The sequence below is a fragment of the Aphelocoma coerulescens genome (genome assembly GCF_041296385.1).
Source record: "Aphelocoma coerulescens isolate FSJ_1873_10779 chromosome W unlocalized genomic scaffold, UR_Acoe_1.0 ChrW_unloc_scaf_1, whole genome shotgun sequence".
Lineage (NCBI taxonomy): Eukaryota > Metazoa > Chordata > Aves > Passeriformes > Corvidae > Aphelocoma > Aphelocoma coerulescens.
Window position 1 is genome coordinate 20,322,595 of NW_027184080.1, and position 64,932 is coordinate 20,387,526.

The 64,932-nt window shown below is 39.1% G+C and overlaps 1 protein-coding gene across 2 annotated transcripts; it reads right to left on the reverse strand.

Moving 5' to 3' along the window:
• Window positions 1-3,065: 3,065 nt before the first annotated feature.
• Window positions 3,066-59,419, reverse strand: LOC138102696 (chromodomain-helicase-DNA-binding protein 1-like). Of its 2 annotated transcripts, XM_069000425.1 has the most exons (33): window positions 59,356-59,419; window positions 56,897-57,046; window positions 56,343-56,596; window positions 51,776-52,001; window positions 50,784-50,884; window positions 50,350-50,528; window positions 49,679-49,806; window positions 49,373-49,589; window positions 48,674-48,763; window positions 47,191-47,381; window positions 45,764-45,952; window positions 45,428-45,590; window positions 43,669-43,821; window positions 43,304-43,375; window positions 38,572-38,721; window positions 37,776-37,924; window positions 37,382-37,478; window positions 37,205-37,300; window positions 34,927-35,103; window positions 34,557-34,717; window positions 32,910-32,951; window positions 32,183-32,313; window positions 31,607-31,745; window positions 30,767-30,917; window positions 27,686-27,808; window positions 27,196-27,324; window positions 14,158-14,412; window positions 13,593-13,733; window positions 11,332-11,510; window positions 6,160-6,256; window positions 5,893-5,947; window positions 4,741-4,948; window positions 3,066-4,566 (listed from the first exon to the last, which is right to left on the reverse strand). In XM_069000425.1, exons 2-33 carry the CDS (start codon window positions 57,031-57,033, stop codon window positions 4,203-4,205), a joined length of 4,944 nt encoding a protein of 1,647 aa, XP_068856526.1. In that variant the 5' UTR covers window positions 57,034-57,046; window positions 59,356-59,419; the 3' UTR covers window positions 3,066-4,202. The 2 variants fall into 2 exon arrangements, with proteins under 2 accessions (XP_068856526.1, XP_068856525.1); XM_069000424.1 differs by lacking the exon at window positions 59,356-59,419 and having other exon boundaries at window positions 56,897-58,184.
• Window positions 59,420-64,932: the final 5,513 nt, after the last annotated feature.

Sequence of the window (64,932 nt, forward strand, 5' to 3'; positions counted from 1 at the left end):
TCACATTTTCCATTCCAAGGTAGGTTCCTGCCTTCCTTGGCAGACATCAATCTTTTAAACCAGGACAGTTGCCCTTCCACAAGATATCAAAGGCTTGCAACCATGAGGCTTCATCCCTTTGTCTGAAGAAGACCTCATCTATTATTACTTCCTAATCAGGCAGTCTGTAGGCAATACTCATCCCAATGTTACACATGTGGGTCTGTCCACTAATCCTGATCCAAAGGCTCTTATCATCTATCCCTAGGCAGAGCTCCAGGCAACCTTGCTCCTGCCTCACAACTCTCACTCCTTGCCCTCCCAGCCTTGTCCTTCCTGAAGAGCTAGTATCCAGCCATTGCAGCACTACAGTCCTTTGAGCCATCCCACCATCTCTCTGCAATCCCAATGAGATTATACACCCGCAAGTGCATACAGGCCTTGAATTCTTCCTGCTTTTTTCCTATGCTGTATACATTAGTGTACAGACACTTAAGAGAGGCCTACCATCATGCTGATTTTTGCAGAAAGGGTGTGAGCTTCCCCCATCATGCTGTCCTCTCAGCATGTCCTTATTTGTCCATGTATGCCTAAAGTCAGCCCCCTTCTGCCCTGTTTTATTGGTGTCAAGGTGTGTTTTGTCCACATCACCCTGCACCTTTTGCTTGCCAACCCAGGCCACCATGCCCATGACGGAACAGGTTTGCTGGCAGGACTTGTGACCCCATGGCAGACCCACGCTGGAGCAGTTCGTGAAGAACTGCAGCCTGTGGGAAGGACTCACATTGGAGAAGTCCATGGAGGACTGTCTCCCGAGGGAGGGACCCCACGGTGGAGCAAAGGAAGAATGTGAGGATTCTGTCCTCTGTGGGGGAAGGAGCAGCAGAGGCAACGTGATGAACTGACCACAACACCCATTTCCCAGCCCGTGGGGGAAGGAGGTAGAGAATTGGGACTAAAGCTAAACCCAGGAAGAATGGAGGGGTGGGGGGACAGTGTTTTTAAGGTTTGGTTTTACTTCTCATTATCCTACTCTGATATGGTTGGTAATAAATTCAATTAATTTCCCCAAGTCTGTTTTGCCCATGAGAGTAGTCAGTGAGTGATCTCTCCCTGTCCTTATCTCAGCCCGTGAGCCTTTCGTTATATTTTCTCTCCCCTGGCCACTTGAGGGGAGTGATAGAGCAGCTTTGGTGGGCACCTGGTATCCAGCCAAGGTCCAGCCACCACATTTGCATGTGTGGAAAATGAATGATAAATGGTTTATTTGCAGAGGATATGGTGCATATCTTACTATTTAGGAGAATCCCATAACAGTTTCATAAGCCATGGAGAACACCTCTGCCATCAAACTTCATTCCCCTCTGCATTCAGTTAAGTCTTAAACAGCTGTAACATAATCAAAGTTAACACAACCTAAATATCTTAATTAGCGAAGATTCTAACCAAAGACACCAACTATGTTCTGTCTAGCTATACTGATAGTGAAGTAGACTTAGTGGGACTGTTCTATTGATGTGTTAAGAGTGGATCCAAGATTCCAGCTCACTACCCAAACTGGAAGAACTAGGCAGGGGATGTGGATGCTCCAACTTCTAGATTTTCACCACTAGAAGATGCATAGCACACATGCACAACCTTACTAGCCACCACTAGCTAAACACTGCTTCAGTAATTAAACTCAAAAGCAGAGTTCAAAACCCTCCGAACCCTAGAAAAATGACAGCTAAGAAATGAAGAAGCATTATCTGAGTTGCAGCCTACATTAAATTAGCTTAAATGTACTTGGCTAGATGATATTAACTTAGAATGTGCAGCAGCTGTGCCTATAGTGAGATTATAACAGGTACTCTGAACGGGTTTTGGTTCAAATTTAATGCTTTCATGTAACCCATGTTAATTGGGAAAAAATGCTCAACTCTCCTGGGTAACCCAAAAAGTTATTGTATTCCATATCTATCTGTGCTATGTCATATGCCAAAATTGTTACTGTCTCTTCAAGACCCGGTGGCCAGAAACAGAACCATGGAGGTTGGCAGGTGCTGGGGTCCTTTTAAGGTCAGGGATACTCAGGCAGAAGATCTCTTGCCCTTTCTCTTTTGTTCTCACCCAAAAAGCTGAGGCAGATCTTTGGACCTTTTTTCATTTCTTTTTTGCTGCCGCCGCCCAGGACAGCCAGCTGTGGTGCCACACCAAGAGAAACAGAACAGCCCTTGCTCCATACGGTTGCCCCAGCCCACCAGCAGCGCCTGGTTGAATCAGGAGGATACGGAGTCCGAGTTGTCCTAGCTGGCTGCCTGCTGCTTTTGCTGAGGAGATGGCATAGTCCCTCCATGAGTTCCAGCTGCTAACCCAGTTTCAGCCACCAGTTTTCGGCCGCCTTAGTCAACAGAGCTGCCACCGTCAGAGAGATAAGAGGGGCATTTTGGCTGTTTTTTGGAGTCTAGGGTTTTTTGTTTTAATTTGTCCTTGTTCCCTGTTAGTTGTTGTTTGGGGGAGGAGGGAGTTTTTGCTATTGCGGAGGTTCGGTTGCTGTGCTGTTTTTCTCTATTTGTTCTCTCTCTTCACACGTGGTTGGGGGGGGGTGTTGTCCGCCATTTCTGCCTTTGTCTCTCAGACCACGAGGTTGTCTACAGAGGGCACCATCTTGGGGGAGGGGTTTCTCCACCATTTTGTTCTCTTTGTTCCTGGGGAGTCCACGAGATTCAGCACCTTTGTATCTAGCGATCATTACTGTTATGTTGCCTGTTGCTGTTGTTTTTTTTTTTTTTTAGTAAACTGTTATTTTTTCATATATATCTTCTCACATTCATCTCTCCTTGTTGGTGAAAGGGGAGTGGTTAAAACTAAAAGGGGAGGTAACTCATTTTGGAGTGTCCACCCCCTAAATTGTCTTAAACCAAGACATCAACACATTGCAAGATGAAGAAAAATTGGAGCAACATATTAGCTCCAACCACATGATGCCAGGGTAGACATTTATCTTCCCTAATTATGTTGTGTATTTAGTACTTAAGAGTTGAATATTTTTATGGTTACATGAGAAAGATGTATGCTGTAGAAAAACACCAGCAGAAAACAAGAGCTCACATTTCATTTTAAATTTAATTTGTCAAACAGAAGTTATCTATATACAATCAGTGTGTATTGTAATAATTCTTGCAATAGAAAGTAATTCAAATCTAAAATATTAACTGGCTGCATAGCACATTTGACATTATTGCCCATTTCAAGAGGGAAAACAATAAATTTCCAATAAATTTTGTCTGATTTGGATTCAAAAGTGTTCAGATATTGAACACTCCTTCTTTAAAACCTATGGACTGAAAAACTTTCCAGACCACAGTTTAGCTGAATATTTCCCATTTCATTACAACAAATCACAATATTGTCAGTTTAATAGAAAACCAAAACATGTGTCTGAAGCATCCAATAAAAAGGGGGCACTAAATGGAATAAAAAGGTTCCCATCCCCATTTTTGCATTCTGAACAGTAATTTAATAAAAATATTTTATTAAAAAGTGTTAGTATATTGACTCTGTGACAAGAAGGACTGAGTAGGTAGGGAAAGGAACAAGCAAAATAAATCCCATTTAATTAGTTTGAAATAATTTTCAGCGATTTCTTTTATTTTGAAAAAAGGCATTATTACAACTGACCACAAACAGGAGAAATCCTGGCTATTTTACAGTTATGGGTACAGAACTTAAATATTCAAGCTTGTGATGCAAAGCGGTGAGGTGATTGTAGTATACAATGTAAATAAATAACTTTGAAAAGTGAACAAATGTCCTTAAGAATGCTTTACTAAGAAAACAAAAAAAACCCCTCCTCATTTCTCCCTGAAACATGATCACAGGTCTGTGTTTAAAAACTCATTTGCAAACACAATTTAAACTGTGTTCACCCTAAAACCAGTTTTATGAGATTCAGTCTGAATGGGGCAGTATTGAGGTCCCTGTAAAAGTAAACATTTTCCATTTCTTAGAGGGAAAAAAAACCCCAAAAAACACCTGCCACAACATTTGCCGCATAGTGCAGCAGAAATTTTAAATACAAAAATATTTTTCTATTGTTGGGATAATAGACCTTGCATCCTGGAAAGAAGTAACAATACTGCTACTAACAATATCCAGTCCATATCTTTCAAGTCACATAAGGCAATTACTGTGTTAGTTTACTGTATATGGCTAAAAGATGGTCCAGAAAATGTCAGTCTTTGTTATGTTTTCCGGCTACTCCATGTATGTTCAGGTGTACTTTTGTGATTTGATGAGTGTTCAAATGGAGATCTGCGTCCTATAGGAGATCTTGACCCATAAGGAGACCTCTGATCTAATGGTGACCTTGGGCCACTACCAGAAGCTCTGTGGTCCATTTGCCAGTCTGAGTGGTACCTATAATCTCTCGAAGATTTATGATGGATATACTCTGAAGTGGAACGGTGATCTGAATGTATCCTGTGGTCTGAATGGGAACGGTGATTTGAATGAGGCCAACTGTCTTTTAAACTTCCTTCCAGGTTTGACCTGTGATCTCTGCTCCTGTGGTCATCCAGTTTTCTACGTTTACCATCACTATAGCATCTGAAAAAAATTACTTATTACTGAACACATAGTAAGGACTACAATTATGTCAATTCAACAGAACTGCATAAGAGAAATGTCTTTGCAATTTTGCGTTACTTAGAAAAGATTCATTGGTGCTTACTACAAGCATACTGAAAAACCAGGAAAGGAATTTTTAACAGAGCAATTTACCTGCTGTCTTGTTTATAGTGATCCCAGTCTCTGTGGTCTTTTCCATTGCTGAAGGCTGAATAGGACCTTTTCCTTGAGTCATTTTTATTATAAGCATCTTCCTGATGCCTGTCCTTATGATGATCATAGTACTGTGACAAATTTCTATCAGAAGAACTGTCCCTGCTACTGTCATCATGGTTTGCATTCTCCTTCAGTCTTTCAACATCTGTTTAATAAAGCAGAGGTTATAAGGAAGCCTCACACAGTATAAATTCTTTTCTTCACCCATTCAAACAACACTTCTGTCAGATTTAAAGCAATGTGAAAGTGGCATTATAGTTTGACAGAAACAATATCTACATAATTGAAAGATAAATGCAGTAATGTGAGCAAACTGAGAGAAACCTCAGATGTAAATAGAAGGCAAGCAAGGTAGAAATGTAGAAATGTAGGGCTGAGAAACTAAATTTTTCAACCTTACAGACTGAATGGAGAAGATCAGTGTGGTCTAATTGAGCAGGGAATAGAAACCAGGTGCCTTTAGTAGAGCAATTTGAAACAGAATGGTAGGAAGCGCCTCTCTAAGGAGACAGCCCTAGTGAGAACACTAGTTTTAGAGGTACACCTTAATGAAAGGTTTTTAGTGGTATTCCTAAAATACATTATACTAATTTTAAACTCATGATAACATACTCTAGGTTTTATATAATATGATATAAAAACAAGTATTACAAGAAGGCAACTATGGGAGCATAGAAAAACAGTATTATTGTCAATAGTAAAAGACATCCCATATAACTGATTGTTAACCATGACTTTATCATGATATGGTGACATTACAACTGCTACAAACAGGACAAGAGCCTCCAAGAAGTTTACAAATGTTGAGTTGGCCTCTCTCCCTCCTCAAAATTAAATACAAAAAAGTGTGGGTTTTAAAAAATTAATTTACTTAAGAGAATGGCCAAATAACTTGCTACTAAAATCTCTAAGTGCCAAATTCAGTCCATGCTCAGTTGAATTTCATCAGCAAACTAGTGAAGTTGTGCTAAGTCAGTGTATCCCTATGATATCCATCAATGTGGGAGTTCTAGGAGACAGTTTTATTTCACTTTACATACCATCATCATTTAAGATATCCAGCACAATAATATGCTCAAGATTTCTTACCTGGATTTCTAATTACATGTGTATTCACTTTGTTGCTAATATTCTGGTCACTGTGCTGTTAAAAGAGACAAGTACAAAAATTGTCATTGATAAATCCCAAAGTTGCATCTGAATTCTTCAGAAAGTATCCTAAGAAAACAAACTAGTTTATTATGAACAGTAAAATACATTTAAAGTGTATTGAGTGTAAACAATTGATACTTTATAATAACAATTATAAAACTTAGAATATCTTTTTTGTATATTTAGAGAGTCTGAAAGTATTACCTGAGATTCTTGGCGTTTCTTGATTGCATGTTTATACAGCTTGTGCAACTTTCTGGCATCAAATTCTGTAAACTTAGAGACAAAAATCCACAAGTTTCTGAGGAAAAAGAAAGAGAGGTTATAATTCTTCCATATATTAGTTTTTATTGTGTCATACAACAGAATATGGACTTAAATGAAATTATTTCAACAGTACTTCAGTAAACTGAATTATTTGTAAAGTCTGTTACACAGAATATTATCTAGCTGCACAGCAAACATTACTTAGCTGTATTTCAAACTTTTCAGAAGTTAATTACTTTAATAATTTGTCATTTTGTAATATTTATCACAATGACTGAAGAATGCAAAGTGCATGAAAAATAGTATTAATGGCAATTTTATCAATGATTTGTGCAATTGCATAAAAATGTAGTTTTCAATTTGTTGTGCAATTCTTCTGAAAGATTATTTGAAATATGTCAGAAAACCGGAGTATTTACTACACAGTAAAGATTCTTCTGAACTTTAAATCTCTCGCAGTATAAGAAATTTGACCTATGTGCCCAATTTCCTACAGATATCAGGGACGGGATTTTCCCACGAAATTCCAAAGCCTAGTGTCTTGGGGTGACCAGACACCTGGTCAAAGCTTTTGAAACCAAATGAGAAATCTGAAAGAGGATGGAAGCAGCATGCCAAAATCTTTGATCCTAATCTATGCTATGAAAGAAGAAAGCAAAACAAAACATTTTTGGTGTCAAGAAGCCAAAACCTTAAAGACAAGATTTGCTTCTATGATCGCAGACACCAGATCTAAACTCTAGAATTCTTTTAGCAAAGTTTACAGGTGGAATGCTTAAAAGACTACGGAATATTACTGTTCTAACTAGTGTTTAGTTCAGAAACATCTCAGGTGTGTAGGCTCAATAAGCATCTATCTGCTCTTTCACTGTGATGATTTAAACATTATAGTTTTGGCCTAGAGGTTTGTAAAACTAGACAAAACCAGCAAATGGTGTGCCCAATGACATCTGTATAAGAAATACAGCATGAATACCTTTACTAAATTCTATGTCTTATCAAAGATAGATAAAACACTGTCTTGGGGTGACCTTATGATGTGTATCCCATATCGCTGCCTATGCCCAGAAATTAATTTATTAATTTTTGTGCCTTTCTATGCCTCTAAACTGAGCCTGAGAGGGGGAAGGAAAAATTGAGCAAAACTTTCTCAAAGCAGTTTGCAGCTTGTTCAAGGTCAAATAAAGATAGCAGGGTTTTTTTTTTTCTTCCCAGCCACGGCAGGGGAGCGAGGAAGCACCCGGCTTGCTGCTTTCCAGTCAGCTTTTGGCCAGTTTTTTTCCAGTTTCTTGTTCTCCGGAGAGAGACTGAGAGTTGAATTTTTCCTTCCCTGGAATTTCGGATTTTCTCCCTTTTCTACTGGACTGCTTGATTGCTGTAACATCAGAGCACATCGGGAGGACTTTCCACTGGGCACAGAGGGCCTGGCCCTGGGCTAAGCCCCAGCTCCGAGGAGACCAAAGGGAGGACTCGAACACTTTCCCAGGTTTTTTCCTCTACAGCGAAAGATTTTACCATTTAACATTATTTTCCTTTCCCGTGTGTTTGTTAAATAAATAGTTTTATCTTCTTCACTTTCCTTCGAGGAAAATTTATTTTTTCCCGAACCTGGGGGGGGGGAGGGGTGGTTGTGCCTTCTCTCAGAGGATATATTTCTAAATTTGGCCAAACCAGAACAAACACATATTTTAATAATCTATGTATGGTACTGTAGCATTACTATGAATTAATATTATAGTAGCTCCACTATATTCATTCTTCACTGAAAGGGTGGTCAGGCATTGAAACAGACTGCTCGGGAAAGTGGTGGAATCACCATCCCTGGAAGCGTTCAAAAAATATATGGATGTGGCACTTGGAGACATGGTTTAGTGGTGAACATAGTGATAGTGCTGGGTTAACAGTTGGACTCAATGATCTTAGAGGTCTTTTCCAACCTTAACGATTCTATGATTCTATGATCCTACTATGAATTTCCACTTAAAGAAACATAACGTTTACCAAAGTGTCTTTAAGACATGGATATTGTTTTTGTATTTCAGTTCACCCCAATATTTTAAAATAAAGCAAGTACAAACAGCAGAAGTATTCTGTTAACAACAGTCTGCAAGAAAATGAAACACTTGACTGAGTTTTGTATATGGAAGTGCAACCATATATGCAACCATAAAGGATTAAAGTGCACATTATGATAAAACTAACTCAAACTGTATTAAGAACTTAACAACAAAATGTAGCAAGTTTATAAACCAACATTTTTCTTATTTTTTCCAAAGTTACCACCTCGCAGATGCATAAGAACACTTAAAACTCTTATTCCATTTTGAAATACATTTCTGAGTATGATATGATAAATGTTTTTTTATCGTCAGTTAATGTATGATTTAGAGTATATTTTTAAAAAGAATAAAGGATTCTGCAACTCAAAATCATCCAAAGTTCAACACATACATTTATAATGGCCTGTTTTTAGCATGAATAAAGAACAAAAACAAACTTCAATGTTGAAAAAGCCATATTCTTTAATGATAAGAAATCTTTTCCACTAAACTGTTGCAGTGGGGATACTGCAACACGCCTATATCAAACCAGGAGTCCCGTGGAAAAGAAATATATACGGACGGATTCTTGCTAGATGTTTCAGAGATGTTTATTTCCCCAGCCGCATGGCCAGGGCTCTGCCGAGAGACTCTGCTCCAGTCACAGCACCCGAGCTGCTTTGCCCGCGCAGGGGAACACAAACCAACCAATGGGGAACGAGGCTGAGCAGGGGCAGGGAAACCCCGTGCCTCCCCTCAGGGCTACAGGGCGCGGGGGAGGGACCCCAACATCTCACCCGTTTTATTTTAATAAAAGGAGAATGAAGACAACTGGATAAACATAACAAGAACTGTTTCAAAACAAAACAAGCCACCCTCCTGAGTCTTTAAATGTCCAAACAAATTCTGTGGAACATCTCAGGGCTGACAGAAGGGAGACAGAACTCTCTGGACATGCCTGTGGGGAAACTGAGGCAGGAGAGGGTTCCTTCTCTCCCCCTTTTCATCCCCCCATCGGCATCGGAGAGGAATTGTAGGGAAATGGAACTGTATAAGGAAGCCATGGAGTGAAAAACGGATTAGGAATAAACTGGGGATAGGGTAGACTTAGGAAAGGGTTCATATTGGGTATAGGGTAAAAGGGGAAATTAGGCTGTGGGTAGGGAAATTGCTGGAATGGATATTGTTTATAATTTTGTGCATAACGGCTGCCTTTGACGGGAATACCTCCAGGCCCAGTAACATTCGCTGCTTGTAAACCCTTCTTTCCTTGCACTATATCAAATTGAACAACTTCCCCATCTCCTACACTTTGCAGGTAATTTTTAGGGTTATTCCTTTTAATGGCAGTTCTGTGGATGAATAAATCTTCCCCTGTATCATCTCGTGTTATAAATCCATAGTTGTTTTTTACATTGTACCATTTCACAGTTCCTGTGACTTTCGTTGCTAGAACGTCTCCTATCACGTGCTTGCGTGTCTGTCGTGGGTGCCGGTCCCGCGTGGCCGCCGCCTCGCTGACTCCGACGTCTCGGTCAGGCCCCCGCACCGCGGCCGCTCTGCGCTCTCTGCACGGCCCCGCTCCGGCGCGTGTCTGGGCTCTGCACGGCCCCGCTCCAGCGCCTGTCTGGGCTCTGCGCGGCCCCGCGCTGCCATCGCCGCTGGCCCCACACCCCGTGAGCGGCTCCGCTCCGCAAACTCCACGCTACTTCGAGAGCGGCCTCGTTTCGGCTCGGCGCTGCGCTGCGCGGCTTCTCGTGTCGCTGTGGAAACCGCCGCTTCTCCCTCCACAGGGCTCTCCGAGCCGTATGCTCAGAGCGGGCTTCCACGCTGACCTCCGCTTCCTGGCTGCTCGTGGCTCACGGCACCCATGGCGCCTGCGGCGTCGCTCCCTCACTCGCGGCCAGGTGGCCGGTGACCCCGAGACAGGGATGGGGTCCGCAGTAAGGCGCGCGCTCCCGAGGGGGCCGGGCACATCCAGCACAGGCACCTCCGCTGGCACGGCTACAGTCATACACTCCCGGGATGGCAGCCGCGCGGTCTCGGCCACGGGAGAGGTATGATCTTCTGCTTTAGGGGTAATGGGACCATACAAATGCCCCTCAAGGGCTTCGCTGATTACCAAGGATCCCCGGACAGCTTCTATCGCTCGTCCATCCCTTAGTTTATCATAGATCTCGTCCCAGAAACACTCCTGATAATATCCAGGAGGTCCGATATCAAAAAGTAAGTCTCGAGAAATACAGGGGAACTCTTTGAAAAGCCAGATAAAAAAGTGTTCAAGATCTCCCGGTTCCAATACTTTTTTGTTTTGTTGTTCAAGGATCCCTTTTACTTCTAGATACATTTTTTTCTGTGGCTCAGAGAGCCCCATTTCCCACGATTCTTCCATAGTCCAGATATGGAATAGCGAAACAAAACCAAGAAGAAGAATCCAAAGTTTCCAGGGTTTACTCACACAAAGTCGCTTAGGGATCGGGGATCGTTCTGCCCGCATTCTCCACCATTTTGTTGCAGTGGGGATACTGCAACACGCTTTATCAAACCAGGAGTCCCGTGGAAAAGAAATATATGCGGACGGATTCTTGCTAGATGTTTCAGAGATGTTTATTTCCCCAGCCGCATGGCCGGGGCTCTGCCGAGAGACTCTGCTCCAGTCACAGCACCCGAGCTGCTTTGCCCGCGCAGGGGAACACAAACCAACCAATGGGGAACGAGGCTGAGCAGGGGCAGGGAAACCCCGTGCCTCCCCTCAGGGCTACAGGGCGCGGGGGAGGGACCCCAACACTAAACATTAAATATACTCTAAATACAGTTATTTTCTCTTTGGTTTTAAAAGGTAAGATGACTCCACCTACTGGACAAAATGCATTGCTATACAAGTATAAAAAAGTGAAACCAATAAAAGCTGGAACCATTTATAATCATCTTTTTATAAGTCCTTATTTGATACAGCAGAAAAATAAAATAAATGGAGAATAAGAAATGAGAAATAATTAAAACCTATTCTGCTTAATATAAGCTATTATGGATTTCCCTTTTTCAAGAAAAATCATGCAGAATAACTTACTTTCTCCACTGTTTAATTTGTTCAGGATTTGTGTACTCCTTTAAACATTCAGTAATGTGGTCCCCAATTTTGATTAGGCACTGTCTAGTATGCTCCAGCTGTTCCCTTTCAGAAAGGCCTTTCTCTGGTCTATCCAATTGTTTCAGTGCTGCTTTAACAGGCCTCATTCTTTCTTTGCACTGTAAAATGTAAAAAAAGGAATACATTAATTAAAAAATAAAAAGATAAAAATTGTAAAACATGACTCACCCTTACACAGGCAAAGACAGTACTGTTGTAAGCCAAATGAAAAACAAGTCTTTTCTCGCAGCTCTTTTAGTTTTACTATAAGGTTTCATTTGGAAAAAGTAGCTTTTTAAATCCAGTTGAAAATTTACTCCTATATGAAAGCATTAAATTGTATGTAACACATATTAAAGATTTAAGAAAGCACTAAGTTAATATAAAAGATTTTCCGAGGGAAAGGAATTACTAGGTTTTACAATCATGGGTTTAACTTTCAGCATAAATATATAGGAAAAGAGTTATTTTACTTTTTAGAGACTTGAAAGCTATACAAACTCAGTGTCAAGATTAGGTATGAGAATGTTTATTATAGTTTAAGTAGATACTTTCTGCAACAATTAAACTTGGCATTCAACAGAGGATCAGCATTCCTTCTCTGAGCAGCTTTTAAGCCTGAGTTCTATGCAGATACTAGGATAAAGCTAGTTTAGGTGTGCCTAAATTAGTAACAGTGATGACAACACATGTACTCATAGATATATTTCATATGTGTATGCTTGAATTTTCACACTAATTTAAACATGTTAATAGCAAATACAGATAAACCAGTTAGCATATTTTAAATTATAGACCTTTTCTTGGAAATACCATTCAATCACAATGGCAAGGTAGACAGATGAAATGCATATTTTTACCTGTCACAAGATAGACGAGAAGTCAAATGAGTTAGCCTCAACAACCCACAGCAGTAATTTTCATTTGAAAAGATAAACATGCTAATTAGTTTGCATCTGATCATGGCATAATGATAAAATATACCTTCCAGAACAGAGGGCCTGGCCAAAAAAATGTTCTATATGCAAACCCAACCTATGATTGCTCCCACTAAGGAAGAAAGACAAGTCTGTATATTCAGAATCAAAAATATGAGGGATTTTGGAGAACATCACCATCACTGTGTCAACATCTAGGGGCAACTCAAAAATCAGTGAAGCTGTTCCATTACCAGTTCACGCCATTAAGTAATTAAGCAGCTACATTACCTATTGCACTAACCACAGCTTAAGCAACCTTTAAAAAGACAGTTTACAAAGTACACTGCTTAAGTGTAGAGGTGAACAGAGAAGCATAATTGTACATGGGAATTGTGTGATTTTCAGTCACCTAGCCACTCACAAGATATCCTGGAAATTATAGATGAGTCACTTATAACATCATTTAGATAAAAAACAAAACACAAAACAACAACCCCCACATCGGTAAACTAGTCAGTACCATACTGATGAGAAAACAAAATCATTTGCTTCTCGCAGCCAGCACCACAGTAGACCCAGTAAACCTGTCTAGCAGTAACAGACGACTGTTGAAAGTGGAATGATAGAACTTCTACAGCAGAAAAGTAGCTGCTCAAAGTAAATTCTTAGCATCCTTCCAAAGTCCCCAATCAACCTATAAAATGTTACATACCTCCCTTTTGTTCTTCCAATATTGTTTCTGTTGTGGTCAAAAGTAGTGATATAACTGAAATTCTTTTGGTATCAGAGATATTACTCCAGCAAGATATTTCTAAGGACTTTAGGATTTGTTCCTTCCTCTGTCTAATGCAGGAAGTCTGTAATACTTCAAGAGCAACTTTCTCTTGTTAGCTTGCAAAGAACAAAGGGGTATTTGATAAGGCCAAGTCAGAGACTATAGCAGCTGCATTAAAATTCATTCATTTCTGTCCTTTAAGAAGCAGTATCCATGAATTAGTCTTGAGGATGGATCTTCACAGTCTGTATTTTAAAACTATACAGCACACAGACAACTAGACAAATACTCTTCACTATACTGCATAAATGCAATAAAATAAAACTGCTGACCTGAAAACAAAACTGAATTTAGTACAGTGTTGATAACCCTTCACTGATCTAAGATTTTACTGGCAATAGATATCTAATATATCTATAATACCTAATAGCAGAATCAAAAACATTAGAAATTGTGCTCATTTAGAATATCAAGTGTAAACACTAAATTATCAACAAGGGACTTACCACACTGAATGTCCTCTGATCCAGTTCTTCAGATTCTTCTGATATTGGAACTGTTTCACTAGTTGCAGTAATATGAACTGGAATATCCAACAATGAAACTTTTTTATTTTTTTCTTTATTTTCAGATTTGAGTTCATTTACCTAAGAACAAAACATGAAAATTTATCTGATAAGCAAACCTTATTTCTGGGCAGAAATGATACTGTAATTAGGCAATCACTGCATTCTCTTCAATAATAACAAAAAGAAAGGAAAAAAATCTGTCATGCAGTGATATTACCTTTTATTTTCTCTCTCTGAGGGATGGAGAAAGAGAATGGACAAGCTTCTTGCACCACTTGCACTCTCAGTCCCACTAAGCTATAGATCTTTAAAAAGATAATTTCCCATTTCATTTGCCTTTGTAGTTACAAGCAGTAAAAATAAAACTTCACATGATGCAAAAGATTTCAATGAAATGACAACTGTAAAGTAAATGATCCAAAATATCTTTTCAACTCAAAGTCATTCACAAAAACCTGGTGGCCTTTTCTAGTGCTATATAAGAAAAAATAAACCTAGCTACCTTTTCTTCCTTTACTTCTTTTTCTTTCTCTGTGGATTCTTTTAGTTTGTTATCTCTCTTTTCTTTAATATTTTTAAATTCTTTCTTATCTTCTTTTTCTTTTTTATCTCTTTTTAAATGCCTCTTATTTTCTTTTTCTCTTGTCTCTTTTTTTTCTTCAGCTTCCTTCTTTATACCAATATCTGGCTCAGGCTTTTCTTCATTTTCTTCTGCTTTTATTTTTTTATGTGGACATTTCACTGAAACAATCTCATCCTGCAATACACAAGCATATATGCCACATCAAATGGAGTTTCTAACCATTCAAGTTTTGCAACCATCAGATTAAAATGTACTTTTTTCCTGTGTGTGATTTCTTTAGTCTTAGGTTTAACACCTATCAAATGGAGCTGGATGCAGTTGCAAAACAAGATGAGGACTACTCACTCATTTCCTTGATGTGACACAAAACAAGTATTGATTGGGCAGGGGTAAATAGGGGTGTGTGAGAGATTAAATCCATTAAACTTTTGTATTACCAAAGAAATCTGCCCCTGTAAAAAGTAGTTAAGCTGCAAAGAGCTAAAAGCAATAAGGAAGTAGACATCACAAGACTCAGCTGATTTTTCGGGGCATGGTGATGATAAAAGACTTCTTGTCATACATGAAATCCCTATTTGTGCTTGGTCTTTGCATATTAAGTGCTTTAATTAATTTGAGCTTAATATTTTTAAATTGAATGTTAAAATCAATCCATCAGTCCAGGTACACTAATCAAGTTTTTATGGTCTTCCTGTGTTTACTGTATACCTTTACAAGTGTTTTAAGATGTGTTGGATGTATTTTTATGTTTTACTTGTATCTTGGTTTCAAGGCAGATTTTAAAAAAACCCCAGTTGCAACAAACAGCCCAGCCCCCCATAAGCACATGACCCTTATCTCAACTAATATCACCCCTCTGACCAGGAGGAGCCATTGGTGGACAGAGGTGGTCTGTCAAGGGGAAAACACCAACCGCCTTGAACCAGGGGGGTGGACTGTGGGCGGGCTGTGGGCGGACTGTGGGCGGAGCAAAAGCTATAAAAGGAAGAAAAAGACACGTGCTCTCTCTTTCTCCCTTCCTCTCCAGCTTGCTAAGGCAGTGCTGGAGAAGCCTACCCCTTTCTAGGGGCTTTTAGAAATAGATTTCTTTTTGACCAGCCTAAACTACAAGTTTATTTTTTTTCTCTACCTGAGGTTCAGAGCTGCCTTAAGCCTAAGTTCCTGAATCCCTGCGCTCCTGGGGCATACCTTGAGCCACCTGGATCCCAAATTTTTATATTTTGTTAGTTTTTGCAATTTTTCAATTTTTCTGTTTTAATAAATTGTTTTAATTTCTACAAAGAGTTGTCTCATTCCTCACAACTCTTTTGGGGACTCGGCCGGGATCCTATTTTTGCCCTAAAATCCAGGTATTTTGGTTAATTTTACTATTTTTGAATTTTTGCGATTTTTTTGGTTTTTTTCTCCTTGGATTTTCTGGGCTCCCACAAGGATTACTGCAGCAGAGAAAGGACACCTCCGGTGGAGAAAGACTTGTGGTAAGGCTTGAACCCTTCTTAAAGGGAACTTAGTTAGGGACTTACCCTTTTTAAGGGCTATTAGTTTTTGGGGAACCTCCGAGTGGAATTCCTTTTGTGAGAGAGTGTGTGGGGGGTTGGCCGCCCCCAGTGTGTGTGTGAGTGTGCTTGAAAGGGTTCATTTTTAAGGGCACCACGAGGGATCACCCTTTAGAGACACAGAGGGGAAGATCGAGTGTGGTGATCAGCCTTTCTGGGGGGAGGTTTCCACGTTTTAGGGGTGTGCGCAGCCCCAAATTCATTTTTATTAGTGTCTCAGTCTCCTCGGGTCTAGAACTGAGGAGAAACCTCATTTTAAACCCCTCTCTTTTCCTTTTCGCCGCGTGGTCGGCGGCCATTTTGAAATTTCGCGCCGCCGCGTGGTCGGCGGCCATTTTGAAATTTCGGGTTTCCACGTGGTCGGCCGCCATTTTGTGTCCTTTTAATTTGAACTGCACCCCTTTGCTACCCCTGTGCATGTGTGAACTTGTTTTAGCTGCACTCTTGTGGTCAGTGCTATCTAGCACCTTTATACTTCCTGTTAGTTTGGAGTGTTTGGGTTATTGGATTGTAGTTGTAATTTGCTTTATCTGCTTTAATCATAAGACACTACTTTGATATTTTGAATTACTGTTTGTGTTATTCATTATAATCTTTTTCCTTTAATTTGGTTATAAATATTTTAAATTTATCTCTCCTTTGCTAATAAAGACAACTCTTGTTTCTTAAATTTTAAGTATATATGTATAAAACTATCTAAATTTCAGTTATACTTTAACCAATTTAAATATTCACTAATTATTCTTTTTATAATTAAAATTAATTTTTCTTGCAACATATTTGTTTCTCACCAGCCTGCCATATTTAATTTTTTTCCCACAGATTCGCCATCATTCATTCCCTTATATATCTACTAACCCTGCTTGCTCTTCTCTACATTAGTTGTATTGTATTTTATGCTTATAACTTTATTATCATTTTTTATTATTGTGATAGTGTATTGAATTTAGGTTATTTTGTAACATTATTTCCTTATGCAATATTTTCATTGTTTTATATAATACAATACTTTGGTTTATTTAATTAAAAAAAAAAAAAAAAAAAAAAATTTTTTCTTCTGCACTAGCTACTTGTTTGCTTCCCAGTAACAAAATGGGACAAGCGAATAGCAAAAAGAAAGACCTAATGAAGAAATACAAAATCTTCCCAGACAGTCCGTTAGGGCAAATGCTCCTAAAGTGGGAAGAAAATCTTTTAACTAAAGAAAAAGACCAGTGTCAAATGATTAGGTACTGTGTTTTTAAGTGGCCAAAACATAAAATTAACAAAGATGGTCTCAAATGGCCCAAGTATGGGTCTTCTGAAAAATGGCTTTGTGAGGCTTTGCATTCTTATGTACATTACAAAGCTCCAAAACATTCTGATGAATTAGACTATGCTAAAATTTGGTTAAATTATTGGCAAAAACAAAATGAAGACCAAAGCAAAAAAATAGAATTGGAAGAGGAAACTAAATCTAATTCAATTGGACTTAATAAAAATTCAAACCAAATTTTTTCCATTGCAGAAGAACACAAACAGAAGGAAAAGCAAAAACCTAAATTAAATAAACCAAAGTGGGACCCCCTAGACTACCTTCCTCCAGTAACTCCTCCAGAAAGGAGGGTCCAAATTGAACAAGAAAGGGTCCTTCCTTCATCAAGCCACCCAATCGAAAGGGACTCAGAAAATGAGAATGAAAGTGAAAAAGAAAATTCTGTTCCTTCCTGCTCTCACAAAAAGATAACCGGACAAAGGATTTCTTCTAGCCAGGATGGCCCAGCATCTTGCACTAGAAAGAAATCATTTAAAACACCTGACTGTCCCACCTGCCTTAGCACTCCCCATGAGTCTAAAATTTTACCTCTTAGGGAGGTACCCATGGGAAATGCTCAAGGAGGAATTGGTTATGTAGTTGTACCTCTAGCTTCATCTGAGGTACGGGAATTTAAAAAGGAAATGAAAAGCCTGATGGCTGACCCCATTGGTCTAGCTGACCAATTTGATCAATTCCTCGGCCCTAATATTTATAATTGGGGAGAGATACAATCCATCCTTCACTCCTTATTCACCATTGAGGAAAGAAAATTGATTAGAGCTGCAGGAGTGACAGTCTGGGACAGAGAAAATAATTCTAATCAAGGCCCAATTGGAGAACAAAAATTACCACTGACAGACCCTGAATGGAACCCAAATTCAGAAGAGGGCAGGAGGAACATGAAAGACTACAGAAATTTAATTATAAAAGGGATTAGAGAAGCTGTTCCTCGAGTTAATAATATGAAAAAAGCATTTTGTGGGGAACAGGAAAAGGATGAGTCCCCAACAGCTTGGATGGCTCGGTTAAGGAATAACATTCAACTTTATTCTGTCATTGACTTAGACAGTGAGGGAGGCAAAACTATGCTAAAGGTACATTTTGTGCTTCACTCCTGGCCTGACATCAGGAAAAAATTGGAAAAATTGGAAAAATGGCCAGAGAGGGAACTAGATGAATTACTGGAGGAAGCCCAAAAAGTCTTTGTTAGGAGGGATGAAGAGAGGATGAAGGCTAAAAGCCGAATAATGAATAACAGTACTAATGCTCCAATCCACAACCCTCCTACACAAAGAACTTCCCAAAGGGGCATCCCACAACAGCAAACCCAAATCTGCTCTCAGCAACAGCCACAGGTTTGTGTTTGCAATAAACAATCTACCCCAATTGTTCAAAGACCTGAGAGGTTAATTTGCACATACTGTAATAAACCAGGCCACGGGCAGTGGTACTGTTTTAAAAAGCAGAGAGATCAAGGAGTCCTTCAAATGGAGGGACAAATTTTGAACAACTGAAGGGGTCAGGGGCTTTATTCTCTGGGGCAAAAACATCTTAAAGAGCCCTTGATAAAATTAGAAGCTGGACCCCAGAGACAACAAGTGGAGTTTTTAGTAGACACAGGTGCTGAAAGAACCTGTGTCACTGAAACACCTCCAGGATGTTTTATTTCTCAAGATACATTAGATATATATGGTGCTAATGGTGAAAGCTTTGCTGTTCCTGTAATTAAAAATGTAACCCTTTCCATACAAGGACGTACCCATACAGGGGATGTGCTATACCTACCTCAAGCTGGGATCAATCTTTTAGGACGTGACTTCCAAATACCTCTGAGGGTTGGGGTGGTACCGCAGGGTGGAAAAATGACCACTAAATTGTTTGTTTTATCTTTAGTAGATGAGCAACACATTGACCCGGTAGTGTGGGCCAAACCTGGCAACCGGGGAAAAATGGACATCACACCTCTAACAATTGAGTTGCTCCCAAATAGCCAGCCAGTACGTGTACCACAATATCCCCTCTCCAAGGACAAAAGAAAGGGCCTGAAGCCTGTTATCATGGACTTATTACAAGATGGAATTCTTGAGACCTGCAAATCCAGTTACAACACTCCAATTTTGGCTGTCCAGAAACCAGATAAGTCATTCCGGCTTGTACAAGATCTGCGTGAGGTCAACAAGAGAGTCCAAACCAGGTACCCACTGGTGCAGGACCCCTATACACTCCTGAGTCGGGTACCCCCAGCACATGCCTGGTTCTCTGTTATTGACCTTAAAGATGCTTTCTGGTCATGTCCTCTAGATTCTCATTGCAGAGACATCTTTGCATTTACCTGGGAGGATCCAGACACTGGACGGAGGCAGCAGCTGCGCTGGACTCGCCTGCCTCAAGGGTACACCGAGGCACCCACACTCTTTGGCCAAGCGCTAGAAGATTTGCTAAGTTCCTTTTCTCCACCCGAAGGGATTCAGGTAACCCAGTACGTAGATGACCTGCTCCTCTCTGGGGAACAGGAGTCTATGGTAAGAACTGCTACAATTCAGTTACTAAATTTTCTAGGGAGGAACGGGCTGAGGGTGTCAAAACCTAAATTACAATTTGTGCTACAGGAGGTGAAGTATTTGGGACATCTAATTGGCCATGGCACAAAAAAACTCAGTGCTGAAAGAGTAGAAGGAATCCTAAATCTACCACCTCCAACTTCAAAACGAGAAATCCGGCAATTATTAGGCCTATTTGGATACTGCAGACTGTGGATTGATCAGTATTCACAATCTGCCAAATTTTTATATGAAAAACTAATTGAAGAAGAACCTTTTAATTGGACTAATTCAGACACACAAAAATTACAAAATCTGAAAGAGAAATTAACAAAAGCACCTGTTTTAAGCCTTCCTTCACTAGAAAAACCCTTCGATCTATTTGTTAATGTGGAGAAGGGAGTTGCCTATGGCGTCTTGACCCAGGAGTGGGGAGGAGTCAGGAAGCCGGTTGCTTTTCTTTCCAAATTACTAGATCCAGTGTCCAGAGGATGGCCCGTCTGCATCCAGTCCATCGCCGCAGCAGCTGTTCTGGTCTCGGAGAGTCAAAAACTCATTTTTGGTGGAGACTTGACAGTGCATACACCACACTCAATCAAAACCATTTTAGCTCACAGGGCTGCAGAGTGGTTAACTGACCCAAGAATAGTCAAATATGAAGCCATTCTCATGCACTCAGACCACCTGAGGTTAGTTGTGTGTACACACCAAAATCCAGCTCAATTTCTTTATGGGACCCCATCAGAAAAAGAAATTGAACACAATTGCATTGAGATAATTGACATCCAGACAAAAGTCAGAGAGGACCTGGTGGACTGTCCCCTCAATGAAGGGGAAATCCTCTTCATTGACGGGTCATCTCGAGTGGTGGATGGAAAGCGATGCTCTGGCTATTCAGTGGTCGATGGACACCAAATGTGTGTGCTAGAAAAGGGCAGATTGCCACCAACCTGGTCAGCTCAGGTCTGTGAGCTCTATGCCCTAGAAAAAGCACTCCACCGACTAGCAGGAAGCATCGGGACCATTTACACTGACTCCAGATACGCTTATGGCGTAGTCCACACCTTTGGAAAAATCTGGTCCGAAAGGGGGTTCCTAAACACCAAAGGGAAAGATATCCTACATAAGGAATTGATCCTAAAAATTCTAAAAGCACTGCAACTGCCTCGGGTGATCTCAGTAGTGCATATTCCAGGTCATCAATCGGGAACCACAAAAGAAGCTCGGGGGAACAACCTAGCAGACTTGGCAGCAAAAGAAGCAGCAGTGGAAGAAGAGGTAAAAGTGATGGAAGTAAACCAACTTCCAACTAACACCACCACATCTGACACTATTCCACAAACTAACATTTTACCCACGCCCATTTTTACTGATCAGGAAAAACAGAAATTAGTTTTAATTGGTGCCAATGAGGATTCTCAAGGCCGCTGGTATTTACCAGATAAACGCCAAATTTTAAACAAAAATTTAACCCGAGAAATTCTACAAAATATTCACCAAAGCAATCATTGGGGTTCAAAAGCTCTGGCGGATCACTATCTCAGAACCTTTGGATGCACTGGTGTTTATGAAATAGCCAACCAAATAACCCGGGACTGTGTAATCTGTCAAAAGGTTAACAAAAAGGTAATGAAAAAGAACACTGGCGGAGGAATTGAATTAGCAATCAGGCCTTTCCAAAACATTCAAATTGACTTTACAGAAATGCCTCCTGTCCAGAGGTGGAAATACCTATTGGTAATCGTTGATCACCTTACCCACTGGGTGGAAGCTATTCCAACTGTCAGTGCAACAGCCCAGACAGTGAGTAAGGTGATCCTCGAGCAAATTATCCCCCGTTATGGGATAGTCCACCGCATAGATTCAGATCGAGGTACTCATTTTACCTCCCAAATTGTACAACAATTGGCTCAGCAATTAGGAACAAATTGGAGATTACACACCCCGTGGCATCCACAGAGCTCTGGGAGAGTGGAACGAATGAACCAGACAATCAAGAACACCCTCACAAAATTAATGCTGGAAACAAAATGGACCTGGGTAAAATGCCTTCCACTTGCTCTTCTTAGAATTAGGACACAGCCAAGATCTGATTTGGGTTGTTCACCATATGAGATGTTGTATGGATTACCCTACCTTGCTACACCACAAGAGTTGAATGTGAAAGAGTGTGGAAACACCAATGTACAACAATATGTACAGATAATTGCCAAAAATCTAGAGTTGCTAAGGGAAAGAGGTTTTCTACCACAAACTCCCCCACTTGATTTTAATTTACATCACATCAATCCAGGTGACTGGGTGTTAATAAAATCCTGGAAAGAAAAGTCATTAACCCCATCCTGGGAAGGTCCATTTCAGGTCCAGCTAACCACTGAAACTGCTGTCCGGACATTTGAGAAGGGCTGGACGCATGTCAAGAGGGTGAAGGGTCCAGTAACACCACCAATTGAAGAGAAGAAACCTCCAGACAAACCATCAAACTAAACACCCTGTTTGAAAGCTCCACTCAGCATCCCTCACTCCAAGTTAATAAAATCCTGTACTCCCAGTTCTTCCCCAGTTATACCTCAGTAATAAGTGCTAGCTACAAGTTGTTAAACTAAGTTGAAAATATTTTGCTGTTAATTCTGTTCTTTGTTATTCCCTTTTACAGATTCTGCCTTCACACAACCATATTGTCACATCAACTGTATAGTAAGGCTCCATTTGAAGCCAGCATTCTCTTCCAATAACAGTCCAATCAGACTCCAAAATTATGGGCACGATAACTCTAATCTTTGACAAGGCCAACCCTAAAATAACCATGAGTTTCCAGAAGCCTGAGGTCACTGAAGAACCATCTGAAGGTGAGATGCCTAAAGAAAGGACGAAAGAAGCAAAGATGACAACCCCCACCAGCAGAGGCAACCCAAATGCTGACAGCTCCTCTCGGGTATGCCAAAAGGGGAAAGTGAGCAACATCCTGCTACTAAGTGTCATCTGTCTCTGGGTCCTCTGGCCTCCCTTTACACAAGCAGCCGACAGCCGCTGTAACAGATGTTACAAGACTGTGTACCAGGCAGAAGGAGGCTCATTTCAAATTCGACACTTTTTCCGAGCACATACTTATGTTAATCCATCTTGTTACAACATAACAAGGTTGAGTATCTGCTCAGAAAAAGGTCACAAGTACTGGATTGGCAAAAACATTGGCACCCAAATACATAAGCAGAAGGGAGAGTGCCCCTCCCAAGACGATTGGCTCTGTTTCAATTTTAGATACATAACCAAAACAGAAGATTTGTTGAAAAGAAAGACCTATGACACTGACCTGATCCAAGAGGTGGTCATAGAAGAAAAGGAAAAACAAAAAGAAAACAATCCTTTGATGTCAAGGAAAAACTTGTTTATTGACCTGGCAGAAAGGATTGGACAACAGCTAAATTTAACAAATTGCTGGGTGTGCGGAGGAACTTTAGAATCGGAGAGTTGGCCTTGGCGGGGAGTCAGTCTTGGACCCCCCGATTTACTCCGACTGAGTAATCTCTCCCCCACAACCAGACATGACAATGAAACCTGTCTGCTAAGCAATACTGTTATTGGAGAAGAATGCATCTGGAGGAAAGGAAGAAAATTTTTAGAAGAAGTTGGTGAGACAATATGCAAAAGGTACCTGGTAACTGATGGGCAAAAACATTGGTGGATACCTCAAGAACCAGATGTATTCTGGTCTGCAGAAAAGGTTAAAAACAAAAATTGCATTTTGAATCCTGTTAAAAAACTCTGGCAGTGCTGGGATCAAGGAAATCCATATTCTGTCCTGCCACAAATTTCCAAGTACTGGATTACAGCAGCAAGTATACAACCCCACTTCTGGGAAGCACCACAAGACCTCTACTGGATCTGTGGTAACCGAGCTTATTCCAACTTACCACCTCGCTGGAAAGGGAGCTGCACTCTTGGAGCCATTCAACCAAACTTCTTCCTACTTGCTGAAAACGCTGGAGCCCACCTTGGAATCTCCCTTTATGATGAACTTTTCCGTACTAAGAGACATGTAATAGGAGGGACCCAGAGATGGGGAGAAGAAGAGTGGCCAGCTGAGAGGATCCTAGAGACTTATGGACCTGCAACATGGGCACAGGATGGGAGCTGGGGGTACCGAACTCCCATCTACATGCTAAACCGGATCATCAGACTGCAAGCACTAATTGAGGTAATCACTAATGAGACCTCTCTTGCTCTTGAACTACTTAACACACAGCAAGGGCAAACTCGAGCAGCCGTGTACCAAAATAGGCTGGCATTGGACTATTTACTAGCTGAAGAAGGTGGAGTATGCGGCAAGTTTAACACCTCAGACTGCTGCATCCATATTGATGATCACGGTGAAGCCATCACCAAGATTACCCAAAACATCAGGAAACTAGCCCATGTTCCAGTGCAGAAATGGCAGCCCTTGATCACTTCTGAATGGTGGGAAAATATTTTCCAAGGACAATGGTGGAAGAAAGCTTTAATTATTGTTGGACTTTCCCTTACAGGACTTATTTTTCTCCCTTGTTTAATCCCTTGTTTCATCCGTCTAATCACCACTGTCGTCCAAAGCATGCCACTGATCCAGGATCTTCAAGGACAACAGCAGCGTCCACCATTCGCTCAAAAGATTATGCATATCAATAATAGTAACAATAAGAAAACTAGAAAGGAGAAAAAAATTGCCCAGCAAGTGTGGGACAGTTTTAAAGAGCTTGAATCTATCCCTGAGGAGTTATCCACCTCCACTTAAATGCAAAGACCAAAGATGTGAACATAAGAGAAAAAGGGGGGACTTGTCATACATGAAATCCCTATTTGTGCTTGGTCTTTGCATATTAAGTGCTTTAATTAATTTGAGCTTAATATTTTTAAATTGAATGTTAAAATCAATCCATCAGTCCAGGTACACTAATCAAGTTTTTATGGTCTTCCTGTGTTTACTGTATACCTTTACAAGTGTTTTAAGATGTGTTGGATGTATTTTTATGTTTTACTTGTATCTTGGTTTCAAGGCAGATTTTAAAAAAACCCCAGTTGCAACAAACAGCCCAGCCCCCCATAAGCACATGACCCTTATCTCAACTAATATCACCCCTCTGACCAGGAGGAGCCATTGGTGGACAGAGGTGGTCTGTCAAGGGGAAAACACCAACCGCCTTGAACCAGGGGGGTGGACTGTGGGCGGGCTGTGGGCGGACTGTGGGCGGAGCAAAAGCTATAAAAGGAAGAAAAAGACACGTGCTCTCTCTTTCTCCCTTCCTCTCCAGCTTGCTAAGGCAGTGCTGGAGAAGCCTACCCCTTTCTAGGGGCTTTTAGAAATAGATTTCTTTTTGACCAGCCTAAACTACAAGTTTATTTTTTTTCTCTACCTGAGGTTCAGAGCTGCCTTAAGCCTAAGTTCCTGAATCCCTGCGCTCCTGGGGCATACCTTGAGCCACCTGGATCCCAAATTTTTATATTTTGTTAGTTTTTGCAATTTTTCAATTTTTCTGTTTTAATAAATTGTTTTAATTTCTACAAAGAGTTGTCTCATTCCTCACACTTCTGTTCTGGTTAATTTTGTTCCAGTAACTTTTGTGTGACCACAAATTAAACAGTCACAGGAAAAGGGATCAGAGTTCCAACTTTTGCTTTTTCAGAGATGTTCTGAAGAATCTAGCGTTCTTTCAGCTACCTTCGAAGTCACAAAATTAGGTGCAACATGGCCCCTAAACTTAATCTGTTGGGGTTTTCTTTTCTTCTCTCTAGTGGTTTCTGCTGTGTGATAAATTTAAATAAATGAACCAACAAAAATAGAGTCCTAAAGGAACACATCAGAAGTAATAAAAACATAACAAAGTTGAGTAGCCTATTAGAACAATATCTATTGAATAATAGTCAAACTTTACACTGACAAGTCCATGGGCCCTGATGGGATGCACCCACGAGTGCTGAAGGAACTGGCAAACATCACTGCTAGGCCGCTTGCAATCATCTTTGAAGGAGGACCCAGGGAACTACTGGCCAGTCAGCCTCACCTTTATCCCTGGAAAGGTGATGGAACAGCTCATCCTGGAGGCCAACTCTAAGCACATGGAAGACAAGAAGGTGATCAGGAGCAGCCAGCATGGATTCACCAAAGGGAAATCATGCTTGCCCAACCTGATTGCCTTCTACAATGGGACAACTGGCTGGATAGATGAGAGGAGTGAATATTGTCCACCTGGACTTCAGCAAGGCTTTCAACACTGTCTCCTGTGACATCCTCATAGCATAGTGGACAGTGAGGTGGATTGAGAACTGGCTGAAAGGCAGGTCTCAGAGTGTTGTGATCAGTTGCAGTCTAGTTGGAGGCCTGTCACTAGTGCTGTCCCTCAAGGTTCAATACTGGGCTCAGTATTGTTTAACTTGTTCATTAATGACTTGGATGAAGGGGTAGATACCTCCTCAGCAAGTTCACTGATGATACAAAGCTGGGAGGAGTGGCCGATACCTCAGAGGGCTGTGCAGCCCTTCAGAAGGACTTCGACAGGTTGGAGAGATGGGCAGGGAGGAACCTTCTGAAATTCAACAAGGGCAAACGCAGGGTCCTGCACCTGGGTAAGAATAACCCCAGGCACCAGTACAAGCTGGGGGTGACCTGCTTGAAAGCAGCTCTGTGGAGAAGGACCTGGGGGACCTGGTGGACAACAAGCTGTCCATGAGCCAGCAGTGCCCTTGTGGCCAAGACGGCCAATGGTATCCTGGGGTGCATTAGGAAGAACATTGCCAGCAGGTCAAGGGAGGTGATCCTGCCCTTCTACCCAGCCCTAGTGAGGCACATCTGGAGTGCTGTGTCCAATTCTGGGCTCCTCAGTATGAGAGAAACATGCAACTCCTGAAGAGAATCCAGCAGAAGGCTATAAAGATTATTAGGGGACTGGAGCATCTCATTTAGGAAAAAAGGCTGAGGGAGCTGGGTCTCTTCAGCCTGGAGGGGAGAGATCTGAGAAGGGACCTTATCAATATCCCCTTATCTGAAGGGAGGGTGTCAGAGGATGGAGCCAGGCTCTTCTCGGTGATGCCAAGCAATAGGACAAGAGGCAATGGGCAGAAACTGGAACACAGGAAGTTCCACCTGAACATGAGGAAGAACTTTACTGAGAGGGTGACTGAGCCCTAGAACAGATTGTCCAGAGAGGGTGTGGAGTCTCCTTCTCTGGAGATATTCAAGAACTATCTGGACACAATCCTGAGTAACATACTCTAGGGGACCCGGCTTGAGCAGGGAGGTTGGACTAGACCTCCAGTGGTCCCTTCCAACCTGACCCATTCTGTGATAATGAAAGCCCTGACATACACAGAAGCATTGACTTGCATGTCTCAAAACACTGTTTATTTATGCTGTACTTTCTAATCAATCTTGATTTTTTTTCCCGAGCCTGAACAAAAATTGCTATCTGAGGAATCATAATCAGTAGTAAAAATGGATTAGTCAGAAACATTAGTTTTATATTCAGATTTTATAATAAAATTGCATTTTGAGAAGATAAAATGCTCAAGTCTTTATATGAATGATGTTTACCTCATTATACTCATCATCATCAGATTTTTCTGAGGGTGGTGATGAGTCACTTTTTATTTCTTCTTTAATTTTTGCAGCCTTTGTTGCTCTATTCTTCTTACTTCTTGCTTTCTTCCTCTTTGAATTGCCCTGAATGCAAATTAGTACCTTTATTATGTCAACTGACAAGTGTCTGCACACCACAGTTGAAGAAAAAGATTTTGGTTTTTATGTTAAAGAAAGCATTCATTTTATTTATTGCCACTAATGACCACCACTTTTCTCAGGATTGGAGACCGAGCCTAATGCAACAGTAGAGAATATTTACAAATAAGGGAGAAAAAACCAATATTAAACTTGCAATACATTCCTTGAGTTAGTCTCATATAATACAATTACCAATACAGAGAAAAATTACACAAAACAGAGTGGAACTAAGAATAAAACAATCTGCTGACATTCCCATAGGTATATTATGTTATCTTGCTACTGAAAATTAAGCTTAACTTACTGCACCAGTAAGTCTTTGCACTTCTTTTCTTGCAAGGTCTTTATTCAGTAATTTAATGAGGTAATCTGCACGGGTCTGCAACTGCTTGGCCTGGGGTTTCTTATCTGGGTCATCAGGTAAAATCTGAGGAGAGCAACGGTAGCATCAACTACAAGTACACATTATCAAATTAGGAAGCTGCTAGTCTGGAGCACTGGGAACAGAAAAAGCTGAATTAAAAAAAATAGGTAAAAAACCAATCCATTCCAACTATACCTGACTAATATGCAGGCAGCTTCAAGGAATGGACAACTTAAACATTTTATTTTTCCTCAAACACACAACTAATGTAGTCTTGAAAATATTCTCACAAAATTTACAGTCAACTCAAGAAACTAGCCTCAGATTTCTGTTTCCACTCTCATAGTTTATCTAAAAAATTCAGAGCTCCTGTACCACTGTCATCCACAGATCTCCTAGTTCTGCCTTGTTCTTCTAAATGCATTAACTCGTTACCACAGGATATGCAGAAGCAAAAAAAAAAAAAAAAAAAAAAAAGTGTGGTTTCATAAAACAAGCAATTAATGGAAGGCAGGGGTAGGATATCATTAAACAGGTATATATACAACCCTGGCTCCACAAATCCCAAAGCTACAGGTTGGCAGTACCATTGTGTTTGCTTCACTCCAGTATTTCCCTAAATGTTTCTCACTACTTCTAAGCAGCCACTGCACTACTTCTAATCTGACAAATACAGCCATTCTCATGTTGCAAATGAAAGTCAGTTTCAAGCAAAGAAAACAGGGATAGGGAAACCAAACCAAAATCTGCAAACCAACTTCCCTCCAAAAGATCAAGAATAAAATTACAGAATTCATAGAATTATTTAGGTTGGAAAAGACCTCTGAGATCATTGAGTCCAACCTTTGACCAATCATCACCTTGTCAACTAGACCATGGCACTAAGTGCCACATCCAGTTGTTTCTTGAACACCTCTGGGGATGGTGACTCCAACACCTCCCTGGGCAGTCCATTCCAATGTTTAACGACCCTTTCCATGAAGAAATTTCTCCTGATGTCCAACTATAATCTCCCCTGGCACAGCTTGAGGCCATGTTGTCTTGTTCTGTCATGAGTTGCCTGGGAAAAGAGGCCGATCCTTACCATGCTACGACCTCCTTTCAGATAGTTGTAGAGAGTGATAAGGTCTGCCCTGAGCCTCTTTTTCTCCAGGTTTAACAACCCCAGGTCCCTCAGCCACTCCTCATATGACTTACTCTCTAGACCCTTCAGTAGCTCTGTTGCCCTTCTCTGGACTCGCTCCAGCACCTCAATGTCTGTCTTGAAGTGAGGGGCCCAAAACTGAACACAGGATTCGAGGTATGGCCTCACCGGTACAGGGGGACAATCACTGCCCTGGTCCTGCTTCCCGCACTATTTCTGATACAAGCCAGGATGCCATTGGCCTTCTTGGCCACCTGGGAACACACTGGCTCACATTCAGCTGGCTGCTGACCAGCAGCCCCAGGGCCTTTTCTGCCAAACAACTTTCCAGCCACTCTTCCCCAAGCCTGTAGCACTGTGGGGGGTTGTTGTGACCAAAGTGCAGGACCCAGCACTTGGCCTTGTTGAACCAAATACCGTTGGTCTTGGCCCATTGATCCAGCCTGTTTAAATCCCTCTGCAGAGCCTTCCTACCCTCCAGCAGATCAACACTCCCATCCAACTTAGTGTCATCTGCAAACTTACTGAGGGTGCCCTCAATCCCCTCATCCAGATCATCAATAATGATATTAAACAGGACTGGGCCCAATGCTGATCCCTGGGGAACACCACTATGAACTGGCCGCCAACTGGATGCAGCACCATTCACCACCACTCTCTGGGCCTGGCCATCCAGCCAGTTCTTAACTCAGCAAGGAGTGCACCCGTCCAAGTTGTGGGCTGGCAGCTTTTCCAGGAGAATGCTGTGGGAGACAGTATCAAAGGCTTTGCTGAAGTCCAGGCAGACACACCCACAGCCTTTTCCTCATCCACTAGGTGGGTCGCCTGGTCACAAAAGGAGATCAGGCAGGTTAGGCAGGACCTAAATTTCCTAAACCCATGGTGGCTGGGCCTGATCCCTTGGTTGTCCAGTATGTGCCATGTGATCGCACTCAAGATGATCTGCTCCATAACCTTGCTGGGCACTGAGGTCAGGCTGACAGGCCTGTACTTCCCCGGATGCTCCTTCCGGCCTTTCTTGTAGATGGGCATCACATTGGTCAACCTCCAGTCGTCTGGGACCTCCCCAGTTAGCCAGGACTGATGACAAATGATGGAAGAGCGTCTTAGTGAGCTCTTTCGCCAGCTCCCTCAGTACCCTTGGATGAATCCCATCTGGCCCCATAGACTTGTGAGTGTCTCAGTGGCTCAGCAGGTCACTAACTACCTCCTCCTGGATTACAGGGGGACTATTCTGCTATCCATCCCTGTCTACCAGCTCAGGGGGCTGGGTGCCCTGAGGATAACTGGTCTTACTGTAAGACTGAGGCGAAGAAGGCATTAAGTACCTCAGCCTTTTCCTCATCCTTGGTGACAATGTTCCCCCCCTGCATCCAATAAGGAATGGAGATTCTCCCTGGCCCTCCTTTTGTTGTTAATGTATTTGTAAAAACATTTTTTATTATCTTTCACAGCAGTGGCCAGGTTGAGTTCTAGCTGAACTTTTGCCTTTCTAATTTTCTCTCTACGCAACCTAACAACATCCTTGTAACTCTTCCTGATTTGCCTGCCCCTTCTTCGAAAAGTCTGGAATTAATTCAAATTAACACAACTAGAGCATTTAAACTAGGGAAGCAAAAGATGGAAGAGAGAATTCAAGTGATAGAGACACAAATACATAGAAATACAGAAACAGCAGACTCTAAGAAGGTATACTTCAACTGAATACACAAAATCTTAAAATCTAATTCTTTACCAAAAGGATACAAAGGAGTACAACTGACCTAACTTCTGGGCAATTTCAGTTATCATAAAATAAACTCTTTCAGTAACTGTTCTTATTAACATTATTACCTAAACAAAAAAAAGTCCTTGATGAAATTTTGCAGATGACATACCTTCTGTGTCAAACTGAGATCAGGATCCATTTTTATCATTTCCCAGCTTCCATAGCCATATTCGTAGATACCTATTAACAGATTGGAATCATCTTCCTTACCCCAATCTATATCAAAATGAGCTGCCTTGGTGTGGCATGGGATGACATATCTAGTAGAAATAAATTAGAAATATAAATAAGCAAACTTCTCAAACTTAGTAAGGGATAGAAGAACATGCCACATATCACTGAGATCCTGGTATATTTAGTAAGTAATCCACATAACTATCAGGCTTTCTTACAATTTCTATAAAATATTTATTCAAATCAGTACCAAAACATGTTTTAAAGGAGATCAAGATTAAGATATAAAAAACAGTCATCTATCTGTGGCCATGGACTGAGTCAGAACTGGCTAACCATGAAGATAAGCTTAAAATATTACTCAAGTATAACTGCTAGCTGAATAAGCAGATAGTCTAGGGACTATGATACACAAGGGAGTAAGCTAAAAAGTTCATTGGTCTAAACAACTACCAACAATTACCATCTGCTCCATTTTGACAAATATTGAGTTCTCTCAGGCAGAGGTGACACAAAGCAGTTCCTCAACAAGTCTAATTTCTAGCCTGGAATAATTAAGAGTAACTGAACCCAGTCCCCAATGAATACAGTTCAGAAGCTAAAGCAAATACTGGCTTCTAAGGAGAGGGAAGAAAGAATAAAGAAAGGACATGGAGCAGATTTCTGCTGCCAGTTCTTAGAGGTAATGGAGTGACACGGGTGTCCCAGTGTACTCAGTCTGGATTGCTTAAATATATTCATTATGGGTTCCTTTAGGAATAAAAAAAAAAAATACCTTTTCCTTTCTTCTGGATCTGCAGGAATGGATTTGTGCAACGGTGCCAACTCTTCTTCATGAGAAATAACTAGCTTTGCATTCACCTGCACTCCTGATATTCGGAATGTTGGGCCTTTAACTTTCCCAAATCTACCTCCTTAAAATAAAGGAACAAATTATTAAAATATTTAGCTTTTGTGTGTATCTTATAGACAAACGTAGAGAAAAAGAAAGTTTGATGCTATAGCAGCAGACATTCAATTATAGGAAATGAATTTTTCTTAACCAAATGCTTTAATTAAACTCCAGAACCTCAAGGTCTTCCAGTTAATAGTAGCAGATTAATTTTAAATTTCATGGTAAAGCAAAAACGCATTGCATTCTACTATTGACAACTCACTCAGGGAAAGGGGGAAGAAAAACAAAACCAAAAAGTCTTCTTACTAGAATCCTTTTTTTTACATCACCTAGCGTGCTAACATTTTGTTAATGTTTTCCCCTAACACAATTGTTCTGTTATAATCAGAGTGCAAGAATCATTCATATCTCTTTGACACTTTTTATTCCTCTCCCCCACCCCCAAACACACTTTACCTGCTCTTTCTTGGCCAAAGGAATTGTCCTTTAAAGCCTTAATGCATCCATTATGTACAAGTTCTCCCAGACGTCTAAGGTCCATCTCAGATTTATCAACTAGCTCAGCATCTCTAGCTATAGCATCTAACCTGGAAGAAAACAAATATGTTTTTACAGCTCTACAACTTTAGTAATATGAATGACTCCTTCAGATTTTGAAACTAGATAAGTGATCCTGTAAGTTATTATTCACCCACACTTGCTATACTGTGTAAAATTTTGATCCATGCAGTTCAAAGCAGCTAAAGAAAATACAGAAACTATAAAAAAGGGTATTTCACATAAAGGACTATACAACGGGAAATATAAAGGATCCTATCTATGCAGTTTTGAGTTAAATTTCAACACATTCTTTTAAATAGAAAAGGAACTATTATTAAGTCTATAGTTTTATCCACTTATCAAACAAAAAAAATGAACAACTGTCACTAATGCAGAATTAACAGAACAGTAGGTTAAGTATAAAGAAAAAGCAAGCAGTTTTGCAAAATGTTAAGATTTGTCAAACTGGCTGTCTACATACATACCATATATGATGAAAGGAAAAGAAATAATTTAAATTCATGTTATAGTACAGGCAAAAGATTAGGCACACTATTTTCAACCTAAGGTTTCTTGGTGTACTGTTTCAATTTTAATGGAAACAAGGTACCAAGTTGCTATACAAATTAGCAAATTAGTTTACCTTTCAAGCGGGCCACCAAATTTCTTGTAACTCTTGATAAACCTAATAACAGAAAAAAATTTTGCAGTTAAAAACATGTATGCTTAATTACATTGGTTTAAAAAATGTATATGTAAAGTCTTAGTACAAGGCTATGTGGACAATGCAAAGAAAATAAGAACTAGAGAGACTAGGACGGCTTAGTATATGAAGACAACCCACATTTAAAACCAGAGTTCTATTTGGTTTAATAACTGATATAAATAAAACAACAGAAGATACAATTTATTTCAAAAGTTACTTTACTAATTAGTTTCACAAGACAAAGAATTCAGCAATGTGATGTGTCTAATCATAAAAATCAAATGTGGATTTATAGTAAATTGAGAATTCAGATATTATGTTAGGTCTCTCATAATAAAGAGAAGCTAGCTGCAATTTTAAGGACATTTTAAAACATAACAGGAAAGATAAAGGAATGCAAGCACAAGAATACCCCTGACAAAAGCAGCAAACCATTATATATTAGATAAAATGAAAAGGAAACAAGGCTCTTAAAGGTTAATTATATAATCAAAAATATTTTATAAGCTGTACAGTATTTCAGAGAAAAATTAATACTTAAATTACAGAAGCAAAGTAGCATTTCACAAACCAAAGTAAAGCAAAACAATGTCTACTCCTTCTCCCAAAGAAGTATTTTTAGCACCAAATATTGGGGGACCAGCTGTACAGATTCACTTATCTACTGGGTTTTGCTGAGATAAAGTTAATTTTCTTCAGAGCACCATACTTACTAGTATGTTTTGGATTTGTGACCAAAGCAGTGTTGATAACATGTTAATGTTTCAGCTCTTGCTTAACAGTGTTTTCACAGCATCAAGGCCTTTGCTACCAGAGAGTAGGCTGGGGGTGCACAAGAAGTTGGGAGGGGACACAGCTGGGACAGCTGACCCCAGCTGACCAAAGGGATATTCCAGACCACATGGTATCATGCTCGGCAATAAAAAATGTGTAGAAGGAGGGAGAGGGGATGTCTGGTGTTATGGTATCTGTCTTCCCAAGTAACTGTTACACATGGTGAAGCCCTGCTTTCCAGGAAATGGGTAAATGCTTGCTAGTGGGAAGTGGTGAATGAATTCCTTGTTTTGCTTTTCTTGTGCATGTGGCTTTTGCTTTCCCCATTAAACTGTCTTTATCTCAACCTACAAGTTTTCTCATTTTTACCCTTCTGATTCTCTCCCCAATCCCTCTGGAGGAGACTGAGCAAGCAGCTGTGTGGTGCTTAGCTGCCTACCGAGGTTAAACCACAACAACTTATCAAAATAATTTTTTTTTTTTTTTTTTTTTTTAGTTTTAAAATGCATCATATAACATTAATACAATTACAATGGCAGGAAATGAAAAAAAAAACCACAACTCACTGAACCTTTTATAGAACATTTTCTGAACTCAAGTTATTCCTCACCAAAATAGGTTCAAATCCTGAACATAACAGTTCCTTATGTCAGCACCCCAAACTACTCAAGAGTAAAGCCTTAAATGCCTAGAATAAAAAATTTCAACTAAATAAATGCAAAATAGACTAGTTTCCATATTTTCAAACTCTAAAACGACAAAAAGAAAAAGTTTTGTCCCTTTAAACATGCATGTCCCCCCGCATCTTACCGCCTAATCTCTGCATCAGTAAATCCTTTAATATTTTCTCGAGGAATAGTTCGCGGTCTTCCACGTTTTTTTGGTCGTTTTCTTTCTGAGGCTGAGTCACTATCAGATCCAGAATATCTTCGCCTCCTACTGCGTTTCCCTTCGCTTCCATTAAAGCTGATCTGGAATTTCAGATTAAGTAGTTCAAAGCTACATGACTAAAACATTTTAATAATATGTTATCTAGCCTGTCAAAAATGAGAGGGGTGTGTGCGTGTGGGTGCCACACATGAAAACCACCCAAACCAAAAGTACAAGCCAAAACAACAGCAATAAAAACCCCAAATAATAACAACAAAAAAAAAATCACTCAATCAAAACCCAGAGATACCTGTTTTGCACAGTTTCTCATTCTTGGCAGCATATATATTTCTTCAAGCTCTTTTTGTCTTTCCTCCTCTTCTATTCGTCGCCGCTGGACTTCTGGAATGATTTCTTCCCAGTTTCTTAAATTTTGTTCTGGTTCCAACTCGATGTCATCTTCATCCATATTTGAAAAGTTAGCCACCTTAGATATTGGAAGATAAGCATTTTCACCAAATCAATACATGCTTTTACTTATACAAAGAGCCAGTAATTAATATATTAGGAAAACTTAGTTCAGAATGGCACATTTTATTTATTTGTATATACACAAAATGTACACATATAAAATCCTTCATGAAGCACTGTCTCTAATGAAAGTATTTTCATATATGAAACACACACCACATACACACGGCTGAATATAAAGATAAGAATATTTTTCTTCTTTTACAAGTTGAGTACTACAAAACCACTATGAAATGCATACCCGATAGCTGCGATGTTTAAATTCCTTCAAAGCAGAGAGCAAGCCTAACTATATGTCAGAGTTAATATGAAAGTATAATAATGTAGAACTAACTAAACATTAATAAATTGTAGAAATCACAGTATATTGCAAATGAATGATTAGCATAAAAATGACTTACTACTCTACTGATCTAAAGAAGTCCCGCCCTGATTTAAACAAAACCAAACAAAATCACGCCAAACCTAAACAACAAAAAGATCCACAAAAACAAAGAAAAAACGCCCCAACCAACAAAAATACCTCACCATCCACAATTGGACTCACTCAATATTTTAATTATTATCCAGTTAAGCATATCTGGCATTCATGTTTACATGGGGGCTGAAAGAAGTTTCTAAAAGTCATCAACTAAGAAATCCAAATGTCATTCTTTGTTTTCAGAAGTACTACAGGTGCTTAACAGCATAAAGCATTAAATTAAAAACAGCTCTCCCCAGTATGCTAACAATTAAATCAAGGACTAATGTATTTGTAAATATCTTTATTATTTTGTTAGCAAAATATATTATGTATTTTACATGCTTGCACTGGCAGTAATTACCCTGTATAGGTGAATAGACATTGCATGCCAAAGAGCTAACTTACTGTTTTACACATTTCACAGAATCACAGAATATGCTGAGTTAGAAGGGACCCACAAGGACCAAAGTCCAACTCCTGGCTCTGCACAGAACACCCCAAGAGTCACACCATGTGCCTGAGAGCATTGTCCAAACACTTCTTGAACTCAGACAGGCTTGGTGCTGTGACCACTTCCCTGGGGAGCCTGTTCCAGTGCCCAAACACCCTCTGGGCGAAGAACCTTTTTCTAATACCCAACTTAAACCTCCCCTGACTTAGCTCCATGCTGTTTCCTCAAGTTCTGTCACTGGTCACCAGGGAGAAGAGATCAGTGCCTGCCCCTCCATGTCCCTTCGTGAGGATGTTGAAGACTGCAATGAGGTCTCCCCTCATTCTCCTCTTCTCCAGGCTGAACAAGCCAAGTGACCTCAGCCGCTCCTTATAAGGCTTCCCCTCAAGGCCCTTCACCATCCTTGTGGCCCTCCTTTGGATGCTCTCTAATAGCTTAATGTCCTTCTTATATTGTGGCACCCAAAACTGCACACAGGACTCGAGGTGAGGCCGCAGCAGTGCAGAGCAGAGCAGGACAATCACCTCCCTTGCCTGGCTGGCGATGCTGGGCCTGATTCCCCCCAGGACATGGTTGGCCCTCCTGGCTGCCAGGGCACTGCTGACTCATATTCAACTTGCCGTCGACCAGGACCCCCAAGGTCCCTTTCCCTGTCACTGCTTTCCAGCCTCTCATTCCCCAGTCTGTCCGTACATCCAGGGTTGCTCCATCCCAAGTGCAGAATCTGGCACTTGCCCTTGTTAAACTTCATATGGTTGGTGATTGCCCATTTCTCTTAATTTGTTGAGGTCTCTCTGCAGGGCCTCTCTGCCTTTGAGGGAGTCATCATCTCCCTATTTTGTATCATCTGCAAATTTACTTAGTATCCCTTCAAGTCCTGCATTCAAGTAATTTATGAAGATGTTGAAGACCACAGGGCCTAAGATGGAGCCCTGTGGAACCCCACTAGTGACAGGTTGCCAGTCTGATGTCACCCCATTCACTATAACCCTTTTTGCCCAACTCATGAGCCAGTTGCTCACCCATCACATGATGTGTGGATGATGTAAGAATGAAGGAAAGATAAATAGGTGAAGAAGAACAAAAAATAGCATTTATAAAGGAAAGTATAATTAAGGAAAGAGGGAGGGAGCAGAGCACTACCTTGAACTGTGAAAGCAACTCATCTCCTACAGTCAGTGGACCTGGTTCATTTTCTCGAGTTTCAGCCCTCTTCAGGATTTCATCTATATCCATTTCCTGAAACAGAAGTTTCTCTTTACAACAAAACAATTCATATGTTTCTCTGTCCATCAAGTGTAGATGCACTGCTCCATTTACCTGAGGCTCCTCTTCTTCCCCTTCAGGTTCTTTAAAAAGTTCCTCAGCACCAAACTTCAAAATTGCTGATAACTCTTCCTTATTAAAAGGTGTTGAGCTGAAATACAGAAAGTTTCAGATAAACACTTTATCTTAGTGAATTGTTTCAATTTACTATAACCATGAGTCAAATTTCCTTTTGTCTTAAATAAAAACTAGTTTTAATATGTAAAAAAAAAAAATATATATATATATATATATATTACATGGACAATTTACTTTGCAGTCTTTACTTGCATAACTCCTTACCACATATTTTTTGCCTTTTAATAACCAAGTGAAATGACTTGCATTTTTACTCAAATAGTCAGGTATACTTAAGCATAAGGTAATATGAAAGAATAAACAAATATACCTGGAGGGAGTAGAGCCTGTATGTAGTACAGTTTTCCCTGTAGTGTCCATTCTCTGAATTACTAAGTGATCTAACACCATCTTTTTCTTGGCTCTTTCAAGAATATCTTCTTCTACTGATGCTTTTGTGACTAGACGATAAATATTAACCTATGCATATTACAAAAAAGGTTTTATTTACCTGCTCACAAATTACCCATGAAAAAATACTCAGATGAAGTTAACAAAAAACCCTTGAGCAACAACAGGGAGAAATATTAGCCATGATTACAAATTTTCTAAATCTTATTGAACTAGTATTGCATATATGAAACCAGTCAATCATGTTATCACAGTCTCTATAGAAATTATTTAAAAAAAAAAATTCTTAGACCTCTCCTCTTTAAACTTCTATGATTAAGCACAAGCATGGCCACAAGGAAATGTTTTATGTCTGATTACTACTTGAAGTATTCTGCAAGAAAGAAACCCAAAGAGAACTACAAAGTATTAAACAAAGCAAAATGAATGCGCCTGAAGTGCAGCAGTTACTTTCTAGAATGATACAATGCCAATGAATGTGAGACAAGTCCGCAACTCTTCTCCTACCCATCCATATACTACAGCTGCCGTGCTATCTCTCTGTATAAGGAGATTTAAAAAAAACATTTAAAAGGCAAATAATGAATATTAACATTTTTAGCAAGTATTAGTTATTTTCAAAATACATGAGGACTGTGATGGGCCGACAGACAGCTTATGGCTAACATAATGAATTCCTCCTTCAGGTTTGGTACTTAAAAGACAAGCACGCGTACCTGTTTCTTCTGTCCAATCCTATGAGCTCTAGCCTGCGCCTGCAGATCATTCTGTGGATTCCAATCAGAATCAAATATAACTACAGTGTCAGCAGATGCTAAGTTTATACCTAATCCTCCAGCTCTGGTAGACAGCAAAAAGCAGAAGTCCTGAAATTATAAAATAAGAAATAGCTTTATATATATTAGCTATAATATCCCTCAAAGAACCAATATGACACTTCTTTATATGCTCTGTGGAGCAGACTATGAACTCATATATTTCTTTAAGTATATAATAAACATTTGTTAGACTTGTAATACAATAAGTTGTTTGTCATGTCTAGAGCCAGTGGATTGCTATTTGAATACAATAGACTATTTCAGTTGGAAGAGACTGACAACGATCATCCAGTCCAACTGCTTGACCACTTCAGGGCTGACCAAAAGTTAAAGCATGTTATTAAGGGCATTGTCCAAATGCCTCTTGAGCACTGACAGGCTTGGGGCATCAAACACCTCTCTAGGAAGCCTGTTCCAGTGCCTGACCACCCTCTCAATAAAGAAATGCTTCCTACTGTCAAGTGTGAACCTCCCCTGCCCCAGCTTTGAACCATTCCCATGCATCCTGTCACTGGATCCCAGGGAAAAGAGCTCAGCACCTCCCTCTCCACTTCCCCTCCCCAGGAAGCTGTAGAGAGCCATGAGGTCACCCCTCAGCTTCCTTTTCTCCAAACTAGACAAACCCAGTGTCCTCAGCCGCTCCTCACAGGACATTCCTTCCAGCCCTTTCACCAGCTTGGTTGCCCTTCTCTGGATGCATTCAAGGACTTTCATATCCTTCTTAAGTTGTGGGGCCCAGAACTGCACACAGTACTCAAGGTAAGGCCACACCAGCACTGAATACAGCAGGATCATCACCTCTTTTGACCAACTGGTTCTACTGTGTTTGATGTCCCCCAGGATGGGGTTTGCCCTCTTGGCTGCCAGGGCTCACTGCTGACTTATACTGAGCCTGCTGCTGACCAGCACCCCCAGATCCCTTCCTGCAGGGCTGCTCTCCAGCCACTCCTCTCCCAACTTATATTTGGGTCCAGCATTACTCCATCCCAGGTACAGAATCTGGCATTTCTTCTTGTCAGCTATCATGCCATTAATGATTGCCCAATGCTCCAACCTATCTAGAACCCTCCCTCTGCAAGGCCTCTTGTCCCTCGAGTCACCAGCCAGATGCAGTCCCATTAAACTAAAACCTTTTGAGCTCTGCCCTTCAGCCAGTTCTTTACCCAGCACACCGTGAACCTTCTCATCCCACAGTTGGACAACTTGTCCAGAAGGACGCTGTGAGGGTCTTACTAAAATCGAGAAAAACTACATCCACTGCCTTCCTTTCATCCACTAGGCAACTGACATTATCATAGAAAGATATTAAATTAGTTAAACAGGACTTTCCCTTGGTGAATCCACATTGACTGTGCCTGATGATTGGATTGTTCTTTAAATGCCTTTCAATAGCACCCAGTATAATCTCTATAATTTTTCCAGGTACTGAGGCTAGACTAACAACACATCTGTAGTTCCCTGGGTGACGCTGAACCGTGCCATAAATCAAATCCCTCCTGATGGGAGAGAATTTTCTAAAAGTCCTTGCAAGGAGTTTCAAAGATAAACCGAGACTTTTCCTTGAGTTTCAATGCTGCCAGATAGTTGTTTATTAAGTCTTATCAGAGGAACAGAGCCACTAGCGTGACCCAGGTACAGCATAGAGCACAGAAAGCAGGAGTGAAGTCTAATTATCAAGACTTACAAGGCCTTTTAAAGATAATTTAACCAATAGTTACTAAAAACGTATATTATTTTCACTTTCCTACCAATTATTCAGTAACACGGGCAGGAACTGCGGAATTCTCTATCCAATCATTCCAAACTACTTTTACTGCAGAACATGGAGTAGTAGAAGAAGAAGAAGGTTTAGAGAACAACAACAATCCTCCATTTTGATATTTTTTACTCTTATCTATTTACTACTAAGAGAAGCCCAAAACCTCTAAATTTTTCACCCTGTGACAATCTTACATAGTAGTCTATCACCTAATTCACACCACTGTATTTTCTAGTTCTTGTCTGATCGTTGGTAATTTTTTCCAAGGTTTGAAGCTAAAACAGTGTTGTTCAGGGGGGTAAGAACCCTTAAAAACAGGCAGAGAAATATTCTCGGCACTCTGGGTTCCTACACCTGGGTCTTCCCTCATGCCGTTTTTGTAAATTGGAATAGCATTGCCTAGCTTCCAGTCAGCAGGGACCTCTCCAGACTCCCAAAACCTTTGGTAGATGATCAAGAGAGGTCCTGCTGTAACATCCTCTAGCTCATTTAGTATTCTGGGATGAATCCCATCAGGCCCCGTGGACTGATGAACATTCAGCTGATACAGCTGGTCCCTCACAATTTCAGTGTCCACAAATGGAAAGTCACTGTTTCCACACTCATGGTCCTCTGACTCAGTGGACCAGGCAGCCCAAGGTCTATAAGTATTACTAAAGACTGAGGCTAAAAACATATTGAATGCCTCCACTTTTTCTTCATCTGTCTTATTCAGGTGATCACCTTCATCTTCAACAAGTATCAGTTCACTGTTTTCTTTAGACCAGCTAGTATTTTTTTATAGGCAGTTAAACACCACGCAGCCACACAATCACTTCTTGCCCACACCCCCAGTGGGACAGGGGAACAAGAAAGGAAGACTAAAAGCAGGGAAACTTGGGGGTCAAGATAAAAATTGTTTAATAAGCAAAGGAGAAGTGGAAAAAGAGAAAGAAAACAAAACAGAGCAAGTGATGCAAATGCAATCTCTCACCACATTCCCATAGGCAGGACTGATGCCCAGCCAATTCCCAAGCAAAAGATGGCTAACCTCCCTAAATCCCTTCCTCTCCTTTTTTTATTGCTGAGCATGTTGTTACATGACATGGAATATCTCTTTAGTTAGTTCAGGCCATCTGCCTGGTTATGTTCCCTCCCAACCTCTTGTGCACCACCCAAACTATTCACTGGAAGAGCAGAGTGAGAAACAGAGAAGGCCTTGATACTATGTAAACAATGCTCAACAACAGCTAACACACTGGTGTGTTATTAGCACTGTTTTCATCACAAATCTAAAACACAGCACCATATGAGCTGCTATGAAGACAATTAACTCCAGTCCAGCCAGACCTTGTATAAGTATAAAGCAAACTGATATCAACTTCTCTTGTGAACAGTTATCGGCTTCTCCATGGTTTAAAGGAAGCAGCACTCTAGAAGATGAACAAAAGCCACTTGGGGAGAAAAAAAACCCAAGCAAAACACTGCCAAAAAATACACTACCACCCCATATTGTTAAAGCCTCATGTGTGCCCAAGTCCATCTGGTTTTTTGTAAAGGAAATGAAAGTATTCTTCTGGGGTCAATGCTCTTCAACATATTCATAAAGAATGTGAAAATAAGATGAGCAATGAGGTGACAGTTTGCAGATGATATGGAGTTATTCAGGGTCAACTACAAAGGACTACAGAAGGATCTTATGAGAAAGGCAATAAAAAACATATGAAACTAAAGATAAATAGGAAATAAATTTGAGTTTTAAGTACAGTCAAAGCTAATAGTGGCCATTACTGCCAAGGAATGAGTCCTTGAAGTTGTAAATATTTCCATGAATACTTTAGCTCAGTATTAGGAAAAAAAAAAAAAAAAAGAAAAAGGGCATCAAATTTATTATTAGGAAAGAAATAGAGAATAAAACAGGTAACAATTTTATTGCTGCACAACTCCATAGTTTGCTTTCGTTCTTGAATACCGCATGAAATTTGGATCCCCCTTCATCTTAAAAACTGTACAGTACAACTACAAGGATTCCAGAAAAAGGAAAATATGTCTGTACTAGAAATTTAAAACAGAACTAACTTCTGTATTTAAAAAATATCTGAAGTTTATGTTATGAAATGAAGTCCTTCCTCCTCAACCATAGCAGAAACATAAGCTCAGCAGCAACTGACAAATGCTATGCTTCTATTACTGAAAAACCCTGTCAGTATAGGACAAAAGACCTAAGATTATCAAAGGTATGGAATGGCTTCCATAATAGGAAACCTAAATAAACCAGGAATCTTAAGTGGTAAACAAACAATGGTTAGAAACCAGTTCTTCAGTTTCTTCCACAGCAAGAAAATAAGAGGCAAAAAATGAAGATAACAGAAGCCAGATTTAAAGCTATTCAAGATATTTTTTCTTTATGCAAGGATATACACAACTTAATTCTGCCCACTGCCTAAGTAAGTATTTGATGTCAAAAACTTGTGTTAAAGTTCAGTGCTCCTATAAAAATTGAAGGATTAAATTGTACACAACAAAATAAATAAATTCTTCAGTTTCTAAACAGCACTTAAAATTACTTTGTTAAAGAGCACTGACAAAAATCTAAAAATATAACTATGTGGTTATATTAGTTATAAACATCATTTTCATAAATTCTGTGTTTCCTATTTAACCTCCTCTTAGCTTTTTAAAGTTTTTCTGGTTGGTTGGTTGGTTTTGGGGATTTTTTTTTGTTGCATGGGTTGTAAACCTTATAGTCTCTGCAACAGCAATGGAATTTCAACCTAATATATCCCTCACTTTATTCTATCTTCAGTTTTTGTGCGATATTTGTTATATTTCCTAGAGGAAAAAAAATAAAGCTGAGTAGATTAAAAAAACAACCACCCACTTATACCATACCTCTGAGCCTTCTGCATTAAAATGATCCAATGCTTGTTTCCTCAATTCCCCTTTTATTGATCCATCAAGTCTCTAAAGAGATTGAATGATACAGTTAAAAAGGAACTCCTACTATAGTCTATTCAGAGCAACTTGAATTCTCAATTGCCAAATCAATTGGGGGGGGGGGGGGAGGAATAAGAATAATGTAACACTTCCAATTAATCAGTTTAATTTCAAAATACTATTAAGCATATAGTAATCACTAGTCTTCTACTGTACAGAAAAATTAAACTTTCATAAATCTTTCTACAAAAAGGACACTTTTTTAAAAGATAAAATGGTAAAAATCAAGGCTTCTTGGCTACTACCAGCAAAATTCTTACCTGAAAGGGAAACTGACGATACTTCAAATACTCTGCTAGGATATCTAGCATCCTCACCATCTGAGAGAAAATCAGTACTCTGTTGCCACGTTCTCGTAGACGAATCAGTAGCTTGTCAAGAAGGATTAGTTTTCCACTGCTACGTATTAAATGCTACAAGACAAGAAAGTGTGTATCGCAAAGTAAGTTCACCTCAACACTAACATACACTGCAGATGGTTAGACATTCATTAACCAAACAGGAAAGTTTTATAAGCATTTAGTCAGTGCTGATCTTGTAAAAACTCTTTATAAAAGCTTTAAGTGCTCTAACTGAAATCAACAGGGGTACCGACTAGCGTGTTTTTCAAATAAATGCATTTCTCAGCTCTGGCTCATAAAACAGCATCTTAACATTTCATTAAAACGTTAAGCACATATACCGTGCTATGAGTTAGAGCAGTTACAGTGTAGACTCAAATTCTCTTCTACCAAATAAACAACAACAACGAGACTACTTGACTCCCTTAGCACTACTTGCTCCTCACTTTCTGTCTTTTGAACAGACCTAAGCATTATTACTTGATCCTTTAAGTATTTTTAAAGAATGCCTAATCAGTCAAGTTTTTCTGGCACGATAAAAGTGAGTGGAATCCTGTTAGTAGAAGTCAACATGCTTTAGCTGGGTTACGATGTTCAACCTTCTCAGCTCCAGTCGAAAAAACTAGAACAGAAACTCAGGTGGCATGCTGAATTTAATGTTGAAATCATTAGGCCTCTAGCTGAAGAGGCTCAGGATAGAATTTTGGGGAATAAAAAATTGGGAGTTAGGTGCTTTTATTCTTTATGCCAGAAATGAGAAGGATGTATCATTCATAATTAGAGCTAACAAAGCTTATTCAGATGAGCCAAGGAAATCATTGTTACAAGTATGCAATTATTAGCAATAATGGCTGAATGGTTCTGATGAGATTAATTATAAATTTAAGTATTTAGAGTATGCCAAGTCGCAAACATCCTTTAGCTTTGATAAGCATTTGATAATATAAAATAGTTTGTGCAGTGACAACTTGTGATTTCAATCAAGTAGTTTTGGGAAAGTTTCTACATTATAAACTTCAAAGTTTACAGAAAAAACCCTTGATCTTTCAAAACATTTATGGTGTTATAAACTGCATCAATTATAACAGCCCTTTTATTTGTTGCTGTGGTTCTCAACAGTTTTAGTACAAAGATTAGTTAACCTTTACAAAAAACCCAAACTATAAACCCACAACACAATCACAGACAAGCTATAATTGCTTTCATTTAGAACAACAAAACAACCAGACTAAGCTTAAGGAGATTCAGTAGATTACTTTCTGCTATCACATGGACTGTTGGTGTACCACTGCCAGTCACATACATTTGCATTTATATTCAATTTACCTGTTTATTTAACTGCTTTATTTTAATCTGGGTTTAAAATAGGTCTTCAGTTTATTTAGTCTGAAAATGCACAGACTATTCCAAACTATTTCCTTTTTATTTTGATCATAATTCAAGCCAAGGATATTTTATTTAGTATTGATCTTTCTATTATTCAGTTCCAGTTAAGAAACAAACAGAAAGGCAATCAGTTCATTTACCTGTAAAACCCAGGATGCACATTTGATAGAGAACTTGGTCTTTCTTAACATAATTTAATAAGAACAAATAAATTGACAGAACACTATAAAATTATTGCATGCATATTACAGATGTAAAATCACTTAAATTTTTTTTTAAAAAAAGGTATTACCTGTAAGGCCTCCTGTTTATTATAGAATTCATTATCATCTGGTGGTTTAATGAGGTAGCAATGGTTGCAGCACTTCTTGAGTTCCATCATAATGTTCAAAAAGCCCGAGGTACTGCCTTTTGAACCTTTACTCAGGGCTTTATAATTCCTGGTTAAAATCCACCTATGATACAGAATGTGCACAATGGAAATAATTACTAACCATTTGTGGAAATATGAAGGATGTAAGCTCTCAAAATATCAGTTAAAATTGCACTATGAAAACTATTACACTTCAGTAATTTTTATATAGAGACGTCATTAAAAAAACGGGAATTAAAAAGTGTCATTACTTACTTGTAATATTGCTTCTGCAATGCACTCATTTCCATCCTCAAAATTTGTTCAACTTTAGCAGGTAAAGACTTTTCTACATCTTTTTTAACTCTTCTGAGTAAAAATGGTTCAAGTTCTTTGTGAAGACTTGCATAACCAAACTCTCTCCCTTTGCCATGCTCCTCTTCAAAATCTTCCCAGGAAGAAAACCTTCAGCATAGAAAGAATAAAGGTAAAATAATGACATACCATGAACAGAGACACACAAAGACCATAAATATACCATGTGCACAAACACAAATGGACTTCTTCACTAGTCCTCTCTCTTTTATTAAATAAGTTTCTGAATCTGCATCGCACAAGAAAGTCCAAATATTTTGTCTGCAAATAGGAGAACGGAAATTAACAAACTTTTGTAGAATGAAAATTCAAAACAAACTCCTGAATTTTAATTTCTTCAGTGAAAACACAACATTTTACTTTTCTGCATGGAAACACAGGTAGAAGGATATAGAAAGTCCATTATATTTCTCAAGAGCAGCATGAAAAAGTAGTTGTAGAGCTGGAGGAAGTGCAAGAGAACAGACCACATACCTTTTGCAGATTGTATGGACTAGCTGAAATGTGATTAGCCTCTGGTATGTGCTAATAGACTAAGAGAATGCACTTTGTGATCAAATGAAGAATAGGTGCCAGACAACAAACTTAGTGGCTGTGGTGTAAGGTTCTGAAGAAGTCAATGGAATGCATAGCACCGAAATTAATTGGAGCTACAGTGCTTTGTATTTACAAGATATTTGAAAGGAACATGTGCTCTTATTTATTCAAAATATAAACAGAGGTCAGTATAGAATAACATCAACATAGTAAACCTATTCAATGCAAATTGTAAGGGCAAATTGGCTGCCTGAATCATAGAATCATGGAATGTCCTGAGTTGGAAGAGACCCACAAAGATTATCAAAGTCCTACTCCTGGCCTTGCACAGGACTACCCCAAGAATCACACCATGTGCCTGAATGAATTACTGGATATTGGACATTGTGGTATAATCTTGTTTTCATTCATGGTACTAACACAGAAAAGATTACATCCTCAGCCCCATTCTATTTCCCACAGCAAATCCATATGATTTTCCTTTTAAATTAAGATGAAGCATGTTTCCAAGGTTCTGAGCCACACATCAATCCATCCTTTCTCTGGACTGCCAAAACAGAAAAAGTGGCAGCTGCTACCAAAACAATTTATCCAGAGCAGCATGAAAAATATGTGCATCTATTTTATAAAAAATATTAAAACTATTTAACAATGTAATTCTTTATTGATTCTCCAATCACTACAATACTTGACCATAAGAAACTTGACCACAAAAAAAAAAAAAACCAAAACCAACAACCTCCCCCCCCCCAACACCAACAACCCCCCCCCCCCCCCATCACATTCCTTACTTTTCTGGCATGATGAAGTGCAGCAAAGACCAAAGCTCTTTAAGGGAGTTTTGCAGAGGGGTTCCAGTAATAAGAAGACGATGATTAGACTTAAAGTCTATTAAAGTCTTGTACAGAAGGGAATCATCATTTTTTAAACGATGAGCTTCATCAACTCCTATAAATACCCAATTCAGACCACCAAGGAATGACTTCAAGAAATTGGGGGGAGGGGAAGACATTATACAAGTTAATATATTATGTAATGTCTGACATTTTACATGAGGTTATATATACACCATCACTCCTTTTATTTTAATAAAAAAAGGACACCTATATGTTTTTAGTATTAATTAGGGGTTTTATGTTTGCTAGATTCAACAAAAGGCTCTGCAGGCATCCCAAAATTAAAAAGAAAGTATAAACCAAGTTTATACTTAGTGGGAGGAAGAAGACAAAAAGCTGATCTATACATTTTCAATTGACAAAAAACCCCTAACAAAAATTCACTATTGACTCTGTTCTTTTCAGCATGTACAAACAGATGAAATAGAAAGTCAACAAGCAGAACTTTTTTATTATAATTATCATATGCTGTTAGGATTAACAATAACTTTATATGCTACCATCATGAAGAGAGTAGTAATATAAACATATGTAATACTACACACACAAATACAAAGAAAAAACATGAGATTTCAGAGATGTGAATAACAGGTGTTTGGAGCTATGGCCTGGTTTGTTTTTTCAGTTCCTGGATGACTGTCTAACAGGAAAGTAGAGATTTTGAGATGCGAAGAAATTACTAAAGCAATGTTGTTGCCAGATGAAGAATTGTTTGCAGCTGGTGGATTAATACAATGCTTATTCTTCAAAAAACAGTGGCCAATGGAACCACACAATGCTTATTCTGTAGGAAGAAGAGCTGGAAAGCAACCAGCCCAGTTGTACCAAATTTTACTAGGTCACCAGGTGGTCAGGTATGACAGAGAGCCCCAGAACAGAACACATGCATAAAGGGAAGGGAACATATGTTAATGACTTTGGGGAAATGATTATCATATGTATGCTTCTTCTGGGAAAAGCTATAAATATATATGTAAAACATAGCATATAAACAGGAACTTTCCTGTACTTAGCATGTATTTCAGAGGAGATATCCCCTCACGCATTCAGGCAAATAAAGAATGCCTGCTTCTTCATGCTACATTGGTGTTAAGGAGTTTTATTTTTATGGATTTTTGGTAACAATGTGAAGCACAAGCAAACTGAAGAAAAATAAGTTTTACCCACTTGATATGTGGGTTAAGGAAGGGGGCAGAAAGTCTAACCACACATACATAAAATCTAAAAGTGCTTAAAGAAAACGACCTTCATACTTCCAAGAGTAAAGCTGTCATACTCCCCCCATCCCTTTAACAGCCCAGAACCCAAATATGTGCCAACTCTAAAGGAATTTTACATTCTACAAATGATTTGTATCTCCCTGAAGAAGTGTCATTACCTTATCCTTCAGCAAAATTTCATAAGTTGTTAGAAGTATATTAAATTTTAATCGCTTGGTCTGTGGATGCATCCACTCATGAGTTCTTATCTACAAGAAGAATCAAGCAAACTATAAGCTGGAGAAAAATGGTCTTATTGATCAGGATGACTTCAGGTACTATAGCAATATAGATGTTAAGTGACATACAAGAATCTGATCATGAACAAGGAACATAACACATAAAGCTTTTTTCTTAAAGTTATTAAACAGTGATGGTGGGGTGTTTGTTAGTTTTTGTTTGGTTGGGGTTTTTTGTGGATTTCTGTGTGTGTTTTGGGTTGTTTGGGTTTGGTTTTTTTTTGTTTTTCAACTTTAATGGATAAGGTTCCTTATATTCCTCCTTTTGGGAAACAAATTATGTCTGTTTGGCTTAAATGTTTATTTTATGCACCTAAATAATTGCATGACAAAAGACAATTTATTTTCAAATGCAAGGTTGCATTTTAAATCTTTTATTATTAAGCAAGAATGAAATTTTTCACATTCATTCATATCAGATCAAAATTTATGCTTTTAATTTGCATTTTAACTACATGCAATGTTTCAAATAATTATTTGCTCATTCCTAACCAAAATATTGGAGATTAGCATAAGACAGGAGCATGAAGTGAGCCTTATTTACCACTAATATTTCCAACGATACAAAGAAATACTCACCATATTTCTGCTAGTTATATCTCCTAAGTAAACCACAGCATTCATCTGAGGAGCCCAAGTTTGAATCTCTCTTTGCCAAGATGTCAAGGTAGAAAGCGGCACGACTAGCAAGAAAGGCCCATACAGTTGATGTTCGTGAAACAGGTAGTTCAGAAAAGAAATCGTTTGTATTGTTTTACCCAGACCCATTTCATCTGCAAGAATACAACTATTCCCTCTAAAAAACAAACAAACAAACAAACAAACAAACAAAATTTATAAATGCTTTCAAGTTAAAACCAGAAAGACTAATTTAAAACTACTTACTTGCACCATGAGTGGGCAAGCCAGTTCAGTCCATTTAACTGATAATCTCTTAACTCTAAACCTTCATGTCCTCCAATATAAGATGGTTGCTTCTTTAGTGCAACAAACCTCGGCCTCTGTTTTAGAATCTGTCAAAAGCAAATTGAGCATCAGTCCTACTACTAAGCAAAGTTACCAAAATGTCTTCTTACAGAAACAAAGTAGCAGTGGGATTCTGTTTGGTCACCAAGTCTAGTCTTTATTCATGACAAACATCTAGGCCATATAACAATATCCACCCATTTGCAAGCTAAAATTAGTTTGCTGATCTAAATTCCACAACAGAAGTGACAAGAACTCATTCACAAAGGTTACTTTTAAAACAAATTAAAGTAATAATTCCATCTTTGAATGGCAGTAAAATAAGTAGAAGCAAATACAGAATCATAGAATGGGTTGGGTTGGAAGGGACCTTAAAGAACATCTAGTTCCAACCTCCCTGCCATGGGCAGGAACACCAAAGTCTATTCTTAATAGTAATACTTCCTATGCATATAAATATAGCTATCGCTATTACTGTTCTGGACAGCATTCAAAAATATTTTATAATATGCATTTTTGAATGCATAGAATAGATCAGCTTTTAAAAAAATTATTGCAACTGTATAAATCCATTGAAATTACACACTCACCTTACACTCCTTAAATGGAGTAGTCTTGGATTGGTTTCTGCTAAAATACTCATCAATACACGTCTGAAATTTTTTGGCGATGAGAGCACCATCTTCCCAGCTACATTCTGAATAAGGCAGACCTTGCCACTTGCAATAGTAATCTGGATAACCAGCTGCTGATTTCTGATTTGAATGAGCTGCAGAAATGCATCAGAGATACGAGATCAATATTTTCTTTCTGTATTTTAAGAAAGCACTCATTTTAGGTGATAAGACAACATGAACTAGTTTCACAGCAAAGACAGTATGATAATTTTTCATCAAAGATTTGGTTTTGCCTTAAGCTGCTAGGGATATTAATAATCTAAATTTCTTAACTATAAATTCAACATGCAAGCAATAAACTTGTAATATTCTCAACACTGTTTTCCATCTGGAAGTTTGTCACGTACCAATTATCCTCTCCACTATTTGATACTGTTTATGTAGATCATCTGTAAGTTCCTGCTGGCAGTTATAATATTCCACATCTTCTGGAGAAGCATTTTTCAGCCTGAAACGGGAATTTATTTGCAGCACTTACTACATTGTGCAGTTCTAAAACTAAGAAAATCTGACAATTTTAAAGCTCTGAATGTAAGCACCATAGGAATGCTGCTTAGAGAGCTTCTTTGGAGAAGCTACAACTCTGGAATTCCTGCTATAAAACTGTTGCATCTGGCCTAGGTACTTTATCATTGATGACTGAGGAAGCTTATCAAGAGAAATTACTATCAGCTACATCTTGCACAAGTCATGCAGATGATTTACAATATCTGTTCTCAATACAGTTAGTGTAGTTCACATGGCATTTTCACAGAACAGCACAGATGGCTCACTATAAGAATCTATCTTATGAGTCACTAAAAATTCCACCACTGTTAATAGATTGTATTAAACATACTAATAAACTGGAATACCATAACATAGCACTAAAATGTAAGGAATTTTTTCATTTCTTGGTTCTGAGGCTTTGACAGAAGTTTGAGCCAAGAAAACTAAATGCTGTAATGTTTTGAGTGCTTTAGCCATTTCTGATTTTTTTAATCTCTGCAGCAATTCCCAAAGAACTCTGACCAAAATACAATCAATGACAAAATTAGTAAAAGATTTAAAACCAAACCAGAAAACTCACCACCCATCTTGTTAAAACTTCATTTATAACAGACATATTAAAATCTAGGTGCAGAAGCTGCTTCCTTAAAGCCCTGATTTTACAAGATGTGTGAGTATCGTCACTTGCTCAAGTCAAGTCAAGTCGGTGTGCTCAGAATCCTACAGGATCATAAGGTGTTAGGAAAGCTTCAACTTTAAAGCTTTTGTCTTCCTGTTGTGTACAGGCACTTAAAAACATCTATATTGTTACAAAAATATGCAACATGGAAATAGTTATAAAAATACTCACCAGCGTTTTGTTTCCTGATCTTTTTTCTTATAGTTGTCCAGTTTCTTCATTCCTTTAACATTTTGTTGCTTCAGTGTTTCCTCAGTTTCCCATGTATTATGGATGTGTGACCAGCCTTTCCATTTAATAAGATATTGTAATTCTCCTGGCTCCTTTGACTTTTCAAACCCAGTATTTGGGTCACCATCTGCCTCAACTGCATAGATGGTGGTTGCAGCACCAGTGGCTAATAAAGAAATCACACCATAAGGCTCAATGCACTGCTATAAATTAACCAGTAAAAAAACACACTGCAGAAAGCAATTTGTGATGGTCTTATATGAAGATGCAACTTGATTAATTATATCTACAATGCTTATGTCACTCTTCTTATTTGAAGAATTATGATGTAGCTATATTAACACATGCACAAGTATACCAACAAGATTTAAAAAAAGCAACCAAAAACCACTGCATCTAACCTATAGTAAGTATTTATTCTCATGAGAATTTTCTTAGCATTCCTAGTCTTTCTAATGATCCTGAGAGAATGCTCCAATAACAATGCTTGCTGTCATCTTTGCTATGTCCTTCTCATCTCTGAGAATATAACAGATATTGGGAATTGTCCTTAATCAGCCTTGAGACTTCAATAGCTTATTATTCAATTATTACTATGGATGCCATAAATAAAATTTACAGAATCAAAGAATGGTTGAGGTTGGATGGGACTTCTGGAGGTCATTGGTCCACCTCTATGCTCAAACAAGGTCACCTAGAACCAGTTGCCCAAGACCATGTCCAGATAGCTTCTGAATATCCCCAAGGAGGGAAACTCCACCACGTCTCTGGACGACTCCAACATGCAAACTGGTAACAACAGATGAGTAGAAGGATGAGGTACTCAACAACTTTTTTGCCTCAGTCAAGGCAGGAACTGAGGAGGCAAAGTCTCTCCCACTGTAAGTGAAGATCAGGTTCGAGACCACCTGAGGAATCTGAACATAAATAAGTCTCAATGACCTGATGAGATGCATCCCAGAGTCCTGAGGGAATCGGCTGATGTAGTTGCCAAGCCACTCTCCATGATATTCAAAAAATCATGGTAGTTGGGTAAAGTCCCAGGTGACTGGAAAAAGGGAAACCGCACCCATCTTTAAAAAGGGTAGAAAGGAGGACCCTGGAAACTACCGACCTGTCAGCCTCACCTCTGTGCCTGGGAAGATCATGGAACAGATCCTCCTGGAAACTGCTAAGGCACATGGAGGACAAGGAGGTGATTTGGGACAGCCAGCACGGCTTCACAAAGGGCAAGTCCTACCTGACCAACCTAGTGGCCTTCTATGATGGAGTGACTCCATCAGGGGACAAGAAAAGGGCTACATATGTCATTTATCTGGACTTCTGTAAAGCCTTTGACACGGTCCCCCACAACATCCTTCTCTCTAAATTGGTGGCCTATTTCATGGATAAGGAATTGGCTCCATGTCCAGATGGAGATCAGTGACGAGTGGTGTCTCTCGAGGGTCCATATTAGGACCAATGTTATTTAATATCTTTATCAATGACATAGATGAAGTGATTGAGTGCACCCTCAGCAAGTTTGCAGACAACACCAAGCTGAGTGGTGCAGTTGACACACCTGAAGGGTGGGATGCCATCCAGAGGGACCTGGACAAGCTCAAGAATTGGGCCCATGGGAGCCTCACGAGGTTCAACAAGGCCAAGTGCAAGGTCTGGCACCTGGGTTGAGGCAATCCCTGATATCAATACAGGCTGGGGGATGAAGGGATTGAGAGCAGCCCTGTGGAGAAGGACTTGGGAGTACTGGTAGATAAAAGGCTGGACATGAGCCAGCAATGTGCTCTCAGAGCCCAAAAAGCCAACTGTATCCTGGGCAGCATCAAAAGAAGCATGGCCAACAGGTCAAGGGAGGTGATTCTGCCCCTCTACTCCCCGCTGGTGATACCCCACCTGGAGTACTGCGTCCAGTTCTGGAGTCCTCAGAACAAGAAATACATGGATCTGTTGGAGCATGTCCAGAAGAGGGTCATGAAAATGATCAGAGGGCTGGAGCACCTCTCCCATGACGACAGGCTGAGAGAGTTGGGGTTGTTCAGCATGGAGAAGACTCCACCCTATTGTGGTCTTTCAATACTTAAAGGGGACTTATAAAAAAGATGGGGACAAACTTTTTAGTAGGGCATTCTGCTTTTGGCTGGGATAGAATTAATTTTCTTTATAGTAGCCAGTATGGGGCTATGTTTTGAATTTGTGATAAGAAACAGTGTTGATATATCCAGGGATGTTTTAGTTATTGCTGAGCAGGGCTTACACAGAGTCAAGGCCTTTGCTGCTTCTCACACCACCCCACCAGGGAGTAGGCTGGGGGTGCACAAGAAGTTGGGAGAGGTGGTTTGTCTTCCCAAGTAACCATTATGCATGATGGGCCCCTGCTTTCCTAGAGGTGGCTGAACACCTGCCTGCCAATGGAAAGTAGTGAATGAATTGCTTGTTTTGCTTTGCTTATGCGTGCAGTTTTTGCTTTCCCTATTAAACTGCCTTTATCCCAACCCATGAATTTTTTCACCTTTTTTATTTTTCTGATACTCTCCCCCATCCCACAGGGGAAAGTGAGTGAGCAGCTGTGTGGGGCTTAGTTGCATAGGGCCTGTTGCCATAGGACAAGGGGTAATGGTTTTAAACTAAAAGAAGGGAGATTTAGACTAGATAGAAGGAAGAAATTTTTTATGATGAGGGTGGTGAAACACTGGCACGGGTTGCCCAAAGCGGTGGTGGATGCCCCATCCCTGGAAACATCCAAGGTCAAGTTGAACGGGGCTCTGAGCAACCTGATCTAGTTGAAGATGTCCCTGCTCATTGCAGGGGGATTGGAATAGATGAACTTTGAAGGTCTTCCAACCCAAACCATTCTATGATTCTATGACATTTGCTTTCCTCCAGTCCTGAGGCACTTCTCCCAGTTGCCATGATCAAAAATTATTGAGAGTGGCCCTGCAGTGACATCTGCCAGCTCCCTCAGTACTCATGGGTACATTCCATCAGGGCCCATGGACTTATGTATGTCCAGTTTGCCTAAGTATTCCCTGACCAGATCATCTTCCACCAAGGGTACATATTCCTTGCTCCAGATTTCCCTCCCCAATATCGGGGACCAGGGATTCCTGAAGACCAGTCTTGATAGTAAAGACTGAGATGAAAAAAGCATTCAGTACCTCAGCCTTTTCCATGTCCTGTGTTATCAGGACCCTGCCCCATTCAGTAGTATGTCCATATTTTCCTTAGTCTTCCTTTTGTCACCTATAAAGAGGCCTTTGTTGCTGTCTTTGACAACCCTTGCCAGATTCAATTCCAAGCGGACTTTGGCTTTCCTAACTGTGTCTCTGCATGCTTCTATAGTGTCTCTGTATTCCACCTTCCATATACCTGCTCTTTGGTTTTGAGTTTTGCCAAGAGCTCCTTGTTTATCTATGCAGGCCTACTGGCAATTTTGCCTGACTTCCTGCTCTTTGTGATGGGCTGCTCTTGAACTATATCTCCCTAAACTCATTTTACTACTTCCCCCCCACCCCCCATCTTCAGAATCTTATGTGGGGTAATTTTTAATTAAATACAGTCAGTATTACAGCTGAAGCACACTAGCAGCAAGAAACAGACTCATTTCTGTGAGGAGAGCTAAATAAGGAAGTGGACCTAACCAGATGCAGGGGACAGATATAGAAACAGAGCATTGCAATAGTAAAAGGCATGCAAAATATAAGAAGCCTAGCCCAAAAGGCTTTTAACACTGCATTAGAGTAAGGGGCTAGAGTAAGAATACACTGGAAAAAAAAGAAGCAACACACGAGCAGGACACTGCATCTCACCAGCTGCTGGAAATATGAAACCCCTAGCATCATCCATAACATTACTTTTAGAACTGCACATGCAAGCACACCACTGAAATTTTATATTCCACCATCCATTGCACTGTATTGGGACTATTTGAAAATAAATAACCGAAATCACAATCTCAATGGTTCAGCCTTCCTAACATCATCCTTCATCATTCAGGATACTGGTTAGCTCTCGTATTCATTCCATTTTTTCTTCACCCTCCTGTATAGAGTTTATACCTATCAAATATCAATAAACTGTACAAATAGTGATGTAACAGTATGCTATGCATTTAAGCGATATGGAGCTATATTCCACTTCATTTTTTCTCTTTCACAGAATCACAGAATAAGCTGAGTTGGAAGGGACCCACAAGGATCATCGAGTCCAACTCCTGGCCCACCCCCAAGAGTCACACCATGTGCCTGAGAGTATTGTCCAAATGCTTCTTGAGTTCTGTCAGGCTTGGTTCTATGACCACTTCTCTAGTTACTTAAGCTCTTCTATGTTTTATTTTATAAGGCTTACAAAAGAAACATCCTTATGAGTAGGAAAAACAAAATAAGATTACTTCCTGGTACTTTAAAACTTCTTTACAAACATCACAGGTTACCTACAGCCGAGAACAATTGCTGTTGGCATTGCACCACAATGCAGTGCAACATCTTAAGAACACTGATAACAAAATTACCTCCTTTTCGGCCAATTCGACTATCCATAAACTTCTCTATAGTTTCAAATTCATCTTCTTCAGGCTGTGGGACATCTTCTCCACAAACTTCCAACAAGTCGTCAGAATCTGTCTTGGTTTCTTCAGCTTCTTTGTAACTAACATTGACTGTTGCCTGGCGACGAGATCCTCTCTTGTCATAGTCATCATCATCTGACGAATCAAGCTGCCTCTTTTTCTGTCCTGCAATCTTTTTGCCACTTTTTGGCTCAATTCTTGAAGGCAATAAGATACAACACAACAGTGGAGTTTCAACACAGACAACTACAAGCCTTCTGTATTTGTTTCTGAATACGTGTATTTCATGACTGCTCAGTTACACCAATTTCAGTTGGAGCAGACAGGAAAGAGGTATTCAACACAAATCACTGGTATGATAACATCTTTTGTAGATTAAAAAAAGTCTTCAAGTTCTGTAATAAATATTAATGTTTTCATTTGCCTGTATAGTAGTACAATACTTGATTCCAAATTAGAAATAGTACCAGAGTAGCTAAAATGCAAGACCTTCTTACCTGCTTGGAAGTTTACGGCTTTTGACTTTGTTTTCTGGCTCATAGTCAGATTCACTATCTTCACAACTGCTTCTCTCTCTATCTTCCTCTGATTCAGAATCAGAACTAGTTCCTGATACTGACCCTGACCCAGACATTTGCCAGTCTTCACTGTACATATTGAGAAACAAAATAGTAACTCACGTTAGTTTTCGGGGGGGGGGGTTGTTTTGTTTTTAAATCAAGCATTCACCACAGGCTTGCTGCTTTAATTTCAACATTCTTCACGGAAACAAAAATGTTATAATACTAATTTCAGCTAGAATGATGGAAAATTATCATGGATGGCTAACAGGTAAAAATACCAAATGGCTTCAAAGGGAATTGAATTCTATTATCAAGAGACAGATGTAAAGAACAAATCAAACCAAAAATATGGATTTCTGTATAAAATGCAGATTTAATAATTGATTTATTTTGACATGAATAAACCTGACATCCTTAATAACTTTAGTTGGAAAGATACATATTTACTGGAACTTACCTAGGCTCGTCATAAAAACCATAACATTATATTTTGCAGAATCCAAAATTCTCTAATAGCTATAGCCCCTGTGCCTCATGGGAATAATTAGCAACTTCAGCACAGGAACAAAAAATAATACAGAATCAGACTGGGAAACACACAGAAAGACTTCAACCATGACAATCAGAGGCACTGGCTCCCAAAAGCCCCCACTAAGCTTCCAATTCAGTGCTTAACACTCATGCAAGATATTATGAGCAAGCCACTTGTGACTCCCAGTGGCCGTATCTCTGTTCTCCTGCTTAGCTGAGATATTCTACTTTGCAAGAGGAAAGATGTACCCACTGATCAACAGTATCTTACCTCAGACTCTGTTTGTACAGAGAAATTTAATCTTAATTGCTTGGCTGGGGGTGGAAGAAAATCTGGCATGCATTTTTGAAAGGTTGCTAAATCTTTATACTACTATCTACTACCAGGCTTAGGGGGTCTTTGACCAAGATGATCAAATAGTACTAATGTCCTTCAAAAGTGAAATACTACTCAAAGACCTTTTCATTCCATTTCAGATCAGGAACCCTAAGAATCAGGGCTTTGACACTTCTTTCAATTAAATATGCAGTGGTCCTCAAATTACATTTTCATTGTGGTCAATACATCTGTGTGTCTTGGAAATACTATAGAATCATCTGTTTCCTTAAAAGATTTTTTTCTGTAAGCTGTAAATTAAAAAACACCCAAACAACAACCTCTCCCTCCAATAAAAGCAGAAAAAAACCCCACCCCAAACCAACCAACTCCCCCACCCCTATGTAAATACACAACTTGTATTTATTTGGAGATATATAGACAACATATAGAACACCACGCTCTTTACGGCTTGGATGCTGTACTAAGTTTATATATAGAAATCAGCTCTGCATGTCAGATAACAGCTGCAAACATACTTGTTCAAAATAGGTATAAATCAAAATTGAAGCACTGGATATATGGGGTTATTTGGTTACTAGTTTATAAACTATCTTTCCTGTAACAGATTATGTTGTTAGGTTTAATCACATTCTTAAGTAACAAAAGACAGAATGACAATTCACTCGAGAAGTACTATTTTGCATAACAGGCTCTTTTTGCCCCCCCCCCCACCATTTCTTGAAGATATTATATTGACAACCCTGAATATTGAGATGACTAAATTCTTGAAGATATTATATTGACAACCCTGAATATTGAGATGACTAAATTAACTGAAGAAGAGGAATGAAAAAACAATTCAATTTCTATACACTGTTCATTAAAAAAATACAAAACAACACAACAACAACCAAACAAAAACCACAAAATCACAAACAAAAACACCCCTCCCCTGCACACAAGAGGTCACTACCAATGAGAAGGTATAACCTTTTTCACAAACTATTTCATTTACAGCTTAAAATGAGCTAAATTTCAACTTAGGTTTATTGACTAGCCAAAGATGGTTTATTACTGTCAAACCTGTAATAATTGGGGGGAAAAGGTTGCCTCTAAAGTGTTTCAAAATTTGGCATTAACTATGGGATTCCAATTCAAATTTTATCTGAGACAACTTAATTAAGTAATTTCCTATTTCTTCAATAATTTTCAGAGAGGACCTTCAGCTCAAAAACATGCCACAAATAAGACTATTTTAAAAATAAAAAGTGCTGATGAATGTTTTTCAATAACACTGTAGGTAATACAGTCTCTTTTGCTCAGAAATGAATAGTGATATCATAGAATTATAGAATAATTTATGTTGGAAAAGACCTTTAATATCTATATATATTCCTTTGAGAGTATTTATTTTAACATATTTCAGAATGTTAATCAAAATTGAGAAGCGCAAGACTGTATTTCAGGTGCAGAGAAATTAAGACTGGCTAATTATAAGCATTATGTAGCCATAACAAAAAATTATTTATGAAAAACATCTTACTCTCTATGATTTTTCTTCTTGGCTTCACTGGAAGAGTCATCTGCAGAATCTTCACTGTTCGATGGATCCTGCAGATGAAAAAAAGAATATACACAATTCAGTACCACAAAAAGAATGAAGTATTTTTAGTATTAAAAAGATAATTCAGCTCCCACTTTCAAACTGAAATCCTATTCTTCGTGTCTTATCCTCTTCACCCCCCTCAGTGTACCCACTGATATTGAATAAGATCAGGATTGTTATTGATTTCATATTTCTCCATCTACAAACATACCATGTCAGCAGAACTCTAGAAACCACTACAAAAAAACTCTTTTAAAATATAATCATTGTGCCTACATATCGGCAGTTTAGACTGCTGCAAGTTAATAAACCAAGATGAAGGTTCTATCAAAAGCCTCATAAAACATCTTGCCCTTTGAGAGCTGTCTCACCTTTCATATACTCTCACATTTAAATACCACTAAGAAAATTGTTAGAATAGCATGTATGTTTCTTCTCTCTCCACTCCCAAACAAAAAAACTTAATAAATTGATGAACCCTCTTAAAATTATTTTCCTAAAACCAATCTCATAGAGATTAAATTTAAATCATTTTTACCCTGAAAAAGTCTTCAAGAAAAGAGTATTTAGCAAGACCTATAAACTAATATTTTAACTATATATAATTAACTCCTGTGTCCAGTTTTAATGATGAGCAGCAAGATCTGACTAAAAAAGAGACACACAGTAATGTTGACTTGCAATTACAATGCTTTTTTTTTAATAATGAAGGAAATATGAAAGTCTGCTTTCAAATAAATTCTAATTCACAGTCACTAGAGTCCTTAAAAGATATTCATACTGAAGAAAGTCAATTTTTGTTGAGCCTATGGCTTAGGTTTTAAAAATCTCTAAAATTGAAGTATGGTTCTTAAAAGACAAGAATTCTTTTATAACTGTTACAAAAGTTGCAAAAATCTAGCTTTCTACTCCACAGTGTTTTTGAAAACTTCAGCAGCTACCTTTATATAGAAACAATAGTGGAAAAATATTTTAGTATTTTTAACTGTCTTTATGGAACTCAGAAGGAAGAAATACAATGAAATTTAATACAACGTGACTTGAAAAAATTGTCCATCCATCACAGAATATCTAGCTAAAGATATCAATCTAAACTGCTATCATTATTTTGACACAACTCACCTGAAAACATGCAACTAAATATTCCCCCCATGTTTCCTTATAAACGTGTCAGTTATTCGAACATTACTTTTATAGAATAATACCAGATTTGTTAAACACAGAGAACAGAACTTGGCTCTACATAAATTTATTCTAACATATGGGGTAATGAGAAATGCATTTTTACATTTTATTTACTAACTTATATGTTATTCACCTCTTCTGAACCACTGTCTGATGAGGCTGCCTTCTGTTGTTGTTGCTTCTTGAGCACTGCTGATCTCTGCACAGCAAGTATACTTGGACTGGACTTCCAAAACTGAATTGGAATTCAGATACAAGAGTCATTTAAACCTATTGAAACTTTGCAGTTTACCACATACTTACTTTTCTTAAGCTGAGCAGCATCACTACTAAGATGAATCTCAATTTTATTATTAATAAAAAACTCACTACAAAATACCACATGCATTAATAATATTGGATAGCATTTTAAAGTAGTGAGACTTCTGTATAAAGGAATGTTATACAAGAATTGTTGGCACAATTTTTACACTAAGTATAACAATGGTTGTGCAGGCCTCTATTATTAAGATAACTCTTTTTTTTTTTTAAAGTAAATTTTTAAACTTATCTAGATAAGTCCTTCCAGGCCACTTTGCTGATCTATTTTTGCTTCATATGACAATATTGAAGTACACACAATCATAGAATATCTCGAGTTGGAAGGGACCCATAAGGATCGAGTCCAACTCCCTGCTCCTCACAGGACTACCTAACACTAAATCATATGAATAAGAGTGTCGTCCAGATACTCCTTGAACTCTGACAGGTTTGGCGCCATGACCACTTCCCTGGAGAGCCTGTTCCAGTGACCAATCACCCTCTCAGTGAAGAACTTTTTCCTAACGTCCAATCTGAACTTCCCCTGATGCAGCTTCATTCTATTTCCTTGACCTGGTCACCAGAGAGAGGAAATCAGCACCTCCCCCTCCACTACCCCTCGTGAAGAAGTTGTAGACTGCCATGAGGTCACCCCTCAACCTTCACTTCTCCAAGCTGAACAAGCCAAGTGACCTCAGCCACTCCTTGAAAGTCTTGCCCTCGAGGCTTTTCACCACCTTGTTCATCATCCTTTGGACACTCGGTTAGAGCATGGTGCTAATAATGCCAAGGTTCAATCCCTGTACAGGCCATTCTCTTAAGAGTTGAACTCGATGATCCTTGTGGGTCCCTTCCAACTCAGAATATTCTATGATTCTAATAGTTTGATCTCCTTCATATATTGAGGTGCCTAAAACTGCACACAGTACTCGAGGTGGGGCCGCACCAGTGCAGTGCATAGCAGGACAATCACCTTTCTCGACTGGCTAGCAATGCAGCTCAGGCCACAGTTGGCCCTTTTGGCTCCTAGGGCACACTGTTGACTCATATTCAACTTGCCATCAACCCAAACCCCCAGATCTCTTTCCACAGCACTGCTCTCTCCAGCTGCTTGTTCCCCAATTTGTACATACACCCAGGATTATTCTGCCCCAGGTGCAGAATCTGGCATTTGGTCATCTTAAATTGCATACAGTTGGTGATTGCCCAGTTTTCTAGTCTATCCAGATCTCTCTATAAGGCCTCTCTACCCTTGAGGGAGTCAACAGCTCCTCCTGGTTTAGTATTGTTGGCAAACTTAATGTACATTCAGTTCCTGTGCCCAGATCATTTCTAAAAACACTGAAGAGAAAAGGCCCTAATATTGAGCCCTGAAGAACCCTACTAATGACTAGGTCACCAGCCTGATGTAACCCCATTTACTACAACTGTGAGTCTGACCCATCAGCCAATTATTCACCCATCATTTTATGGACTTTCCTAGCTGTATGCTGGACATTTTATCCAGAGGGATACTGTGAGAGACAGTATCAAAACCATGAATATGAACAACAACAAAAAAAAAAACAAAAACACAAACACAAAAAAAACTATCCTTAACAGCCTCTCAATCTTACAGTAGGAAATATTTTATTACCCTTCATGTATATCATATCATCCAAATTAAGGGCCTATTACATAGAGAAACAGATGAGAGTTGAGGTAACTCATCCATTGCATTGAAGAGATTGCTAGACACCACTTTTAGGTAATTATCTAACTGTAGGTATTTACAGAAATGAGAACTTAGCAGCCCTGTTCATTAAGAGAGCTAAGTATGTGAATTCATTAACCCAATCAACATTCTAAGTAAAAGTTATGGGGGTTTTGTTTGTTTAAATCAAAACTACTTTTGCAACTATTCTGCACAGAGTATTTTTTTCCCCCACCAAAGGGTTAACTTATGTTTTGTTTTACCTCAGATCCATCAAGTTTGGGTGGTAGTTTAGCTTGAACTTGTTTCTTCTCTCTAGATGTGTCAGACTCTGAACCAGACTCAGAGTCACTGCTACCTGATTGACTGCTACTTCCATCACTACTGCTTCCAGAGCTTGAACCAGATCCAGAAACTGATGCTGACCCAGAATCATCATCTGACTGGCTGCAATTAGAAGTTAACAGGATATTACACAATGGCTAATTAAATAGGACTTTTTTTTAAAGTCACATAAAAAAACCTTTAGCTTCACCTATAAATCAATTGTTAGCTTAGCCCAGACACATGGATAGCATACAAATGAATGCACTAGATTAAATAAATCAGGAATGAAAATTCAGTTTAATCAGATACTTTTCACTAAACCTTAAAAGAAGCAGAAAGAGGAAGCAGCGAGGGAGGGAGAGAGGAGAAAGAGGAAGAACATTTATCATTAATTTGGAGGAGTAAAACAAGACTATTTCTCACCCACCCAAATCCTTACTTAACTTTAACAAACATAACATATTTTTGTGTATACACATACACCCAAGTGTTTTAAGTCTTTTTAGATCAGCAGTGTGTTGCTCCCCAATTTTTTATTTTGAGCACGCATTTCTTCAAAGCAAATATAAACTCTGTTTTGTTCCCCTACTTTTATTTTTTTTTTTTCATTAAAAGAATAAGGGGAAAAAGTATCTGTAAAGAAGTGCTTGCAAGCTACATTTAATGCTGTGATTTGGACCATCTATATACAAAATATAACCAAACACTTGATTAAATGTTTTTAAAAGTAACTGGAAAACCAGAAGTGTGTTGTCACACATAATATAAATCCATGCAGACCATCTTATACCATCTTATACTGTTAAAATAACAGCAGCAAAATTCCCACAGACAAACTCTGAATTTGTCACTAATTATATGACTTGTACTAAGTCATACATAATCAGTGACCTGAGCATACTCTTGAGCCACTGGATTATTCCACCTGTACATCTATTTCACACTAGATTTAACATATTCAAATAAAATAATATTTAAACATTTATTGCATGACTATTCAAAAGCATAAAAACATTTGGTTTTCTAAAATAATTTTACAAAGGAACCGAGTTGACACTTTAATCAAATTCCTCATTAGATTAAATACTAGCATACTTTAGAGATATCATGGGGGAAAACATTGGAATTACACCACACAAACAAAATGATTTAAAATTATGTACACTTGGTTTGCAAGCATTTAAAAAGAAACAACCGTTCATTAAAGATGATAACAAAATCCAAAACAATAAAAACCCAAAAGCTAATATCAAAGTCTAAGCCTATCACTGCCAGCATAATTCATCTGGCTGTCAACCAGCAAGACTGTGTGTGTGTGTGGGGGGGGGTGGTGGTAGGTTGATCATCTTCTGCACTAGAACACACTTAATTGACAACATTTAAAGCCACAAAACAGAACCACTACTCTCCCTGTTGCTAACACCAATTGAATCGTACTAGTGAGGGGGAAAAAAAATTAAGCTATTCAAACTGATTCCTGTAGACAGCACCTCAACCAACCATTTGCATCTGTTGACTTTTAAAGAAAGAAACAAACCATGATAAAACTTCCTTATTTTGAAGTGGGGGATATGAAAAAATATGACTGCTAGCTTTACTTATACTTGCTGGAGAGCAACAAAGTTGCTTCCCATTCCTGTCATCAAGGGCCTACTTCAGGCATGAAGCTATAATGCTAACATAATTAACCTGACTTGAAAAATAAAAGCAAGGCACCCACTGTAGAATATGACTGGAGTTTAAACTATTTACTAAAAATTATCTTGTTGGTATTTCTCCCGTGTGTCTAACTCAGAGTACATAAAAAAAAAAACCTGTAAGCCCTTTTAAGAGTCTCATCGAGTAAGTTTTTGGGGCCTTACATTTTAATTGGCACAGCGAAGCAGGGTACTCTTGAGGTGATGAAGAGGTATTTTATATGGAGATAACTGCTAGTCGCGGAATAAAGGAGAAATTAATTTTCGGTCGAAACCGATATTCTTTGTCAGAAAAATCATGGAAACACGGGT

Coding starts and splice junctions, on each gene's coding strand:
- LOC138102696 (XM_069000424.1), bottom strand. CDS start 57,054: ATGTACAGTGAAGACTGGCAAATGTCTGGGTCAGGGTCAGTATCAGGA. Junction 13,734..14,157: donor AAGAAGTAAAGGAAGAAAAG/GTAGCTAGGTTT, acceptor TTTTGTTCTTAG/GTAAATGAACTCAAATCTGA. Junction 6,257..11,331: donor CAAATTAAACAGTGGAGAAA/GTAAGTTATTCT, acceptor CTTTTTCCTCAG/AAACTTGTGGATTTTTGTCT.